The 60948-nt window shown below is 43.9% G+C and overlaps 3 protein-coding genes and 1 pseudogene across 3 annotated transcripts; all 4 read right to left on the bottom strand.

The window, feature by feature from the left end:
* Window positions 1-14254: 14254 nt before the first annotated feature.
* On the bottom strand, window positions 14255-15205 carry LOC124004909 (olfactory receptor 11A1-like). Its single transcript, XM_046313726.1, has one exon. The coding sequence runs from the start codon at window positions 15203-15205 to the stop codon at window positions 14255-14257; it is 951 nt and encodes a 316-aa protein (XP_046169682.1).
* A 14811-nt stretch (window positions 15206-30016) lies between these two features.
* Window positions 30017-30955, bottom strand: LOC124004910 (olfactory receptor 1D2-like). The gene has a single exon (XM_046313727.1). The coding sequence runs from the start codon at window positions 30953-30955 to the stop codon at window positions 30017-30019; it is 939 nt and encodes a 312-aa protein (XP_046169683.1).
* Window positions 30956-42037: 11082 nt separating this feature from the next.
* Window positions 42038-42718, bottom strand: LOC124004911 (annotated as a pseudogene).
* Window positions 42719-58402: 15684 nt separating this feature from the next.
* LOC124006254 (olfactory receptor 4S1-like) lies at window positions 58403-59689 on the bottom strand. Its single transcript, XM_046316143.1, has one exon. The coding sequence runs from the start codon at window positions 59433-59435 to the stop codon at window positions 58494-58496; it is 942 nt and encodes a 313-aa protein (XP_046172099.1). The 5' UTR covers window positions 59436-59689; the 3' UTR covers window positions 58403-58493.
* Between the last annotated feature and the right edge of the window lie 1259 nt (window positions 59690-60948).

Consider the following 60948-nt stretch of genomic DNA (forward strand, 5'->3'; position numbering starts at 1 on the left):
AATGGAAAATGGATCAGTGATGGCTAGAAGATCGGTGACGTCAACCACCGAACATCGCTCGAACAAGGAGAGGGGCCGACTTCGGCGGAAATCGTAACAGTACCCCCAGCTGCGCGTCGACACCGACCTCGGGGACGACCCGGAGGACAAGGCGCAGGGTGAACCGGATGGAGACGGTGGAACTCTCGCAGCATAGAGGGATCCAACACATCCTCCACCGGAACACAGCATCAGGTTTCAGGTCGAGAGCCAGACCTGGTCCCCAGGGGCGAACGCCAGGGCCTCACTGCGGTGGCGGTTTGCGCCAACTTTCTGGCATAGCACGGTGCAGCACGGCATGCTGATGGTGGACAACGGCGGCATCCCATGTCTCCTCCGCATGCCGGAACCAGTCATCCACCGCAGGAGCCTCGGTCTGACTCTGATGCTAAGGAGCCAGAACCGGCTAATACGCCAATACACACTGGAAGGGAGAGAGGTTAGTTGAGGAGTGGTGGAGCGAGTTCTGGGCCATCTCTGCCCAGGGAACAAATGCTGCCCACTCTCCCGGCCGGTCCTGGCAATAAGACCTCAGAAACCTACCCACATCCTGGTTAACTCTCTCCACCTGCCCGTTATTCTCGGGGTGAAAACCTGAGGTAAGGCTGACCCAGACCCTCAAAATGAACTGGGGACCCCGATCAGACATTATATCCTCAGGCACCCCGTAGTGCCTGAAGAGGTGAGTAAAACAGGGCCTCCGCAATCTGTAGGCCCATAGGGAGACCAGGCAAAGGGAGGAGACATCAGGACTTAGAAAAACGATCCACAACGACCAGGATCGTGGTGTTACCCTGTGAAGGCAGAAGATTGGTTATGAAATCCACCGACAGGTGCGACCACGGCCGTTGTGGAACGGGTAAGGGTTGTAGCTTACCTCTGGGCAGGTGCCTAGGAGCCTTACACTGAGGGCACACCGAGCAGGAGGAAACATAAACCCTCACATCCTTAGCCAAAGTGGGCCACCAGTTCTTCCCACTAAGACAGCGCACCGTCAAGCCGATCCCAGGATGAGCAGAGGAGGGTTACTTGTGGGCCCAATAGATCAGCCAGTCTCGGACAGCAGACGGAATGTACAGACGCCCAGCTGGAGACTGGGGGGGAGCAGGCTCTGCACATGACGCCCGCTCAATGTCCGGTTCCAGCTCCCACACTACCGGCGCCACCAAGCAAGAGGCGGGGAGTATGGGAGTGGGATCCATGGGCCACTCCTTTGTGTCATACAGCCAGGACAATGCGTCTGCCTTAACATTCTGGGAGCCTGGTCTGTAAGAAAGGGTCAACACAAAACGGGTGAAAAACATGGCCCACCTTGCCTGGTGAGGGTTCAGTCTCCTCGCCGCCTGGATGTACTCCAGACTGCAGTGGTCAGTTTAGATGAGAAAAGGGTGTCTAGTCCCCTCAAGCCAATGTCTCCACATCTTCAAGGCCTTGACGACAGCCAACAACTCCCGGTTCCCCACGTCATAGTTTCGCTCCACAAGGGCTGAGCTTCTTTGAGAAGAAGGAACAACGGTGAAGCTTCGGTGGCGTACACGAGCGCTGAGAAAGCACAGCTCCTATCCCAGCCTCGGACGCGTCCACCTCCACTATGAACGCCAAAGAGGGATCCGGATGGACCAGTACGGGAGCCGAGGTTAACAAAGCCCTCAGGTGACTAAAATCCCTGTCCGCCTTAGCTGTCCACTGCACGTTCACCGGGCCCCCCTTCAGCACTGAAGTAATGGGAGCTGCTACCAGACCAAAACCCCGGATAAACCTTCGGTAGTAGTTGGCAAATCCTAAGAATCGCTGCACCTCCTTTACCGTGGTGGGAGTCGACCAATTACGCACGGCTGCAATGCGGTCACTCTCCATCTCCAACCCTGACGTGGAAATGCAATACCAATCTCCAACCCTTGATGTGGTAGCGTTCACCTGCCGCTCTACCCTCGGGTGGGTGGTTGAAGACTGCCCCGAAACGGTGGTGAATTCCTCAAACTGTTCCAACGCCGCATCTCCCTCTCTCCATATGGCGTTGGCCCACTCCAGGCCTTTCCCGGTGAGGTATGAGACGAGGCCTGACACCCTCTCATGGTCCGATGGAGCTGGGTGGACTGTGGCTAGATAGATGTTTAATTGAAGGAGGAACCCCTGGCAGTTGGCATCACTCCCGTCGTACTCCTGTGGCAAGGAGAGACGGATGCCACTGGGTTCAGGCGGGAAAGGTGCACTCAGTGGAGACACCGGTTGTGCTGGTGGAGGCGCTAGAAGAACTCCCTGTCTCTCCCAGCGGTCCATTGTCTGGACAACACGGTCCATGGCGGCACCAAGATGGTAAAGTATTACTGCATGCTCCTGGACGCGCTCCTCCACCTCTATGTCCGGGGTACCTTCTCCGGGTGACTCCATAGAAGGTTTGTTGATTCTGTAATGGGTGCGTGTTGGTGGCAGGGAAGTCAGGCGCAGGAGAATGAACTTGGTATAAACGGAGTCGTTTAATAAAGGTTAACGAAACTATTAAAAATATATATACAGTTGGCAAAAAAGTATTTAGTCAGCCACCAATTGTGCAAGTTCTCCAACTTAAAAAGATGAGAGAGGCCTGTAATTTTCATCATAGGTACACTTCAACTATGACAGACAAAATGAGAGAGAAAAAATCCAGAAAATCACATTGTAGGATTTTTAATGAATTTATTTGCAAATTATGGTGGAAAATAATTATTTGGTCAGTAACAAAAGTTTATCTCAATACTTTGTTATATACCCTTTGTTGGCAATGACAGAGGTCAAACATTTTCTGTAAGTCTTCACAAGGTTTTCACACACTGTTGCTGGTATTTTGGCCCATTCCTCCATGCAGATCACCTCTAGAGCAGTGATGTTTTGGGGCTGTTGTTGGGCAACACGGACTTTCAACTCCCTCCAAAGATTTTCTATGGGGTTGAGATCTGGAGACTGGCTAGGCCACTCCAGGACCTTGAAATGCTTCTTACGAAGCCACTCCTTCGTTGCCCGGGGGGTGTGTTTGGGATCATTGTCATGCTGAAAGACCCAGCCACGTTTCATCTTCAATGCCCTTGCTGATGGAAGGAGGTTTTCACTCAAAATCTCACAATACATGGCCCCATTCATTCTTTCGTTTACACGGATCAGTCGTCCTGATCCCTTTGCAGAAAAACAGCCCCAAAGCATGATGTTTCTGTCATGTATTGTCATGTATTGTCATGTCTTGTCCCTGTGCTTTCTCTTCTCTTCGTTTCTCCCTGCTGGTCTTATTAGGTTTCTTTCTCTCTCTCTATCCCTCTCTCTCTCTATCGTTCCGTTCCTGCTCCCAGCTGTTCCTCATTCTCCTAACGACCTCGTTTACTCTCTCACACCTGTCCCCTATTTTGCCCTCTGATTAGGTCTCTATTTCTCTCTCGGTTTCTGCCTCTGTCCTTGTCGGATTCTTGTTTGCTGTGTCCTTGTTCCGTCCTGTCGTGTTTTGCCTTTTCATCAGATGCTGCGTGTGAGCAGGTGTCTCTGTCCGCTACAGCCTGCGCCTACCCGAAGGGACCAGCAGTCTGTTGCAGCTTATCCTGCAATTCTCCTCAACAACTAAAGAGGATTTATGTTTTCCCTGTTTGGACATTTCCTGTAAAGGATTGAGGATTATGTTTTCTCTGTTTGGACTTTAATAAACTCAGTTTCTGTTAAGTCGCTTTTGGGTCCTCACTCACCTGCATAACAGAAGAATCTGACCAAGAATGGACCCAGCGACTACGGATCCTCGCTACTCAGCCGTCGAGATCCAGGGAGCGATGCTCGGCAGACACGAGCAGGAATTGTCTGTTGCTCGGCATGCCGTTGAGACCCTGGCCGCTCAGGTCTCCGACCTCTCAAAACAGTTTCACAATCTCCGTCTCGATCCACCAGCTACTTCCTGGGCTTCCGAGTCTCCGGAGCCCAGAATTAATAACCCACCGTGTTACTCTGGGTAGCCCACTAAATGCCGCTCGTTTCTCACCCAGTGTGATATTGTGTTCTCTCTCCAGCCCAACACATACTCAAGGGGTAGAGCTCGTATCGCCTACGTCATATCTCTCCTTACTGGACGGGCTCGTGAGTGGGGCACGGCAATCTGGGAGGCAAGGGCTGAGTGTACTAACGAGTATCAGAACTTTAAAGAGGAGATGATATGGGTTTTTGATCGTTCAGTTTTTGGGAAAGAAGCTTCCAGGGCCCTGGCTTCCCTATGTCAAGGTAATCGATCCATAACGGATTACTCTATAGAGTTTCGCTCTCTTGCTGCCTCCAGTGACTGGAACGAGCCGGCGTTGCTCGCTCGTTTTCTGGAGGGTCTCCACGCTGAGGTTAAGGATGAGATTCTCTCCCGGGAGGTTCCTTCCAGCGTGGATTCTTTGATTGAACTCGCCATCCGCATAGAACGACGGGTAGATCTTCGTCACCGAGCTCGTGGAAGAGAGCTCGCGTTAACAGTGTCTCCCCTCTCCGCATCACTACCACCTCCCCCCACTGGCTCAGGTGTTGAGCCCATGCAGCTGGGGGGTATTCGCATCTCGACTAAGGAGAGGGAACGGAGAATCACCAACCACCTCTGTCTTTATTGCGGTTCCACTGGACATTTTGTCATTTCATGTCCAGTAAAAGCCAGAGCTCATCAGTAAGCGGAGGGCTACTGGTGAGCGCTACTACTCAGGTCTCTCCGTCAAGATCCTGTACCACCTTGTCGGTCCATCTACGCTGGACCGGTTCGGCAGCTTCCTGCAATGCCTTGATAGACTCTGGGGCTGAGGGCTGTTTTATGGACGAAGCCTGGGCTTGGGAACATGACATTCCTCTCAGTCAGTTAGGGGGAGCCCACGGCCATGTTCGCCTTGGATGGTAGTCCTCTCCCCAGTATATTATGTGAAACACTACCTTTAATCCTCACAGTTTCTGGTAACCATAGTGAAACCATTTATTTTTTTATTTTTCATTCACCTTTTACACCTGTTGTTTTGGGTCATCCCTGGCTAGTGTGTCATAATCCTTCTATTAATTGGTCTAGTAATTCTATCCTATCCTGGAACGTTTCTTGTCATGTTAAATGTTTAATGTCTGCTATCCCTCCTGTTTCTTCTGCCCCCTCTTCACAGGAGGAGCCTGGTGATTTGACAGGGGTGCCGGAGGAATATCATGATCTGCGCACGGTCTTCAGTCGGTCCAGGGCCACCTCCCTTCCTCCTCACCGGTCGTATGATTGTAGTATTGATCTCCTTCCGGGGACCACTCCCCCCCGGGGTAGACTATACTCTCTGTCGGCTCCCGAACGTAAGGCTCTCGAAGATTACCTGTCTGTTGCTCTCGACGCCGGTACCGTAGTGCCTTCTTCCTCTCCCGCCGGAGCGGGGTTTTTTTTTGTTAAGAAAAAGGACGGTACCCTGCGCCCCTGCGTGGATTATCGAGGGCTGAATGACATAACGGTTAAGAATCGTTATCCGCTTCCCCTTATGTCGTCAGCCTTCGAGATTCTGCAGGGAGCCAGGTTCTTTACTAAGTTGGACCTTCGTAACGCTTACCATCTCGTGCGCATCAGGGAGGGGGACGAGTGGAAAACGGCGTTTAACACTCCGTTAGGGCATTTTGAATACCGGGTTCTGCCGTTCGGTCTCGCTAATGCTCCAGCTGTCTTTCAGGCATTAGTGAATGATGTACTGAGAGACATGCTGAACATCTTTGTTTTCGTTTACCTTGACGATATCCTGATTTTTTCACCGTCACTCCAGATTCATGTTCAGCACGTTCGACGTGTTCTCCAGCGCCTTTTAGAGAATTGTCTTTATGTGAAGGCTGAGAAGTGCACTTTTCATGTCTCCTCCGTCACATTTCTCGGTTCTGTTATTTCTGCTGAAGGCATTCAGATGGATCCCGCTAAGGCCCATGCTGTCAGCGATTGGCCCGTCCCTAAGTCACGTGTCGAGCTGCAGCGCTTTCTCGGTTTCGCGAATTTCTATCGGCGTTTCATTCGTAATTTCGGTCAAGTGGCAGCCCCTCTCACAGCCCTTACTTCTGTCAAGACGTGCTTTAAGTGGTCCGTTTCCGCCCAGGGAGCTTTTGATCTCCTCAAGAAGCGTTTTACATCCGCTCCTATCCTTGTTACTCCTGACGTCACTAAACAATTCATTGTCGAGGTTGACGCGTCAGAGGTGGGCGTGGGAGCCATTCTGTCCCAGCGCTCCCATTCTGACGATAAGGTCCACCCTTGCGTGTATTTTTCTCATCGCCTGTCGCCGTCGGAACGTAACTATGATGTGGGAAACCGCGAACTGCTCGCCATCCGCTTAGCCCTAGGCGAATGGCGACAGTGGTTGGAGGGGGCGACCGTTCCTTTTGTCGTTTGGACTGACCATAAGAACCTTGAGTACATCCGTTCTGCCAAACGACTCAATGCGCGTCAGGCTCATTGGGCGTTGTTTTTCGCTCGTTTCGAGTTCGTGATTTCTTATCGTCCGGGCACTAAGAACACCAAGCCTGATGCTTTATCCCGTCTCTTCAGTTCTGTAGCCTCTACCGACCCCGAGGGGATTCTCCCTGAGGGGCGTGTTGTCGGGTTGACTGTCTGGGGAATTGAGAGACAGGTAAAGCAAGCACTCACTCACACTCCGTCGCCGCGCGCTTGTCCTAGTAACCTTCTTTTCGTTCCCGTTTCTACTCGTCTGGCCGTTCTTCAGTGGGCTCACTCTGCCAAGTTAGCTGGCCACCCCGGCGTTCGGGGTACGCTTGCTTCTATTCGCCAGCGTTTTTGGTGGCCTACTCAGGAGCGTGACACGCGCCGTTTCGTGGCTGCTTGTTCGGACTGCGTGCAGACTAAGTCAGGTAACTCTCCTCCTGCCGGTCGTCTCAGACCGCTTTCCATTCCCTCTCGACCATGGTCTCACATCGCCTTAGACTTTATTACCGGTCTGCCTTCGTCAGCGGGGAAGACTGTTATTCTAACGGTTGTCGATAGGTTCTCTAAGGCGGCTCATTTTATTCCCCTCGCTAAGCTTCCTTCCGCTAAAGAGACGGCACAAATCATCATTGAGAATGTGTTCAGAATTCATGGCCTTCCGTCAGACGCCGTTTCGGACAGGGGTCCGCAATTCACGTCTCAGATTTGGAGGGAGTTTTGTCGTTTGATTGGGGCTTCCGTCAGTCTCTCTTCCGGTTTTCATCCCCAGTCTAACGGTCAAGCAGAACGGGCCAATCAGACTATTGGTCGCATCTTACGCAGTCTTTCCTTTCGATACCCTGCGTCTTAGGCAGAACAGCTCCCCTGGGCAGAATACGCTCACAACTCGCTTCCTTCGTCTGCGACCGGGCTATCTCCTTTTCAGAGTAGCCTTGGTTACCAGCCCCCTCTGTTCTCGTCCCAGCTCGCCGAGTCCAGCGTTCCCTCCGCTCAGGCTTTTGTCCAACGTTGTGAGCGCACCTGGAAAAGGGTCAGGTCTGCACTTTGCGTTATAGGGCGCAGACTGTGAGAGCCGCTAATAAGCGTAGGACTAAGAGTCCTAGGTATTGTCGCGGTCAGAGAGTATGGCTCTCCACTCGTAACCTTCCCCTTACGACAGCTTCTCGCAAATTGACCCCGCGGTTCATTGGTCCGTTCTGTATTTCTCAGGTCGTTAATCCTGTCGCAGTGCGACTTCTTCTTCCGCGACATCTTCGTCGCGTCCACCCAGTCTTCCATGTCTCCTGTGTCAAGCCTTTTCTTCGCGCCCCCGTTCGTCCCCCCGTCCTTGTCGAGGGCGCACCTATCTACAGGGTCCGGAAGATTATGGACATGCGTTCTCGGGGATGTGGTCACCAGTACTTAGTGGATTGGGAGGGGTACGGTCCTGAGGAGAGGAGTTGGGTTCCATCTCCGGACGTGCTGGACCGTTCGCTGATCGATGATTTCCTCCGTTGCCGCCAGGTTTCCTCCTCGAGTGCGCCAGGAGGCGCTCGGTGAGTGGGGGGGTACTGTCATGTATTGTCATGTATTGTCATGTCTTGTCCCTGTGCTTTCTCTTCTCTTCGTTTCCCCCTGCTGGTCTTATTAGGTTTCTTTCTCTCTCTCTATCCCTCTCTCTCTCTATCGTTCCGTTCCTGCTCCCAGCTGTTCCTCATTCTCCCAACGACCTCGTTTACTCTCTCACACCTGTCCCCTATTTTGCCCTCTGATTAGGTCTCTATTTCTCTCTCGGTTTCTGCCTCTGTCCTTGTCGGATTCTTGTTTGCTGTGTCCTTGTTCAGTCCTGTCGTGTTTTGCCTTTTCATCAGATGCTGCGTGTGAGCAGGTGTCTCTGTCCGCTACGGCCCGCGCCTACCCGAAGGGACCTGCAGTCTGTTGCAGCTTATCCTGCAATTCTCCTCAACAACTAAAGAGGATTTATGTTTTCCCTGTTTGGACATTTCCTGTAAAGGATTGAGGATTATGTTTTCTCTGTTTGGACTTTAATAAACTCAGTTTCTGTTAAGTCGCTTTTGGGTCTTCACTCACCTGCATAACAGTTTCCACCCCCATGCTTCACAGTAGGTATGGTGTTCTTTGGATGCAACTCAGCATTCTTTGTCCTCCAAACACGACGAGTTGAGTTTTTACCAAAAAGTTATATTTTGGTTTCATCTGACCATATGACATTCTCCCAATCTTCTTCTAGATCATCCAAATGCTCTCCAGCAAACTTCAGACGGGCCTGGACATGTACTGGCTTAAGCAGGGGGACACGTCTGGCACTGCAGGATTTGAGTCCCTGGCGGCGTAGTGTGTTACTGATGGTAGGCTTTGTTACTTTGGTCCCAACTCTCTGCAGGTCATTCACTAGGTCCCCCCGTGTGGTTCTGGGATTTTTGCTCAACGTTCTTGTGATCATTTTGACCCCACGGGGTGAGATCTTGCATGGAGCCCCAGATCAAGGGAGATTATCAGTGGTCTTGTATGTCTTCCATTTCCTAATAATTGCTCCCACAGTTGATTTCTTCAAACCAAGTTGCTTACCTACTGCACATTCAGTCTTCCCAGCCTGGTGCAGGTCTACAATTTTGTTTCTGGTGTCCTTTGACAGCTCTTTGGTTTTGGCCATAGTGGAGTTTGGAGTGTGACTGTTTGAGGTTGTGGACAGGTGTCTTTTATACTGATAACAACTTCAAACAGGTGCCATTAGTACAGGTAACGATTGGAGGACAGAGGAGCCTCTTAAAGAAAAAGTTACAGGTCTGTGAGAGCCAGAAATCTTGCTTGTTTGTAGGTGACCAAATACTTATTGGCTGACTAAATACTGTATATAAAAATAAAGTGGGTACAAAACCTGTCGCGCACCAACACATAACTTGCACAAACATACAAGGACATGAGGGGAAACAGAGGGTTAAATACACAACATATAAATAATGGGATTGGAACAAGGTGTAATGGAAGACAAAACCAATGGAAAATGAAAAATGGATAGGTGACGTCGACCGCCAAACACTGCTCGAACAAGGAGAGGGGCCGACTTCTGAGGAAGTTAATCAGTTAATCTGACTATTCTCTCATCATTGAGTTCATTTACTTATTTCAGCTATTTGAGTTTGGGTTTTCAGTATAGTTGTCTGTTTTAAGTACTCCTGAATCACTATGATAAGTATAATAGTTTTTCTTGAGTGTATTTTTAACAGACCTGACATTTACTTTGACATAGACAAGGTGGCATAGCATGAAGATAGGAATGTTGTGAGTTCAGATCCCAGGTGAGGACATGTTTGAATAATACTTACTGTATAAATTAACATGCACAATGTAATCATGGATGTCAAATATGTGAGTTGAAAACAGCGTATGGTAAAAGCACTGTGTATGGAGGGGAAGTTCCTAACATTGTCAAAAGACAAATGGCTGTGACTGGACCAGTGGTTTGACTTGATGGGCTTGGCAACAGTAACAAGTGATGTGTAATGAAACTAGGATATACATGCCCTGGGTAAACATGGATAACGTTTCTTTGCTACCATCACGTGACGTCCCCGGGAAAAAATGGGAACGAGACAAAACATCCTGAGGAACCGTGACACAATGGCCTAAAAACTTAGTTTTGAACTGTGACTATCGGACCAAGGCCTTCAGAGGGAACAAAAATATTTCAATAGCCTACTTTTAATCAAACTTTAAAAATCTAGAAATTAACAGATAACATAACATCACTTAAGGGCTGAAATCGGAAGGGGATGGCCAGCAGAGATAGGTGGGATGCTATGAGATAAACCGAGAGTTGGAATCTGGAACTGGAGATGAGTGCGAGTGAAGTTTCTGAGTGAGTGGTAAAATGATGGTAAAAATATAAAACTAAATAAAGACACTAAAAAGGAAGGTTGTTGGTTGGGAGCGAAGGTTGCTGAACCGGTGGCTGTGAGGTTGCTGGTTCAGTTCCCCAAGGGATTTGTCGATGTGCCCCTGAGCTGGGCGCTTGACCGTGGTCGCTCTGGAAGGGAACATCTGCTAGATGACTAATATGTAATGCAAATGTTGAGCAGCTTCTCTGCAGGTGGATTGTCTATTTTAAATGTCAATAAAAATACAGAAAATGGAAACACCTGCTGCTGCAGCAGCCGTCGCCAGTGTTACATTACTACAACACACACTAGCAACTAGCGTGGTGAGATTACAGCTTGCTCTTGCCACTGATTCTTTGCTCTTGCATTCTCAGTAGTGATGTGCCTAGACATGTCACTTGTTTCTTTTTAAATGGTTCCACCCATTGCAGGTCAAAAAGATGTTGGTTCATTCCACAATCCTGCTCTAATACAGTTGAATGGCAGGGAAAGGGGATACCAAGTCAGTTGCACAACTTTCCACCTTACCGGCTTGAATCAGCGACCTTTCGGTTACCAGCCCAATGCTCTTAACCTCTAAGCTACCTGCCACCCAGCTTCTGAAGACCTAGGCAATGGCTGGCTGAGCGAGCTCGATTTTTTTTTATACACAGATACCAACAAAGAAAAATCCTGATTGGATATTTTCACTTCACTATTAACCCTGTTCTTTCCAAACGGAACTAAACAAACTGAAGAGATGCAATCAAAAAGATCATTAAAATTATCAAAAAAAAATGAAATCGAAATTTAAACAAAATCTAAGTAATCGGGGAAGCCCCGGGGATAAAGTGGGAACTAAAACCTCCAGGTGACGATGACACAACGTCCTGACCACTTCACACAACCATTTGTTGATGTTCAGGGAACGTCCTAATGACACATTTTGCCAGCAGGATATAATTTTTCATCCCAATTCTGAAAACTGTAGAAAACCAGAACTTTCCTAGAAGAGAGCCTTGAGGAACACCATACTTAATTGGTGAATTATAAAGATCAGATACCTAATATGACATAAAACATTCTCTGTGACAATATATTACAAACTTTATGATTTGTTTTATTATCTTTGGGCCACATATTTGTATAGTCAATTATAGCAACTTAAGAAAAACATAATTCAATATTACAAAAATAAACAATCATGTTATGTTTTGAGGTTAAGGCCTCGCACCTGCCTGATATTAACCATCCTAACACCATACATAAAAGGATTGAAAAGTGGTGGACATACCAGAAAATAAACTAATAAAATAGTGTGAAGTATAGCTGGAAGATGTGCAGTATCATATCTGCTTTGTAGAATCACAAATAACAGGCCAAATAAGAAGTTCAGCAAAGAGGCTATACTAATATGTGGTGTACAGGTGGTAAATGCTTTCTGTTTCGTCTCTTTAGAATACTTAACATATTTAGAGGAAATAGCTAAAGGCACAGGCAAGTAGTTGTCACAATACACTCTGTCTATAACATTACCACAAAATTGCAGTCGCAATCTCAGGGAGATAATGATGGCGTTGATGAAAAAATACACCAAGGACAGGCCATTTCAATGGACGGTTTCCTGGACCTAGATAAATTATAGTCCTGGACTAAAATACACTTTCATGGAGAATCTGTCCATTATTCTTGTTCCCAACCACTGGCAGGTATCTTGGTATTGTTGAGGGACTACCTTGTCAGCTTCAGTTTGAATGAGGGAGGCAACACAACAATCTGAGGAGATGTAATCGTTGGTAGCCTGGCCCCAGATCTATTTGTGTTATCATTCCAACTCCTTGTCATGTATGAAATGACAAGGGGTGGAATGTTAGCACAAACATACCGGTACCCAGGCTATATACATATTAGGGCACTATAGTTTTTCCTGACCATATGATCTAACCAGGGAAAACAGGGAATAACGCAGGACCCTGAGTCCTAGCTATAGTCTAAAACCTAGGCCCAGAGCCTTTCCTGCTTAGGTAACAATTAGGACCGTTATTGACACTCTGGGCTTCCCTAGGCCTACAGTACACTTTCAGAGCCTATCAACCCAGAGGCGATGACAGAAGCTGTGTCCCAAATGGCACTCTATTCCCTATATAGTGCACTACCTTTGACCAGAGGCCTCTGATCAATATAGGGAATAGGGAATATATAGAGTACAATTTGGGATGCAATCAAGACCAGCCGTTCCTCTCCTGGAGCCCCTCAGGTCTCTACAGGTTAATAGCTGCATTAATTGGTTCCTAGGGAACAAGGCAATATAGTGGACTAATGACCTGGCACCTAATGACTCGATAAACATGTTTATTATGCTCTTGTTATTGGCTTCTACTGTCCCCATGGGAAGTATGGATGGAGTAAAACAAATTACTGGTGTTTCATACATAATTTTCATTGACAGAACTCCAAAACTTTTGACAGCTTTTTACAGGATGGATAGAGTACATGACAAATGTGTTTCATACATGCAATCCATCATCATTACCCTTGCTGTTTTCCTTTATTCTGTGGGTCAAACATATTTTACAGTAACCCTGGAAAAACACGATGGGTATGTGGTTGTCCCACCTAGCTATTTTAAGGTGAATGCACTAACTGTAAGTTGCTATGGACACAAGCGTTTGCTAAATGACATAAATGTAAATCTGGTCCTCCAATTTATAAATAAAACCAAATACAGTATATACAGTATATTTATCATTATGAATGAATTATCTGGATTTTGTGAGGACAGAATAAGCTATCCAAATTAGGCAACATGTTACTCTTGTGTCCCAGGTAGTTGCCTTTCTGGTATGAAGAATACCAAAGCTGTAGCTCAGTTGGTAGAGCATGGCGCTTGTAATGCCAGGGTAGTGGGTTCGATCCCCGGGACCACCCATACGTAGAATGTATGCACACATGACTGTAAGTCGCTTTGGATAAAAGTGTCTGCTAAATGGCATATATTATATTATATTATATTATTATATATTAAAGCTAGTCATCTGTCAGATAGCTGGCACACATATATCATGTTACATTGAACAGTTGGCCCTCAGAAAACATGACATGCATCCAGATCTCAGGCAGAATACAGTTGGTTGTCATGCTACAGTATTTCCCTTAATTTCTCTCTCAAAATGTCAAACAATCCCCAAGCTTGTATGTACTGTACAGCGCCTATTTTCTGTTAGGACGGATGTAATGGTGCCAGGTAAACCCACATAAGGTGGGTTTACCTTTTCCACATTTACTGTACATCAGTTTATCCGCTGTTACATACTTAGATACAGCTGTCAACATAAGTAAGAATTCAAAGTAATGAACTTCTGTTTTTTTTTGGTTATGTAATAATATTAATGTATTACATTTTTTAGGTGCTTTTCATTACACAAGAATAATCTCAAAGTGCATCAAATAAAAGATAAACAAAAAAAGCGAACAAAATATATATATAGAACCAAACCTTGAAAGCAACCATCAAAATCTAGAAGGAAGGGAAGGCTCGTGGAGATGAGTCATAAGGCCTACTTTGAAGGCCCCAACAGTCTGAGCAGCCTTGCGATTGTCAGGAAGGGAGTCCCAAAGGCATGGTGCTTGGAGCAAAATAAACTGTCCTCTGTTGTGGGTATCCAGGTCCTGGTGGCATGGAACTGTTTGGCGTGGCTTTAACTTAATGGAGGTTCATAGGGGGACAGTAGGCCTGACAGGCAGACGAGTCCGATTCCATTTATTTATAAAGTGAATAAAAGGTAAATGACAATATTTCACAAATTAGCAAATGTTTTACATGTCTGATTTTCACCATCCTCACCTCCATTCATTATGGTAACTATAAGTAACAAAACACACAAGTCAACCTCACAAAAATCTAACAATCAGGACAGAAAAGGTCACACTACTGTTTAGCTTATGTTTTAGGGTACAGACCTACAGGTAGTATGTATTTACAAGCTTGTCTGATTTTAGTCATCCTAACTCCATACACAACAGGATTAAAAAGTGGCTGGCACATCAGAAAGTACACTGATAAAATAGTGTGAAGTACAGTTGGAACATTTCTCATAGGGCTATCAAATCTACTCTGGAGCAGATTTAAGAAACAGCCGAAAGAGAAGTTGAGCAGCGAGGCCAGGTGAGGAGTACAGGTGCTGAAAGCTTTCTGTCTGGTCTCAATGGAAGATTTCAAACAAATTGTCAGAATCTTAATATAAGAAAACAAAATAGTAATTAAAGGGATGGCGACAGACAAAACAACACCGTAGAGTCCATAGATGTTATTAACTGTTGTGTCTGAAGTGGAACAAGCAAGTTTCACCAGCAGGTAGTTGTCACAGTACACTTTGTCTATAACGTTCCCACACAATTTCAAACGAATAGTTAAAGACAGTGTTATGATGAATTTTACAAAAGAGTACAACCATATTACACAAACTAAAATACACACCCTGTTGGGTGTCATGATGACATTATACTGTAGTGGATAACATATAGCAAGGTACCTGTCATAGGACATGACTGCTAAATTGCTGAATTCAATAGATCCATATGTGTATATACTAAACATCTGTAGGTAACAGTACACAGTGGAAACTGAATGGGCATCTGAAACCACATGAATCATAAGAGCAGGAAACAAAGCAGTGCTCCCATACAACTCATTCACAAACAAACTGCACAGAAACAGATACATGGGTTCATGAAGGCTCCTCTCCATACATATAACCATGATAAGCACAATGTTCGCAAAGACTATGGAGATGTATAACACAGTTAATATAATCAAATAGAAGTACTTTAAGTGTCCACTGTCACTATATCCAGCTAGCATAAATGATGTGAATTGTGTTGAGTTTTCCATTTTCCTAATAGTACATTGAAATATTTGTAGATATATTTGTCTATCAGGTGAAACTATCAGTCTCTTATTGATGTCTCATAAATCCTTAATTCTTAGATTTGCCATCGATGACCAAAACTCTTTGCATTATTGCCACGGTATTCCTCTTCAAAGTGTTATATCCCATAGGCATTCCCATGGAAAAACATTGTTACCTGTGGCTGCAATGGACATTGAGTAGTCTATACAGCAAACTTCATTCATCCTGAGTGTAGTTCAATAATATCAATATATTGAATAACAAATACAATATGACACAATGTCTCAGCTTACCAGCCTTTACTTTACTGTTACACTGACAAACACTCCAATCGTAGTGTGTCAATCAAACAGGAGGCAAGTCATTCAGACCCATACGGTGATAAAACCCCCTTGCATAAGTCATATATACATCTCCCCACCAGAGACCATGGATCAATCCCTGTGTCCACCTATCTCCCACTTCCCTGTCTCCCCCTCTGATGTCCTTACTGTTTGAATGATAAAAAGTTTTTAAAAATATATCTAAAACAACAAAACAGGATTTAAGTCTAAAAAAGGATAGAAGTCCAGATCACCTAGTATCTTTCTCCAGACTGCCGTGGTGTAGACATAGGCATACTGTACGTTGTGTGTCAGTGGACTATTCCACATAAACTACTGTCACCTCACTGACCTTTTATACCGTTTAAACAAAGAAAAAAACAGTGTACAGCAGTTTGTTTACTCAAACTCTAATGACACCCAGAATCACATTGTCATGGTGTGGCTCAGCCTCCTGTGGGTGGGTGGGTAAGTGCTCAGGCAATAAGTGCATAAGTGGCTGCTAAATGTTCTCTCTGCCGACATGACAAAAAATGTAAAGAATTTTAGAAAATTTGCTTCAAAACTGCAATATTTTCTCTAGGCCCCATGACAAAATGTGTAGAATTGCAGAATATTACATTTAAAGCTGAGCATTTTTCTCTCCAACATCAAATCCCCCCAAAAACTCTAGAGCCCGCCCTGGATTGGTGGTACGCATCCCCATTTTCATTAGATCTGTTCAAGTTCAAGTTTGTTTATTATATACACATGATGTACGTGGAGTACACAGTGCAACAAAATGCTTACTTGCAGGTTTACCTCTCGACAATGCAACAACAATAGGAGGGTAGTTATTAACTGAATAAAAGAGTACAAGAAAAATACATTCTCGATGTAAAGAAAATAGGATACAAACTTAGCTAAAATATCTGCAAAAAGTCACTCAATTGAATTAAATAGGATATTTACACATGTGTAGGGGAATTGTTCAATAACAAATAGACATTGTGCAGTATTATAAATACAGTAGGAATACAGTAGCAGCTGTCATGGAGTGTGTGTGTGTGTGTGTGCGAGCCTTTGTGTGAGTGAGTGCACGTGTGTCAGTGTGTCAAGGTGCAGGGAGTCAGTGCAAAAAACATTCCCGGTTCAAGAGTTCAGTAGTCTGATGGCTTGCGGGTAAAAACTATGAGCCTGGAGGCCGGGACCCAATGCTCCGGTACCCGCTGAAGGGATTTGAGGTCGTAAACGGAGCAATTTCCGTAACAGGCCGTGATGCAGAGGGTCAGGACGCTCTCGATGGTGCTGCGATAGAATTTGTAGAGGACCCGAGGGGGAATGCCTAAATTCTTCAGCCACCTGAGAAAGTAGAGGCGCTGTTGCACCTTCTTGACCAGGGCGGTGGTGTTGTAGGTCCATGTGAGGTTCTCTGTGATGTGGACGCTGAGGAACCTGAAGCTGCTGACTTTTTCCACTTCAGTCCCGTCGATGTGGATCGGGTGTGTCCTCCTCCCTAAAGTCGACAATCAAATCAATTAGTTTTGCTGACGTTGAAGTAGAGGTTGTTGTTTTGATACCACACTGCCAGAACTCTGACATCCTCCCTCTAGGCTGACTCGTCATTGTCAGTGATTGGGCTTCTACTCAGGCTGGTCACTAGAAACAGACTTTGATTTTGGATATTTGAAAAGGTCCTGAGGACGTCGATATATGCCTTCCTCGGGGCTCACTAACAAAAACAATTGCACAACACTGGGCTTGAACTCACAAAGCCCAGAACCAGCGCATTCTGGTAAGACCACTATGCCACAGCAGTTCCCAATTCCCTAGCAAGCAGGGGGATTACTTGATGACTAAATGGAAATGGCCATTTTTATTTAATGCTTTCCCCAAACCATAGCTTTAACCTTAACCACTGTGAATTAATACCTAAACTTAACCCTTTGAGTTGTTTCTGTTTTAACCATGTAACCACACGGAATTAGCCCTGTAACCACGTGGAATTAATGAGTTAAAAAAATAGACATTCATCCAATTACTGCATATTCCGAAGTGAAACTATGAGATCTGGTTATACAGGGTTGTCGTCAGCAAACTTGATGATGGAGCTGGTGCTTTGCCATATATTCATAGGCGAACAAGCAGTACAGCAGTGGGCTGAGGACACATCCCTGGAGGTCCCGTGTTGAGAGTCAGAGTGAACGAGGTGTTGTTGCCAATCCTCACAAACTGTGGCCTGCAAGTCAGGAAGTCCAGGATCCAGTTGCAGAGGGTGGTTTCGAGAAGCTTGGAGGGAACAATGGTGTTGAATACTGAATGAGCGTCTGCTTAATGATTAAAATATAATCTAATGTAATTATAGTCAATGAACAGCATTCTTACATAGGTGTTCCACTTGTCAAGGTGTGATAAGGCCATGTGAATAGCAATGGAGATGGCATCTTCCGTGGATCTGTTGTCATGGTAGGTAAATTGGAATGGGTCCAGTGTGTCTGGCTACTGGCCTTGATGTGGGCCATGACCAGCTTCTGAGGACGCTGCCAGGGATGTCATCTGGGTCGGAGGCTTTGTGAGTATTCAATCACAAAGCGTTTTCCTCAGGTCAGCCTCGGAGTGCAGAAGCACCTGGTTGTCCGGAGCAGAGAAATACCTCTTGGATTGCTCGGTGTTGGTGGCCTCAAAGCGACCATAGAATGTGTTGAGCTTGTCTGGGAGGGAGGTCTCAGTGGGCATCACACAGCTGGATTTGCCTTTGTAGTCCGGGATGGCCTGTTGTCCTTGCCACATGCGTTGTGTGTCTGAGCTGTCATATTTTGATTCCAATGAGTCTATATTGTCTTTTTGCATCATTAATGGCTTTCCAGAGCTCATAGAGGCTTGCTTTGTACACATAATGCACAGCAGCGTCGTCAGGCTTTGCTTTGCTGACGTTGAATGCTGCAGTACTGGCTCTCAGCGTTGCACGGATTCCTCCGTTCATCCAGGGTTTTTGGTTGGGGTATGTCTGGATTTTTTCTGTGGGTACAACATCAACACATTTTTTAATTAAACTTGTGACTGAGTTTTTTAAATTTAACTAGTTTAAAGAGGTAGATTTTTCCATCACCTGCCACAGTGGCTGGTGGACCAAACATTTAATTGTAGGCCCTGCTCTCGTAGGACAGGAGATGTTTGTGATATTTAAGGATGTTTTAGTTTTTTCTGGTTAAAGGCAGCTTTGGGGTGTAAGGATTCTTGTTGGCTAATGGTCTCGTACTGTTCCCTGAGTGCTACGTGGTGTCGGCGGTATGTACACAGCACTCATGAAAACAAACGTGAATTCTCTCGGCAGATAGTGGGGCCGGCAATTCAGCATCATAAACTCCAGATTGGGTGAGCAGGAGCATGTGATTACTTTCGCATCGCTGCAGTATCGAACGTCTATCAGAAAGCACTTTTCAGTCCAGCTTGGATATCCCTTTTCCTTCCTCTTCGCCGCAGTTTCATTAATGCGGTTGATCCAGCTACAGATAAGCCCGGTATGTGGGAGGCAAAGAAGCATAGTGAGTGTGGGAGAGTTGGAGGGAGAAATTCCCCAAATACATGTGTGCCAAGCTGGTAGTGTCATACCCAAGAAGCCTTCAGGCTCTAATCGCTGCCAAAGGTGCTTCAATTTATGTAAATGTGATATTTCAGCTTTTATTTATTTTATACATTTGCAAAAATTTCAACAAAAAATCATTTGCTTTGTCAATATGGGTTATTATTTGTAGATTGATGAGAGGGAAAAACAATCTTATCAATTTTAGAATAAAGCTGTAACAAAACAAAATGTCAAAAAAGTGAAGGGGTCTGAATACTTTCCGAATGCCCTGCACATCCTGACAAAAGCAAAGCTCATTGCTTATAAGCAGAGATGGGTTGCCAGGCTGGCACCGTACGAGTTTGACATCAAGTACATCGCTGGTCCCAAAAATGTCATTGCAGATTCCCTAAGCAGACAGCACTTCATACGACCCAGTGCACTCCACCGCCTGACGAGGTTTCCGTACGAGACATTACTAGCCGAAGCTAATGCTGTGCACACAGACCTAGTGCAAGATGTGTTTCGCTGGTCCACTCATCCCTTTGAGAAAGCCTCTAACACCAATGAGTTAGTCATTAGCTGCCAGTCTGCTGTTGCCACCCCATCTGGTGCTTTATAAAGACAGAAAGTTTCTGCTGTTCTTCACTCAAAAAGGCGCTGGGTGGGGGATGTGTGTTCCCGTGCACTGCTGTTGCCACAGCGTCCACAGGCTGTGATGCCATCAAAGCAGTCCGATGTTGATGTCCTGCCACAAGACTAACGGATGAGTAAGCAGCGTGATGATGACGTGATGAGCAGCGTGATCTTCTTTGTGGAGCGGGAACGAAGACCGTAACGGAGAGAGCGTCCTCACGTGTTTGTCGAGATTCTGCGTCTTCTCAGAAGTTGGAACAAGTTCACCAAAAAGATGGGTGTATTGAATCGCGTTTCAAAGAACATGGTAAAAAGGGACAACAGAGAACAATGTATCTGACAAGACATGGTCTGGAGAGGGATGTCAAGGAGTATGTGTGGTGCTGCAGGAGATGCATCATGAGGAAGACTCCTGATCCGGTGGCCAAAGCTCCACTGGAGAGTATAATCACAACTGAGCCTCTCAAACTATTGTGCATAGACTTTTGGTCTGCAGAAGATTCCACAAACAAGTCCCTGGATGTGCTCGTTGTTACTGACCACTTCACCATATTGGCTCATGCCTTCTTGTGTCCAAAACAGTCTGCCAAGTCTGTGGCTCATCAGTTGTGTAACAACTACTTCTGTGTCTACGGGTTACCTCGTCGTATACACTCAGATCAGGGAAACAACTTGGAGAATACCGAGCTATTGAGCTATTGAGTGTTGCAGGCGTACAGAAGTCCCACACCAGGCCATACCATCTGATGGGCAATGGGTCCTGTGAAATGATGAATAGGACATTGGGAAACATAACCTGGGCTCTGCCGATGAGAGAAAAGCACAGATGGCCTCAGGCTCTGAAGTCTCTCACATTTGCATTAGGGATGCGCCGATATGACATTTGGCTTATACCGATATCCGAAACAGATACTGATAACAGATATTTGAAAAAATTGCGGCCTTTTATGCATTATAGTACAGTTAAATAGTTAACACACACAAACACATGGACGCAGCGGTCTACGGCACTGCATCTCAGTGCAAAAGGTGTCTCTACAGTCCCTGGTTGGAATCCAGGCTGTATCTCATCTGGCCATGATTGGATCCCATAGGGCAGCACACAATTGACCCAGCGTTGTCCGGGTTTGGCTGGGGTAGGCTGACATTGTAAATAAGAATTTGGTCTTAACTGACTTGCCTAGTTAAATAAAGGTTACACACACACACCACACACTACACTACACTGACCAAAACATTATTTTGTTGGCATTTACCTATGTCCCCATTACCAGTAAAACAATCAAACCTATTTCTTTCACTTTCTTGCTGTTTTGTTGTTCATTTGTTCAGTCAACCAGGATCTCATCATATATGTCAAGCAGAGAAGTTTCAGCTCTGTCTGTCCGTGGCCTCTCTTCCTCTGTGCGTATTGTCACTGTGTGCGTTTCCATCTTGTCCAGCTGTGTATGTAAAATTTCACGTAAACCCTGTTTCGTGTCTGCATCGAACTAGCGGTCCTTGTACCTAGCATAGAGCATGGTGGCAACACAGTAAAGAGGCGCAGAGAGAATGCCACCGAATCGCTTGTTCACAGCCTCGAGTACCTTTGTAAGTTTTAACCCCATGTTCTGTCTCGGCAGTTTTGTTGAGCAGGTGTTTCAATGCCATGACAAAGGGTATTACATCTGCTGCAGACGCAGTTGATTAGCTTATTTCTCAAGTCAGTTGTTCAAACGGCGCTAGGAGTGTGTTCATGTTTTCAAGTTTCAAACATGTTTTGAAATGGCAGCAGCGGTATGAGAACCAGAACATTCTTGAGCCTGCAATACGGCTTTCCTCAGTACGAAATCCTTGTCGACCCACTGTGCTGTCAGACTCATAATGCTCATGGGGCTGACATCGCTGGTCCAAATGTCAGTCATGAAGCTAATAGCAGTGACGCCCATAGCAAGTAGCTCATGTATGCGAGTTTAAAAATACTGTGTAGCTCCGGTACGGCAACATCTGAAAAATAGTGTGTACTGGTGCTCGACCAGTCGGTGAAAGCCAACATCATCCACAACAGAGAGCGGTTGATTGTCAAGGGCAATGAATTCCATTATCTTTGCGTTAATGGATTTCTCCTTTGAGTTGTCTCGCTGAAATGTTCTTACTCTTCTGTTATTAAAGGAATATAACAATTCCTATTTGTGTTCATTTAAGCAATTCAATTTAAATCACTGTCTGTTTCTAATAATTTGTAAGATCCGTATTTGCATAAAATGGACAGAGACCAGTCTACCAAATTAGCCAATAGCATTTATTCTCGAGAGCGCTGATCATAGTACCATGTACATCAGTTCATATATTACATATGATGTCATAGGTTTTAAAATGTCCCTCCTCCTCTCCGACCAGGACAAAGCAGCTTCAAAAGTTCATTCTAACTCACTAGCGCACATTCATGACACACAATATATCTGGATTATCTCCTGAAGTCTCACCACAGTTTATTACCACTTAGCAGACAGTTCCAGTCCCCCCCAGATACGGAAAACCTGGACGGGCTCTCGCTGTCTTATTTTATACCCACAGAGTTATTGCCGGGTCGGTTCAAACATGGGTTAAGGATTCTCTTTGCTTACTTTAGACCCACACACATACATTCCTTCTTCCACAATGGTTATCATTTCCAATTACCCCTTGTCCATGCTAGATAACCTCTTTCCTACATTTACATTACATTTAAGTCATTTAGCAGACGCTCTTATCCAGAGCGACTTACAAATTCCTAGGAACTAACATTATTAATCAGATATTGTAAAACAGGCTAGAGTTGAATTAGTTATAGTTCTATTTAAATGTACACATTGTTTAGTCATTATTCATAAAATTCCTAACATTTTCAAATGACTGCTCGACTTGAACTTGTTTAGTTGTTGGAAGTGTGCAGTTAGTATTTTTTCTGCTTTTGTTCTGTGTGGCGCTGTATTTCTTGTGGCGTCATTACATCATCTACCTACGTTACATAGGTATGCCCGTCAGTGCACATTGGTGTTAAACTAGACATCAGGCCAATGCCGATGTTGGCATTTTTTAGCTAATATCGGCCGATTCCGATATGCTCACCGATATATTGTCCCTAATTTGCTTACTTACTTACTTACTGACTTTATTGTCCCCATGGGGAAATTTTTGTTTCAGTGTCATGTACACAACTGTACAATCTATGAGACCACAGTCTTTGCCGATTTCCTGCAGTGGATGATGATAATGATGCTGATAATGATGCTAAAGAACAAATGTGTAGGTCAGGACATTTCATATCTTGATTCTGTTCAAGCTGAATCGCAGCCGAGGTCCTGGCTCAGAACTTAACAGTGTAGTGAGTGAGCACACTGACCAGTCTTCTTCTGACCATCCCCATACTGACCTACCAAACTCTGACCATTCCTTACCTGACGCGTTACACACTGACTGTGTTGACGCACCCACCATCAACACAGCACACGATATTGTCACCCCTTGTGTAGTTAAACCAGTGTTGAGATTTATTGAGATTATGAATCAGCAGAGAGTTGGGTTCTTTATAGAGTCTGAAAGGTTTTTATAGCTATGTGGCGCTATCTCTCCACATGAGTATTTTGTTTTCTAAAGGCCAATATGTTCATACAGGGGGTCAAAGGTATTTTCATATTATATTTGTTGTTGTTTTTTTACGTCCCTGTGGACATGGTTCGATGTCACAGGACAAGAATGAGACGAGGATATGTTCAAGTCCCTTATTGTGGTTTTCTTTTTATTTGAGGTGCTTTCAAGTCACTGGGTGTTATTAACATGTGACAGGCATGTTTACATATGAGGGCCATGGAGACTGATCAACCTCTTTTCACTCAATTTATCATGGAGAATAGTTTGACGACTGGAATATTTAGTGACTTTTTAAGAAGCAGGGTCTGCACCCTTAATACACATCTCTACCTTTGTCTTCTCTTCTAAATGTTTTTTGCTGTATAATTTTGTACATACAGTATGTTGAGTGTTCATGGTGTGTTTGCATATTTTCTGTCTAGTTAGCAAGTGGAATTCAGTAGTGTAACTGTAACGTTCGTCATTAAGGATAGACCAAGGTGCAGCGTGGTAGGCGTACATTTTCATTAATTTTAAATGTTCCACCAAAAAACAATAAACAACTCAACGAACGAAAAGCTTCGTTGTGCAAAAATACATGCAACCAAACAAAGACAAGATCCCACAACTGAAGGTGGGAAAAAGTGCTGCCTAAGTATGATCCCCAATCAGAGACAACGATAGACAGCTACCTCTGATTGGGAATCATACTAGGCCAACAAAGAAAAAGAAAGCATAGATATACAAAAACTAGAGTACCCACCCTAGCCACTCCCTTACCTAAACAAAATATAGAGAATAAACAGGGATCCCTAAGGCCAGGGCTTGACATTAACAGGGTTATTCTTTTTTTCTTTTGTATTAACCCATCCACCACCACTCCTCCTTGGAGGACAAATATATTTAGAATTTCTTTTTTACAGCTTTTTACTTATACATTTTGCATACAGATTTGACATACATGGTACTTTTATATACAGCAATCATATAACAGTAATACATTACTGAACATAAACTCCTTAATCCCGCCACTCTCAGCCCATCCCACCTATCACCATAGACCACCCTCGTGGTTTCCATGCGCCGTACATTTTTCAATTGTGCTGTGATGTTTTACATTCATTTTGAACCTTTCTAATCATATAGTATCCACAGATTGTGAGACAAAGATGAAAACCTTTCCTATAAGTATTATTATATTATTTATTGCCTGTCAAACCCTGATCTGTTTCACCTGTCTTGTGATTGTCTCCATCCCCTCCTGGTGTCGCTTATTATCCTTGGTGTATATATCCTTGTGTTTCCAGTCTCACTGTGCCAGTTCATCTTGTATGTTTTTCAAGTCAACCAGCATTTTTCCCGTAGTCCTGCTTCTATTCTCTTTTGCTAGTCCTCACAGTTTTTGGGAGTCCCAAATCACCCAACACTGCTATTTGTAAGGTTCATTTTAAGTAAATGTTGTGATTTTTTTTTCTCCCATTGCTGAAACTGTGACCAGACACAAGCTACATAGGGGAAATACCATATACCATGTATACTAACCGCACTAACTGTACTCTTTGTGACATGAATTGATTGTATAGTATGCTTATTGGTCGTAGTATGGATATAGTTAGTATCCCAAAAGTTCCCAGATGTCGTACTAAATTCGGTAAAATATGAAGTATACACGCAGAGGACACTATTTCCATACTTTAGGGCCCGGCCCATAATGCATTATTCAGGAAATGGATGTGGCTTCACATTGTTTTCAGATTTGAAGAAAATGGTGGAAAATATGCGGCCGAAGTACTTTGAGAGCGGATACAAATTCATCGCTTTAACTAATTATGACAAATGTTTAGCATTGTAATAAAGGAATTACTTTTCAAATAAGTTACTTTACATGTTATGTTGGCTGACAATTTGTACGAACCACATAGCATATCATTACAGCAGTATGAATCGTTATGTTAGCTAGCTACCTAATGTTAGTTGGTTACTTATACACCAAACTTGCCAGTATATTAACTATAGGCTAGCCTCCCGGGTGGCGCAGTGGTTAAGGGCACTGTACTGCAGCGCCAACTGTGCCATCAGAGTCCCTGGGTTCGCGACCAGGCTCTGTCTTAACCGGCCGCGACCAGGAGGGCCATGGGGCGACGCACAATTGGCCTAGCGTCGTCCTTGTCTCATCGCGCACCAGCGACTCCTGTGGCGGGCCAGGCACAGTGCGGGCTAACTAAGGTGCACGGTGCACGGTGTACCCTCCGACACATTGGTGCGGCTGGCTTCCGGGTTGGATGCGCGCTGTGTTAAGAAGCAGTACGGCTGGTTGGGTTGTGTATCGGAGGACGCATGACTTTCAACCTTCGTCTCTCCTGAGCCTGTACGGGAGTTGTAGCGATGAGACAAGATAGCTACTACAACAATTGGATACCATGAAATTGGGGAGAAAAAGGGGTAAAATTCTATTTTGATTTGATTATTCCTGTCATGCTTAGTTAAATGGTACAGTCCTTGTGCGTTCTCAATGAACATTCAGGTGCTTTCGTAAATTCGCTCTGGCTATCTACTCCGATTTCAGAGCACTCTCGTCTGAGAATAATGAATTTACCCCGTTGAATATGGCCGGTGTCAGTAAACGTCGGCAAAAAAGTGTAATTAAATTGTTGCCAGCAGCACAGTTACAGTCAAAAACTATCTGGATAACATAACTGCCTAACCAGCTCTGCTAGGGCGAGTAAAATGGTCAGAGTGGTCTCATTTGTGTCTGGTAGTTAGCAAGCTAGCCAATGTTAGCTCGGGTGCTTGACTGCCGTTGTAAGGTCAGAACTTTCAAATCAACCCTACTCTTTGGCCCAAGCATCCAGTGTGCACTCAGAGAGCAAACCGCTCTGAATTTACGAGCACACTCTGGCACTCCAGATTGAATTTAAGAACAACTAGTAATTTGTTATGCTAACTAGCAAGCAAATTGGTTGCTTAACAACATCAACTTCCCATAGACAGGCGAAGAAGAGCTAGTTCGCTCAACTGAAAGGATACTGTTTGTTTACAGTATACTAACATTAACTGATAGTATATAGTATGCAGTATATACTCATTAAGTATGTAGTATACAGTATGTTAGTATGAAATTCGAACACAGCTCTAGTGATTCTGTCTCTTCATAGCTAAATCTACAGAGCTGATTATCTACAGATATAAAGGTAAGACCCAGATGCAGACCAAGTCGGATAACCAATAGTTTAATAATCCCAAATAGACAGGTCAAGACAGGCAGGGGTAAATAGTCCAGAGAAGTGAGGGAAAGATACAGGACGGCAGGCAGGCTCAGGCAGAGGACGGACACTGTACATCAAAAGCGCAGATCGGAATATACAAGTTATATCAATTTGTTTACAAACATTTCTGGAATATTGTACATGAGATATGGTGTTTGTTTGTGGTACATTTGTTGAATGTAATTTCAGCAAATGCTAGCTGGTTATTCACGGTGTCTGTGGGTGTTTTATGTATTTTGTACAGCGCGGGTGCAGAAAGTAGAATGATCAATGGAGGCTGCATTGTATGATGTACTAGCCATGCTGGTTTTCTATCAGATAATACATCTGTGTGTAATGGTTCTCTTTAGGTGAAGTAGAGTCAGACCAAAATGCGGCGTGGCTATTGCAATCCATGTTTAATGAAACAAAGTAAACACGAATCAAATACAAAAACAATAAACGTACCACGAAAACCGAAACAGCCTAATACTGGTGCAAAGTAACACAGAGACAGTAACAAGGACAACACATACGAACGATGGACAGAACGTGACAGATCCTGGCTGACTGGCGGATCCTGGCAGACTGGCGGATCCTGGCTGACTGGCAGTTCTGGCGGATCCTGGCTGACTGGCATATCCTGGCCGACTGGCGGATCCTGGCTGACTGGCAGATCCTGGCCGACTGGCAGTTCTGGCGGATCCTGGCTGACTGGCGGATCCTGGCAGACTGGCGGATCCTGGCAGACTGGCGGATCCTGGCTGACTGGCAGTTCTGGCGGATCCTGGCTGACTGGCGGCACTGGCGGCACTGGTGGCGCAGGGCAGATTGGCGGCACTGGCGGCGCTGGGCAGACTGGCGGCACTGGCGGTGCTGGGCAGACTGGTAGCTCAGACGGCGCTGGGCAGACTGGTAGCTCAGACGGCGCTGGGCAGACGGGTAGCTCAGACGGCGCTGGGCAGACTGGCGGCACTGGTGGCGCTGGACAGACTGGTAGCTCAGACGGCGCTGGGCAGACGGGTAGCTCAGACGGCGCTGGGCAGACTGGAGAAAAAGGCTCTGGCAGCGCTGGACTGAGGAGCAGTAATGCCTCTGGAATGAGGGGCTCTGGCACCTCTGGCATGAGGGGCGGTAGCTCTGACAGCGCCGGACAGGCGCGAGACTGGCTGCGCTGGAGAGGAGGAAGGCTCCGGCAGCGCTGGACAGGCGGGACGCACTGTAGGCCTGATGCGTGGTACTGGCACTGGTGGTACTGGGCCACGCACCTCCGGGTGATTGCAAGGAACAGGACACACCGGGTTGTGAAGGTGTACTGGAGACCTGGTGTGTATAGCCGGCATCAAATCCCCCGGAACTCCAACACACGTTTCAGGCTGAGTACGAGGAACTGACACGGGTGACATCGGATAGCTAACACGCTCCTCAGGGCGAATGCCGTGCATACTATGCCAAACCAACAGCTTTCTTTCTACTCTGTCCAATACATCCTCCACACTCTCAGACTCAGCACTCTGCTTCGCCGACAGTTCCAATTCCATCCATGGCTCCTTACGGTAAACAGGGGGAGTTGGCTCAGGTCTGACTCCTGACTCTGCCACACTCTCCCTGTGCCACCCCCCAAGAAATTTTGGGGGGTGCCTCTCGGGCTTCCAGCCGCTCTGCCGTGCTAGCTCCTCATAATGCCGCCTCTCTGCTTTCGCTGCCTCCAGCTCAGCTTTGGGGCGGCAATATTCCCCTGGCTCTGCCCAGGTTCCTTTTCCGTCAAGGATCTCCTCCCAAGTCCATTTATCCAAATAGTGCAGCCTCTCCCACTGCTGCTGCTGCTGCTGCTGCAGCTGCCTCTGTTGCTTCTCCTGCTGCTGCTGTTGCTGCTGCCTCTGTTTACCACGCCGCTTGGTCCTTGGTTGGTGGGTGATTCTGTAACGGTTCTCTTTAGGTGAAGTAGAGTCAGACCAAAATGCGTCCATGTTTAATGAAACAAAGTAAACACGAATCAAATACAAAAACAATAAGCGTACCACGAAAACCGAAACAGCCTAATACTGGTGCAAAGTAACACAGAGATAGTAACAAGGACAACACATACGAACGATGGACAGAACGTGACACTGTGACTGGTGCTACATGCTGGAGTCCTTGTTGATGATTGATTGTTTACAATGCAAGAAGAGCACTGTTACACTTGAATATAGATAATATCCCCATAATCTAAAATAGACATAAACACGGCCTGGCCAATTTCCTTCCTATTAACAAAAGTCAGACATGCTTTGTTTCTGTAAAATAACTTCAACTTCTTCACCAGCTCAGTGACATGATTATTAAATGACAGTTTGTCATCAAGCCAGATACCAAGATATGTGTAGGAAGGAAGGAACTCAATTTTCGTACCATTAGTAATAACTACTTATTACAAATTCATTTAAATCTGGTTTATGGGACCGAGAAAAAAAACTTTGCTGTGTTTGCATTTAGCACAAACTTTAGATCCAATAGTGACTTCTGTATAGTAGGATATTTTTCATCCTGTTATCCCAATAGAAAATATCATAACACTACCACTACATAATAGCTACAATCAATGGTTGGCTAGTCAACATGTCATCCAAATCAAGATGCAAGGTTTGTCCAATAACAAGTGTAAATTGTTTGATTTACAGCCTGAAGCTATACATAACCTACTTGTTGTCATTACTAAAACAACAATTCATACCATCATAAGAGAGTAAAAATCATCCTTTTTCAGAATATGAATATTGAATATACAGTATGTTCAACTAGGATTAAAATAAATACAAATGTAGTGTTTAAATTAAATGGAAATTCAGAATTTGATATTTCTGTTCAGTTTTCTTGTTTATGGAATTTATATCACTCCAAATGTGTAGCCTACACTCAACCATACTTTCTAGTTACATGCATATTATTGTTATTGCACCAATAAAACAATTAATTGCCTTCCAAAGCGGTCGTGAATATACATTTATTTTGAGAGATGCAGTGAGGAAGAGGCCTGGCTATAAGCACATAGATGCGTTATCACAACTCAATAACATTTAAAATATATATTTTTTCAGAACTGTAACCACAGAAATGATTGAGATCATTTTTTTACTTACTGTGCGGACAATAAATATTTAAGAGTAACTGCATAAGGAGTAATATATTTGTGCTACCAATTGCACCCTATTCCCTTCATAGTGCACTACCTTGTCTCTGGTCAGAAGTAGTGCACTCTAAAGGAAATATGGTGTCATGTGGGACGTGGTGAGGCATTTTCCTGCTCAGGAAGTGTGCTACAATTACTCTATTCTTGGAATATTTGTAAATCACTTTCCCAGAAGAGGGCAATAGATACCAAGAAATGAGGGCCCATTTAACCTTGCAACAGTTTTGGCAGATTTTACCTTCTGATATCAGGATGTCTCCCTGTTGTGTAAGATCATGTAACTAATGTGTCATATCAATGATTTTATGTGTATTACACATTTTAAAAACTGCACTTCGAATCTGCTGGAGATTAAGTCCATATATGACAGGGTTTAAGACAGGTGGTATAACAAGGAATTGTACACCCATTGCATTACGCATATTTAGTGTAATATTAACATCACTATTCCACCCTTGCAAAATGTCAAACAGGGTCACTGTGATGAAAATAACCATTGTCAATAAATGTGGCACACATGTCTGTGTGAACTTAATCCTTCCCTCAGCTGACTTTACACAAGTCCTTACAATCTGACAGTAAGAAAAGGCAATGAAAAGTATCTGTAAAACATGAAGCACTATTATACAATAGCTCAAAATATGATTGATGGTTACGGGTGAACATGAATGCTTCAATATAGACGGATTGTCGCAGAATATTTTATCAATGCGAGATCCACACAAAGGAACTCTGACGGTTAAAATAACTGTTATGAGTGCTATAAATAAAGGATAACACCAAGACAATAAGAGTAACTTTCTAACAGTTAAAGATGTCACAATGGTATGGTATAGTAATGGTCTGGATATTGCCACATACCTGTCGTAAGACATCACTGTTAGAATTGAAACTTCACACATGATAGATGTGTATATTACATAGGCCTGAGTCAAACATCCACCATAAGATATCACCTGAACATTTGACTGAAGGTCCAATAAGAACTTGGGGTAGAAACCAGCAGTTCCATACAATCCATTGACACATAGACTACACAGAAAGATGTACATGGGCTCATGGAGGCCTTTCTCCTGAATGATTGTTATGATCAGAGTCAGATTCCCAGTGATGATGAGAAGGTATGTGATAAGAGACAAAGTAAAATAGACTGATTTGTTGTTAAATGTCTCTTGTAAGCCACATAGATAAAAGAACTCAACTTGTGTTGAGTTCTCCATCGCTTTTGTTAATTTCCTTTCTTCGGTCAAAACAGCAATTCTTAGTCCTTACAAGGCTTGAGTGTGTATTGACGTGAATGAATGCATGTGAATTGTTGGATTCTGTGTAGGCTCAGACTAAATAATCATTCTAAAATACATTCACATCCTCCCTCAATCTCTTACTTTTAAAAATGAAAGATCCCGATTTATATCTTGAAATTAGACATCTGCGAGAATGAAAGAAATTAGCTTTGGTCCATGAAACGTCTTCTTGCTTGACAGAGGGATACTGCTCCAAGAACTTGTCATGTTAGCCTCTAAATATATCCTGGTCTGTGCTCACATGGGATTGAGGTTTGTGTCAACATGTAACCACTCCATAGAGATGGATCTGTAATGAGTTTATAACAAGCAACTCATTTGGTTAAATTTACTCTATGTATTAACAAATCCAAACGTCTGCCAGCAGAATATGATTTTTCCCCCAAATAATGGAAACTGTAGAAAACCAGAACAGTCCAAGAACAGAACCATTTTTATTTGGTGAATTATAAAGACCGGGTACCTAAAATGAAATAAAACATTCTCGGTGTCAATACATGATAAACATGATGCAATGTTTTAAATCATCTCTGGGATACAGAGAAATTATGTGTTACTGGTGTAGCCAGTCACAGGTTTAGAACTACAGAATTTATTTTAGCACCATAGATCAAAGCGGGATGAAACCCAAACGCTGTTGTGCTCAAAATATATCATCATTAACAAAAAGGCACAGGGCGAACCCAAAGTGAAAAGTACTCAGGAAATAGTAGGAGAGATTCCTCTCAGGAAAAAAAGTAACATTTACAATCGCCGACGAAAGACAAATGGCAGATGGAGTATATACAGTTGGAAGTCGGAAGTTTACATACACCTTAGCCAAATACATTTAAACTCAGTTTTACACTATTCATGATATTTAATCCTAGTAAGAATTCCCTGTTTTTGGTCAGTTAGGATCACAACTTTATTTTAAGGATGTGAAATGTCAGAATAACAGTAGGGTCAGAAGTATACATCCACTCAATTAGTATTTGATAGCATTGCCTTTAAATTGTTTAATTTGGGTCAAACGTTTCGGGTAGCCTTCCACAAGCTTCCCACAATAAGTTGGGTGAATTTTGGCCCATTCCTCCTGACAGAGCTGGTGTAACTGAGTCCGGTATGTAGGCATCCTTGCTCGCACACGCTTTTTCAGTTCTGCCCACAAATTTTCAATAAGATTGAGGTCAGGGCTTTGTGATGGCCACTCCAATACCTTGACTTTGTTGTCCTTAAGCCATTTTGCCACAACTTTGAAGTATGCTTGGGGTCATTGTCCATTTGGAAGACCCATTTGTGACCAAGCTTTAACTTCATGACTGATGTTTTGAGATGTTACTTCAATATATCCACATAATTGTCCTACCTCATGATGCCATCTATTTTGTGAAGTGCACCAGTCCCTCCTGCAGCAAAGCACCCCCACAACATGATGCAGCTCCACCCATGCTTCACGGTTGGGATGATGTCTTCGGCTTGCAAGCCTCCCCCTTTGTCCTCCAAACATAACGATGGTCATTATGGCCAAACAGTTCTATTTCGGTTTCTTCAGACCAGAGGACATTTCTCAAAAAAGTACGAACTTTGTGTCCATGTGCAGTTGCAAACCGTAGTCAGGCATTTACAGTATATGGTGGTTTTATATGGTATGTTCATCTCTAGGAGACAGAACGCGTCTCCTTCCTGAGCGGTATGACGGCTGCGGGGTCCCATGGTGTTTATACTTGCGTACTATTGTTCGTACAGATGAACATGGTACCTTCAGGAAATTGCTCCAAAGGATGAACCAGACTTGTGGTGGTCTACAAAAAAGATTGAGGTCTTGGCTGATTTCTTTAGATTTTCCCATGATGTCAAGCAAAGAGGCACTGAGTTTGAAGGTAGGCCTTGACATACATCCACAGGTACACCTCCAATTGACTCAAATGGTGTCAATTAGCCTATCAGAAGCTTCTAAAGCCATTAAATAATTTTCTGGAATTTTCCAAGTTGTTTGAAGGCACAGTCAACTTAGTGTATGTAAACTTCTGACGCACTGGAATGGTGATACAGTGAATTATAAGTGAAATAATCTGTCTGTAAACAAATGTTGGGAAAAATTACTTGTGTCATGCACAATATAGATGTCCTAACCGACTTGCCAAAACTATAGTTTGTTTACAAGAAATTTGTGGATTGGGTGACAAATGAGTTTTAATAACTCCAACCTAAGTATATGTAAACTTCCAACTTCAACTGGATTCACAGGATTACAGAAAGTACACAAGATCAGTTGGATAACAAAGCAGTCTGGAGTTAATCAGACATATGTTTCATGAGGTGAAGATTATTGTAGTTGATTTTGAGCATTAGCGTTACATCTGCAAAGAATAGTTTCCTTGTTTTAGATGTCAATATCAAATTCAGTGTGGTTAATCTTAAGGACATCCATGATAGCGACAACACGTTTCAAGTTGATAAGCAACTATTTACAGGGGTTTAAATGGACACGTAAAATCTGATATTTGATTTGTCAATAACTCAGCCTATCCCTTAGTTTTTCTCAATACAAACAGTGTAACTATTCCATCCGCAAGGCAATCAAACAAGCTAAGCATCAGTATAGAGACAAAGTAGAGTCGCAGTTCAACAGCTCAGACACGAGGTATGTGGCAGGGTCTACAGTCAATCACGGATTACAAAAAGAAAACCAGCCCCGTCGCGGACCAGGATGTCTTGCTCCCAGACAGACTAAACAATTTCTTTGCTCGTTTTGAGGACAATACAGTTCCACTGACACGGCCCGCTACCAAAACCTGTGGACTCTCCTTCACTGCAGCCGACGTGAGTAAAAGATTTAAACGTGTTAACCCTCGCAAGGCTGCAGGCTCAGACGGCATCCCCAGCCGCGTCCTCAGAGCATGCACAGACCAGCTGGCTGAGATGGCCGCCTCGCTTCGCGTTCCTAGGAAACTATGCAGTTTTTTGTTTTTTTACGTGTTATTTCTTACATTAGTACCCCAGGTCATCTTAGGTTTCATTACATACAGTCGAGAAGAACTACTGAATATAAGATCAGCGTCAACTCACCATCAGTACGACCAAGAATATGTTTTCCGCGACGCGGATCCTGTGTTCTGCCTTACAAACAGGACAACGGAATGGATCGCATGCAGCGACCCAAGGAAACGACTCCGAAAAAGAGGGAAACGCGGCGGTGTTCTGGTCAGACTCCGAAAAAGGGCACATCGCGCACCACTTCCCAGTATTCTTCTTGCCAATGTCCAGTCTCTCGACAACAAGGTTGATGAAATCCGAGCAAGGGTGGCATTCCAGAGGGATATCAGAGACTGCAACGTTCTCTGCTTTACGGAGACATGGCTTACTGGGAAAACGCTATCCAGGGCGGTACAGCCAACGGGTTTCTCCACGCATCGCGCCGACAGAAACAAACATCTCTCTGGTAAGAAGAGTGGAGGGGGCGTATGCCTCATGACTAACGGGACATGGTGTGATGAAGGAAACATACAGGAACTCAAATCCTTCTGTTCACCTGATTTAGAATTCCTCACAATCAAATGTAGACCGCATTATCTTCCAAGAGAATTCTCTTCGATTATAATCACAGCCGTATATATCCCCCCAAGCAGACACATCGATGGCTCTGAACGAACTTTATTTAACTCTTTGCAAACTGGAAAACATTTATCCGGAGGCTGCATTCATTGTAGCTGGGGATTTTAACAAAGCCAATCTGAAAACAAGACTCCCTAAATTTTATCAGCATATCGATTGCGCAACCAGGGGTGGTAAAACCTTGGATCACTGTTACTCTAACTTCCGCGACGCATATAAGGCCCTGCCCCGCCCCCTTTTCGGAAAAGCTGACCACGACTCCATTTTGCTGATCCCTGCCTACAGGCAGAAATTAAAACAAGAGGCTCCCACGCTGAGGTCTGTCCAACGCTGGTCAGACCAAGCTGACTCTACACTCCAAGACTGCTTCCATCACGTGGATTGGGACATGAGTATTGCGTCAGATGGGAATATTGACGAATACGCTGATTCGGTGTGCGAGTTCATTAGAACGTGCGCCGAAGATGTCGTTCCCATAGCAACGATAAAAACATTCCCTAACCAGAAACCGTGGATTGATGGCAGCATTCGCGTGAAACTGAAAGCGCGAACCACTGCTTTTAATCAGGGCAAGGTGTCTGGCAACATGACTGAATACAAACAGTGCAGCTATTCCCTCCGTAAGGCTATCAAACAAGCTAAGCGTCAGTACAGAGACAAAGTGGAATCTCAATTCAACGGCTCAGACACAAGAGGCATGTGGCAGGGTCTACAGTCAATCACGGACTACAAGATGAAATCCAGCCCAGTCACGGACCAGGATGTCTTGCTCCCAGGCAGACTAAATAACTTTTTGCCCGCTTTGAGGACAATACAGTGCCACTGACACGCCTGCAACGGAAACATGCAGTCTCTCCTTCACTGCAGCCGAGGTGATTAAGACATTTAAACGTGTTAACCCTCGCAAGGCTGCAGGCCCAGACGGCATCCCCAGCCGCGCCCTCAGAGCATGCGCAGACCAGCTGGCCGGTGTGTTTACGGACATATTCAATCAATCCCTATACCAGTCTGCTGTTCCCACATGCTTCAAGAGGGCCACCATTGTTCCTGTTCCCAAGAAAGCTAAGGTAACTGAGCTAAACGACTACCGCCCCGTAGCACTCACTTCCGTCATCATGAAGTGCTTTGAGAGACTAGTCAAGGACCATATCACCTCCACCCTACCTGACACCCTAGACCCACTCCAATTTGCTTACCGCCCAAATAGGTCCACAGACGATGCAATCTCAACCACACTGCACACTGCCCTAACCCACCTGGACAAGAGGAATACCTATGTGAGAATGCTGTTCATCGACTACAGCTCGGCATTCAACACCATAGTACCCTCAAGCTCGTCATCAAGCTCGAGACCCTGGGTCTCGACCCCGCCCTGTGCAACTGGGTACTGGACTTCCTGACGGGCCGCCCCAGGTGGTGAGGGTAGGCAACAACATCTCCTCCCCGCTGATCCTCAACACGGGGCCCCACAAGGGTGCGTTCTGAGCCCTCTCCTGTACTCCCTGTTCACCCACGACTGCGTGGCCACGCACGCCTCCAACTCAATCATCAAGTTTGCGGACGACACAACAGTGGTAGGCTTGATTACCAACAACGACGAGACGGCCTACAGGGAGGAGGTGAGGGCCCTTGGAGTGTGGTGTCAGGAAAATAACCTCACACTCAACGTCAACAAAACTAAGGAGATGATTGTGGACTTCAGGAAACAGCAGAGGGAACACCCCCTATCCACATCGATGGAACAGTAGTGGAGAGGGTAGCTAGTTTTAAGTTCCTCGGCATACACATCACAGACAAACTGAATTGGTCCACTCACACTGACAGCGTCGTGAAGAAGGCGCAGCAGCGCCTATTCAACCTCAGGAGGCTGAAGAAATTCGGCTTGTCACCAAAAGCACTCACAAACTTCTACAGATGCACAATCGAGAGCATCCTGGCGGGCTGTATCACCGCCTGGTACGGCAACTGCTCCGCCCTCAACCGTAAGGCTCTCCAGAGGGTAGTGAGGACTGCACAACGCATCACCGGGGGCAAACTACCTGCCCTCCAGGACACCTACACCACCCGTTGTTACAGGAAGGCCATAAAGATCATCAAGGACATCAACCACCCGAACCACTGCCTGTTCACCCCGCTATCATCCAGAAGGCGAGGTCAGTACAGGTGCATCAAAGCTGGGACCGAGAGACTGAAAAACAGCTTCTATCTCAAGGCCATCAGACTGTTAAATAGCCACCACTAACATTGAGTGGCTGCTGCCAACACACTGTCATTGACACTGACCCAACTCCAGCCATTTTAATAATGGGAATTGATGGGAAATGATGTAAATATATCACTAGCCACTTTAAACAATGCTACCTTATATAATGTTACTTACCCTACATTATTCATCTCATATACATATGTATATACTGTACTCTACAACATCGACTGCATCCTTATGTAACACATGTATCACTAGCCACTTTAACTATGCCACTTTGTTTACTTTGTCTACACACTCATCTCATATGTATATACTGTACTCGATACCATCTACTGTATGCTGCTCTGTACCATCACTCATTCATATATCCCTATGTACATGTTCCTTATCCCCTTACACTGTGTATAAGACTGTAGTTTGGAATTGTTAGTTAGATTACTTGTTGGTTATCACTGCATTGTCGGAACTAGAAGCACAAGCATTTCGCTACACTCGCATTAACATCTGCTAACCATGTGTATGTGACAAATAAAATTTGATTTGATTTGATTTGATTTGCGGTGTTTACGGACATATTCAATCAATCCTTATCCCAGTCTGCTGTTCCCACATGCTTCAAGAGGGCCACCATTGTTCCTGTTCCCAAGAAAGCTAAGGTAACTGAGCTAAACGACTACCGCCCCGTAGCACTCACTTCCATCATCATGAAGTGCTTTGAGAGACTAGTCATGGAGCATATAACCTCCACCCTACCTGACACCCTAGACCCACTCCAATTTGCTTACCGCCCCAATAGGTCCACAGACGACGCAATCGCAACCACACTGCACACTGCCCGAACCCATCTTGACAAGAGGAATACCTATGTGAGAATGCTGTTCATCGACTACAGCTCAGCATTTAACATCATAGTACCTTCCAAACTCGTCATCAAGCTCGAGAACCTGGGTCTCGACCAGGACCTGCGCAACTGGGTACTGGACTTCCAAACGGGCCGCCCCCAGGTGGTGAGGGTAGGAAACAACATCTCCACCCCGCTGATCCTCAACACTGGGACCCCACAAGGGTGTGTTCTGAGCCCTTTGCCTGTTTGATGGTTCGTCGTCCAGGTTAGAGTCCTGCTCCTTGAAAACTGCAGCTCTACCCTTTAGCTCAGGGCAGATGTTGCCTGTAATCCATGGCTTCTGGTTGGGGTATATACAGTGGGGCAAAAAAGTATTTAGTCAGCCACCAATTGTGCAAGTTCTCCCACTTAAAAAGATGAGAGAGGCCTGTAATTTTCATCATAGGTACACTTCAACTATGACAGACAAAATTAGAAGAAAAAAACAGAAAATCACATTGTAGGATTTTGAATTAAGTTTATCTCAATACTTTGTTATATACCCTTTGTTGGCAATGACAGAGGTCAAAACCTTTCTGTAAGTCTTCACAAGGTTTTCACACACTATTGCTGGTATTTTGGCCCATTCCTCCATGCAGATCTCCTTTAGAGCAGTGATGTTTTGGGGCTGTTGCTGGGCAACACGGACTTTCAACTCCCTCCAAAGATTTTTTTGGGGTTGAGATCTGGAGATTGGCTAGGCCACTCCAAGACCTTGAAATGCTTCTTACGAAGCCACTCCTTCATTGCCCGGGCGGTGTGTTTGGAATCATTGTCATGCTGAAAGACCCAGCCACATTTCATCTTCAATGCCCTTGCTGATGGAAGGAGGTTTTCACTCAAAATCTCACGATACATGGCCCCATTCATTCTTTCCTTTACATGGATCAGTCGTCCGCGTCCCTTTGCAGAAAAACAGCCCCAAAGCATGATGTTTCCACCCCCATGCTTCACAGTAGGTATGGTGTTATTTGGATGCAACTCGGCATTCTTTGTCCTCTAAATACGACGAGTTGAGTTTTTACCAAAAAGTTCTGTTTTCATCTGACCATATGACATTCTCCCAATCTTCTTCTGGATCATCCAAATGCTCTCTAGCAAACTTCAGACGGGCCTGGACATGTACTGGCTTAAGCAGGAGGACACGTCTGGCTCTGCAGGATTTGAGTCCCTGGCAGCATAGTGTTTTACTGATGGTAGACTTTGTTACTTTGGTCCCAGCTCTCTGCAGGTCATTCACTAGGTCCCCCTGTGTGGTTCTGGGATTTTTGCTCACCATTGTTTTGATCATTTTGACCCCACGGGGTGAGATCTTGCGTGGAGCCCCGGATCAAGGGAGATTATCAGTGGTCTTGTATGTCTTCCATTTCCTAATAATTGCTCCCACAGTTGATTTCTTCAAACCAAGCTGTTTACCTATTGCAGATTCAGTCTTCCCAGCCTGGTGCAGGTCTACAATTTAGTTTATGGTGTTCTTTTTACAGCTCTTTGGTCTTGACCATAGTGGAGTTTGGAGTGTGACTGTTTGAGGTTGTGGACAGGTGTCTTTTATACTGATAACAAGTTCAAACAGGTGCAATTAATAAAGGTAACGAGTGGAGGACAGAGGAGCCTCTTAAAGAATAAGTTACAGTTCTGTGAGAGCCATAAATCTTACTTGTTTGTCGGTGACCAAATACTTGTTTTCCACCATAATTTGCAAATAAATTCATATAAAAATCCAACAATGTGATTTTGGGGATTTTTTTTCTCTCATTTTGTCTGTCATAGTTAAAGTGTACCTATGATGAATTTACAGGCCTCTCATCTTTTTAAGTGGGAGAACTTGCACTATTGGTGGCTGACTAAATACTTTTTTACCCCACTGTACATACAATCACTGTGGGGACGACATCATCGAATCCAGTGACTGATGTGGTGAACTCCTCAATGCCATCGGAAGAATCCCGGAACATATTCCAGTCTCTGCTAGCAAAACAGTCCTGTAGCTTAGTATCTGCTTCATCTGACCACTGACTCACTGGTGCTTCCTGCTTCAGTTTTAGCTTATAAGCAGGAATCAGGAGGATATAATTATGGTCAGATTTTCCAATTGGAGGGCAAGGGAGAGCTTTATACGCGTCTCTGTGTTTGGAGTAAAGGTGGTCTAGAGTTTTTTTTTTCCCTCTGGCTGCATATTTAACATGCTGGTAGAGATTAGGTAAAACAGATTTAAGTTTCCCTGCATTAAAGTCCCCGGCCACTAGAAGTGGCAGCATCAGTCTGTGATGGTATGTAGACAGCTACGAAAAATACTAATGAAAACTCTTTAGGTAGATAGTGTCGTCTACAGCTTATCAGGAGATATTCTACCTCAGGCAAACAAAACCTTGAGACTTCCTTAGATGTCGTGCACCAGCTGTTGTTTACAAATAGACATAGACCGCCACCCCTTGTCTTACGATAGGCTGTTGTTCAATCCTGCCGATACAGTGTAAAACCTGCCAGCTGTATGTTCTTCATGTTGGCATTCAGCCACGACTCGAGGAAACATAAGATAATACAGTTTTGAATGTCCTGTTTGTAGTTTCATCTAGCTCGTAGGTCATCAATTTGATTTTCCAATGATTGCACCTTGTCCAATAGGAAGAATGGCAGTGGGGGTTTACTCGCTCGCCTACAAATTCTCAGAAGGCATCCCAACCTCCGCCCCCTTTTTCTCAGAAAGCAAATGATGGGGAATTGGGCCTGTTCCCGGGAAAGCAGTATAAACTCGTCAAATATGTTAAAGGAAAAATGTCCTTCCAACTCGTGGTGAGTAATCGCTGTTCTGTCCAGAAGTTATTTTCGGTCTTTAGAGCTGGTAGCAGCAACATTATGTACAAAATAAGTTTTAAAAAGTTCAAAACATTGCAAGAAAACAAACAAAATAACACAGTTCATTAGGAGCACGTAAAATGTCAGCCATGCCATTCTTTTCCTGCATCTCTTCTTCTTATTGATGTCCTTGATCCCTTTTATTTTACAGGAAATCATTTGAAACAGAACTTATTGTATCCTTATATCCTTTTACTCTGTCCCCAATCCCCCTGAAACACACATACATGTCCACTGACATGCTAACAGAACATTATAGGGTCAGTGACACAACAGTATCCCTGATTTGACTTTACTACAGTAAAATACATTTAAAGGAAATTCAGAAGAATTCACAGAAATAGTATGCAATACAAAGGAGAAACAAGAGATTAGGTTGATGATCAAAACAAATGTATAAGCATTCAGTTCTGGCAGATGTTCCTGTCAATCCTGGGATTCAAACCGGCAACCCTGTCCTGCTGCTGTACTTTCTAAAGTTATAATTGGTCCAAGTTTAGGTTCAGATTTTCGATGAGGAAAATCTTTCCAAACTTTCTTGATTTTTCTTCTTATAATTTTTGTAACACATGTCCTGATCTTCTTGGTCCTAATACCATATATGATAGGGTGTACCAGTGGTGGGAAAATAATGAACTGTACTGATATTAATACATTAACCTCTGTGCCTGTTGTAAACAACAGAAAAAAGGATGGCTTGCAGAGAAGTTGATGAATATGTTCTAGTGGGGAGAACACACATTAAAAGCCTTCGTTCGTGACTCCTTTGAGGCTTTCAAGCAAACAATATCTTTCCATATGAGAGCACAACTAACACCAAAGGTAAAACCACTAGACTTGATATGATACATATATCATACAGGTTGATCAGCGCACTTTCAACACGAGAGAGTTTAACAACTGCTTAGTCATCACAAAAAGCTGTTGTACCTGCACAAAGGGAGCCTTGAAGTGATACACATTTGAAAAGAGTTATGGAATAAAGTATACCAAGGCTAACTACATATTCACTTTTTAAGGAGTCATAATGCTATGATATTGAAATGGCTTGAAAATGGAGACATACCTGTCATAAGCCATTACTGCTAGAATAACGTACGCAAATGTTACATATATATTGTAGAAATATTTTGTATGGTGGGCCAAGAGACCAGGGCCAAGAGAACAGAAGAGGCATAACGGGTTGGGGTGTAGGGTCGTCCCAAGGATCCCACTTAGCATCTATTTGAGCACAGCTTGAAGGTAGGGAGGGCCACTCCCCTTGATGCTCTATAGTTATGCAGTTAACTAGCTAATATGACACAAAACATTCTGTTACAATACATGATAAACTTTACAATAATATTTGGGCTACAGAGAAATTATTCCAAAATGACACATATCTATACAGTCAATTATAGCAACTATAAGTAACAAAACACATAATTAAATGTTACAGAAAATTACCACCAGGTTATGTTTTAGTGTGACGGCCTAATACCTTTTTACAAGCCTGCCTGATATTAACCATCCTAATGCCATACATAATAGGATTAAAAAGTGGTGGACATATTGGAAAATAAACTAATAAAATAGTGCGAAGTATAGGTGGAAAATGTGCAGTTTCATATCATCCTTGTATAATCACAAATATACAGCCAAAGGAGAAGTTCAGCAAAGAGGCTAAATGTGGCATACAGGTGTTAAATGCTTTCTGTTTCGTCTCTTTAGAAGACTTTAAACATATTCGTAGAATTCTTACATATGAGTATATGATAGGAAATAAAGTACAAGAAAAAGAGAGCGCAGGGACAACAAGACCCCATATGTTATTCAGCATAGTATTTGAACAGCCAAGCTTGACTACTGAGTAGTTGTCACAATACACTCTGTCTAGAATGTTACCACAAAATTGCAGTCGCAAACTCAGGGAGATAATGATGGCGTTGATGAAAAAATAATACACTTGGGGTAGTAGAATTAAGCCAGAAATTATTTTAGGTGTCATAATATTGTTATACTGTAGAGGATAACAAATAGAGATGTACCTGTCATAGGACATAACTGCTAAATTACTATATTCTGTTAGAGCACATGTGTACAACACATAAACCTGGAGATAACAATAAAGAAGGGAAATATCATGTGTGTCAGACAGCAAGTAAAAAGTTTTGAGATTGACACAAATATTAATTTTCACAAAGTCTGCTGCCTCAGTGTCTTTAGATATTTTTGGCAGATGTTACTATGGAATACTGAGGTATAATTCTAAGCAATTCATAAGTGTCAAAGGCCTTTATTGACAATTACATGAAGTTGATGCAAAGAGTTAATATTTGCAGTGTTGACCCTTTTTCAAGACTTCCTCAACCCGCCCTGGCATGCTGTCAACTAACTTCTGGGCCACATCCTGACGGATGACAGCCCATTCTTGCATAATCAATGCTTGGAGTGTGTCAGAATTTGTGGGTTTTTGTTTGTCCAGCCGCCTCTTGAGGATTGACCACAATCTGGGGTCTGGGGAGTTTCCTGGCCATGGACCCAAAATATCAATGTTTTGTTCCCCAGGCCACTTAGTTATCACTTTTGCCTTATGGCAAGGTGCTCCATCATGCTGGAAAATGCATTGTTCATCACCAAACTGTCCCCGGATGGTTGGGAGAAGTTGCTCTAGGAGGATGTGTTGGTACCATTCTTTATTCATGGCTGTGTTCTTAGGCAAAATTGTGAGTGAGCCCACTCCCTTGGCTGAGAAGCAACCCCACACATGGTCTCAGGATGCTTTACTGTTGGCATGACACAGGACTGATGGTAGCACTCACCTCGTCTTCTCCTGGCAAGCTTTTTTCCGGATGCCCCAAACAATTGGAAGGGGGATTCATCAGAGAAAATGACTTTACCCCAGTCCTCAGCAGTCCAATCCCTCTACCTTTTGCAGAATATCAGTCTGTCCCTGATGTTTTTCCTGGAGAGAAGTGGTTTCTTTGCTGCCCTTCTTGACACAAGGCCATCCTCCAAAATTCTTTGCCTCACTGTGCGTGCAGATGCACTCACACCTGCCTGCTGCCATTCCTGAACAATCTCTGTACTGGTGGTGCCTTGATCCCGCAGCTGAATCAACTTTAGGAGACGATGCTGGCGCTTGCAGGACTTTCAAGGGCGCCTTGAAGCCTTCTTCACAACAATTGAACTGCTCTCCTTGAAGTTCTTGATGATCCGATAAATGGTTGATTTAGGTGCAATCTTCCTGGCAGCAATATCCTTGTCCTTTTTGTACAAAGCAATGATGACGGCACGTGTTGACTGAGGAAGAACAATGATTCCAAGCACCACCCTCCTTTTGAAGCTTCCAGTCTGTTATTCAAACTCAATCAGCATAACAGAGTGATCTCCAGCCTTGTCCTCATCAACACTCCCACCTGTGTTAACGAGAGAATCACTGACATGATGTCCGCAGGGCTGAAATGTATTGGAAATGTTTTTGGGGATTCAGTTCATATGCATGGCAAAGAGGGACTTTGCAATGAATCTGATCCCTCTTCATAACATTCTGGAGTATATGCAAATTGCCATCATACAAACTGAGGCAGCAGACTTCGAGAATTTTTTTATTTGTGTCATTCTCAAAACTTTTGGCCACGACTGTATATACAGTGGTTCCTCCTTTAAAAGTTGTGAGCTTACACCACAGGGACCAAGCATCATGGCTTCATTGCTCAAGACCACCACAAGGCAGAGCACTCATTGTGCATTTGGGTCCCAAGGTTTTTATATGACCAATCATATCGAGTGGTTCCACTGACAAATTTGACGCAAGCCACCCGTCCTTGGTGGCTTTCTTCAATGAAGATGGCTGACAGAACATTACAGAGGAAGCAGATTTAAGTAGTTATGTCATAACGAGTCAAGCTAAACATTTACAATTGAGAGGAATATGTTAGTTAATGTAGAGACAAATGATTGTGCATATAATTTGTCATAAAGTTTATTTACAAAAATAGCAATTTAGGAAGTTAACTGACTAGCTAACATTAGCCAGCTAGCTAGCTAGTGTTATGACATGAGTACAGTATGACATTGTAATTTGTGTTGTTTAATGTTTTAGGGACTCCTGAGAAAACTAGCAAACCAGGCTGTTGTCTTGGAAAACAGTGGATGTAAAGAATCTAGCTAGCTAAAGCATTTACTGCAAATTGAATGTACAATTGTGTAGGTTAGCCTTGCCGCGCAATGCATCTGATGTAACATAGCTAACTATTTACTTGCTTATTATGTAGTGGAGGATACACATAACTGCATGCCTATGGATGTGTAGCTAGCTACAGTAAGTAGCCGATCTGTGTATGCACCCCAAAACGTTAGGTACCGAACTAATATTCATACCAATCTATGAACCTTAGCTATCATAGTTGTTGTGTCAACGTCAGGTCTGAAAGGCATTAATGAAGCCAATGGATTGAATATAATATAATAACTTTGTGCCAAGTATGCAAGTCCTATATGCATGTACTGTAGTTATAACCACGCGAGAGACCCACATTGTAGCCTGTACAGTGAATATATTCACTGATCATGTACTCTTCCTTGGCAAATAAAGGTGTGGTTCAGGTATGATTCTCTGAGACATTCTTTTTCCGTCATATCCAATACCAGGTGTATCAAACTCCATTCTTTGAATGATGCTGTGTCTGCATGTATGTATTACAAGTATACACTTCAACAGTGTTTACCACTCCTGCTCCTGGGACAACAATGATTACACATTGTACCTATGCAATAGACTAGAAACATGATTTAACTCTAATGACTCCCCATCTCGGATGCGGGAGCGTAATCATCGCCTGACAATAATTAGCATAAAGCAACGGATATAAATATCCCTAGAAAATATTCCTAGTCATGAAAATCACAAATGAAAAATATTGAGACACAGCTTAGCCTTTTGTTAATCACCCTGTCATCTCAGATTTTCAAAATATGCTTTACAGCCAAAGCTAGACAAGCATTTGTGTAAGTTTATCGATAGCCTAGCATAGCATTATGCCTTGCTAGCAGCAGCCAACCTTGTCACAAATCAGAAAAGCAATCAAATTAAATCGTTTACCTTTGATGAACTTCGGATGTTTTCACTCACAAGACTCCCAGGTAGATAGCCAAAGTTCATTTTTTCCCAAAATATAATTTTTGTATGCGAAATAGCTCCGTTTGTTCTTCACGTTTGGCTGAGAAATCGCCCGGAAATTTCAGTCACAAAAACTGTGAAAAATATTCCAAATTAGCTCCATAATATCGACAGAAACATGGCAAACGTTGTTTATAATCAATCCTCGAGGTGTTTTTCTAATATCTATTCGATAATATATCTGTCGGGACAATTCGTTTTTCAGTAGGACCGATTGGAGTAATGGCTACCTCTGTACTTTACCCAAGAGTCACCCTGGGAGACATCAGGTGACCACTTACGCAATGTAGCCGTCTACGGCTATTCTTCAACATAAATGCGTAAAACTACGTCACAATGCTGTAGACACCTTGGGGAATACGTAGAAAGCATAAACTCGTTGATAGGACATTCACAGCTCAATAGGGACTCATTGGAACGCAGCGCTTTCAAAATAATAATAATATTTATTTTTTTAAATTGGAAACGTTAGAGTGTTTTCTATCCAAAGCTGTCAATTATATGCATATTCTAGCATCGTCCTTCCCAAAAATGAAAATACTGCCCCTAGAGTCGCAACAGGTTTTAAGTAAAGGGTGATTTGTAATTCATATATACAGAAAGATAAAAATCGATGCATATCTAACTCCCTTCATCTGCATTAATCTGAGGACAGAGGATAGCATTTCAATGAGACACTTAATTTCAACCAATGGAGAATGTGAAACACTATTTAAAGAATTTAATTTCCTGGTGCTATAAATACATTATACATGCATTATAATTATCATGAATGTAATATTATATTATAAATACAAGTTCAATCTGTACTTCAATGCATATATGGTGTGCATTATAAAACGAGGAAGAAAGACGAGGTGGGGAGAGAGGTGTAGAAGACAAAGGGAAGAGGTAAGAACAGAGGCAGACAGCATATGATTAATAAATTACAGTGCTACCCTAATATTATCTCAGTTCACCACAATTACAGTGTCTCTAGCGGTGTCTCTTAACCAGCCTTGGGCCCACAGTTAGCCCGAAGGTTATCTTAAGAACGGGTGAGGTGGCGATGACGGGACTGGCTTCCTCTATCACATCAAAACCTACCTGCAGACAAGAGAGATGGATAGAGAGAGAGCATGATTAAGCCTTGTTTAATCATCAGGAGGTGAAATGCAAAACTGACATTGGATCATTGACTCTGGGACTACTACATCTCTACCTGTATTTCAATGTAAAGCATCTCTTTAATAATACTTCCTGTTGACCTGGCCTCTCGCCTATGATCATGTTGTGCCCTCTGTGTCAGCCAGTTCAGATGCGGGAGGGATTCACCGACACAGCTGATATAATCTAGAGGATTTAGGGAGAAGGGGGAGAGGGATGAAGTGAAGGAGAGAGACTGTTATTGTGTGTGTGTTGTCTCATCTGGTATCCAAGTGGCCCAAGAGAACTTTATGCAGAAAAACAGACACATGAGGACAAACAATAGAAGATAATGTCATTATTAGACATAAATACCACTTGAAGTTTGATGATGACTTGATCATTTGAATCAGCTGTGTAGTGCTAAGGCAAAAACAAAAATGTGCATAGGTGTTTGGAGAATTCTGATATGCCACAGCTGGTGAGGTGTCAGGTTTGCCTGTGTACTTAAAGGGTGATTATTCCAACTCTCTGTGAAATGTTGCAGATCTTCCCACAGACAAGGTAGGGACAAATATCCCACACAGAAGAGATGGATCAAATTCGACAGGTCTTCCTCCAAACTGTGCATGTGAGACAGGTTCCATGTACATCAAGACAGGCAGAGAGGAAGAGAGAAAAATAACTCAGAACAGTTTAATTACCTCTGGTTATGGACACTTTTGCCAGCAATAAAGCTTCCACGGCCTGTTCCTCGGACAGTGAACATCTGGCAATGTCTACATTTTCGACCCCTTGATCAGCTCGCACTCAAAATTAAGAAAATAGCTTCTTATTTGTAGATATGAAAGCAATAACTGATATATGACCCTTCAGTCTAAAGCAGCAGATGTCATTTTCAGGATACGTCAACACAGCACAGAAAGCTTAAAACTTCTTAAGGATGTAGCAGAATACAGTTCCCTGGCAGGAACATCACTCAGCGGAGTTTCAGAGCGCCACCTATAGTTTTTGATAAAACTCAAACTGTCATTAAACTTTCATTAAAATACATTCAAGGTAGTGAATTAAAGCTACACTCGTTGGGAATCTATCCACCAAGTCAGATTTGTAAAATGCTTTTCGGCGAAAGCATGAGAAGCTATTATCTGATAGCATGTAACACCCTAAAAGACCCGCAGGGGACGTAAACAAAATAATTAGCATAGTCGGCGCTACACAAACCGCACAAATAAAATATAAAACATTCATTACCTTTGACCATCTTCTTTGTTGGCACTCCTAGATGTCCCATAATCACTATTGGGTCTTTTTTTCCGATTAAATCGGTCCATATATAGCCTAGATATCGATCTATGAAGAGTGTGTGATCAACGAAAAAAATAGCATTTTTTAACGTAACGTCATTTTTTTAAATTAAAAAAGTCGACGATAAACTTTCACAAAACACTTCGAAATACTTTTGTAATGCAACTTTAGGTATTAGTAAACGTTAATAAGCGATCAAATTGATCACCAGGCGAATTCTATTCTATAGCTGTGCGTCTGGAAATAATGTCCGGGTAAATCTCAACCAAAATATCTGGTCGGAGACCGGAAGAACTGCTCTGCCTTGTGTCTGTTTGACCAAGAAAAAAATAGTAGGCAAATGACAAGACTGTTGACATCGTGTGGAAGCTGTAGGTATTGCAACCTCGGCTCCATTTAATGGGGATCACTTCTAACAATGGTTGAAGTTGCGCATGGATATATTTTTCCATTTTCAGTGATCAGATTTTCCTGCACTTTTCGATGAAACGCACGTTCTGTTATAGTCACAGCCGCGATTTAACCAGTTTTAGAAACGTCTGAGTGTTTTCTATCCACACATACTAATCATATGCATATACTATAGACCTGGCATGAGAAGCAGGGCGCTGAAATGTTGCGCGACTTTTAACAAAAAGCTGCGAAAATTTGCAGCTTCCTTAAGAGGTTTTAACTTCTTATGGCTGGGGGCAGTATTGAGTAGCTTGGATGAATAAGGTGCCCAGAGTAAACTGCCTGCTACTCAGTCTCAGAAGCTAAGATATGCATATTATTAGTAGTTTTGGATAGAAAACACTCTGAAGTTTCTAAAACTTTTGGAACGATGTCTGTGAGTATAACAACTCATATGGAAGGCAAAGACCTGAGAAGAAATCCAACCAGGAAGTGGGAAATCTGAGGTTTGTAGGTTTGTGCTGCTGCCATGTTGTGTTGCTACCATGCTGTGTTGTCAGGTGTTGCTGCCATGCTATTGTCTTGGGGCTCTCTTTATGTAGTGTTGTGTTGTCTCTCTTGTTGTGATGTGTGTTTTGTCCTATATTTTAATTTAATTAATTTGTATTTTTCATCCTAGCCCCGTCCCTGCAGGAGGCCTTTTGGTAGGCCGTCATTGGAAGAAAAAGTTGTTCTTAACTGACTTGCCAATGTTTTTTAAAGTTCAAATTAAATAAATATTCAACTGTATTTGGGGAGTTTCCATTCTTCTCTGCAGATCCTTTCAAGCTCTGTCAGGTTGGATGGGGAGCATTCCAGCAAAGCAATTCAGGTCTCTCCAAAGATGTTCGATCGGGTTCGGGCTCTGGCTAGGCCACTCAAGGAATTTCAGAGACTTGTGTCGAAGCCACTCCTGCATGTCTTAGGGTCGTTCTCCTGTTGGAAGGTGAACCTTTGCCCAAGTCTGAGATCCTGAGAGCTCTGGAGCAGGTTTTCATCAAGGATCTACTTTGATCCGTTTATCATTCCCTCTATCCTGACTAGTCTCCCAGTCTCTGCCACTGAAAAACATCCCCACAGCATGAGGCTGCCACCACCTTGCTTCACGGTAGGAATGGTGCCAGGTTTCCTCCAGATGTGACACTTGGCATTCAGGCCACATAGTTCAATCTTGGTTTTATCAGACCAGAGAATCTTGTTTCTCATGGTTTCAGAGTCTGTTAACTGGGGAGTGGCTTTCGTCTCGTCACTCTACCATAAAGGCGGTTCCAAACTTCTTCCATTTAAGAATGTTGGAGGCCACTCTGTTCTTGAGGACCTTCAACTCTGCAGAAATGTTTTGGTATCGTTCCCCAGATCTGTGCCTCGACACAGTGCTGTCTCAGAGCTCTACAGACAATTCCTTCGACATCATGGCTTGGTTTTTGCTCTGACATACACTGTCAAATGTGGGCTCCAATCTTATATAGACAGGTGTATGCCTTTCCAAATCATGCCCAATCAATTCAATTTACCACAGGTGGACTCCAATCAAGTTGTAGGACCATCTCAAGGATGATCAATGGAAACAGGATGCACCTCAGTTTTGAGTCGCATAGCAAAGTGTCTGAATAATTATGTGCACATGGAGCTGGCGGCTGAGCTGCGGGAAGAGCCAGAGACTATCAGGGAGGCGATGGCGAAGTTGGGAGAGAGATGAGAGAAATGCTATGTAGGTATGTTCTGCATGGCATCCGACCTGAAGAGCCTGTCAGCAGTCTGGTGAGTCCTGTGCCAGCTCTCCGTACCCTTCCTGAAGTGTGTCTCCCCAGCCCAGTACGTCCGGTGCCAGCTTCCCACACCAGCCACCTGTGCCGGCTCCACGCACCAGGCCTCCAGTGCGCCTCCCCAGTCCCGCTCCTAGGCCGGAGCCAGTCCAGGCATGGCGTCCAGTCCAGCTCCAAGGCCGGAGCCTTCCTCTGTGCCGATGCCCAGTCCAGGCACGGCGTCCAGTCCTGCTCCAGGGCAGGAGCCTTCCCTTATGCCGGTGCCCAGTCCAGGCACGGCATCCAGTCCAGCTCCCAGCTCCAAGGCCAGAGCCTTCCTCTGCACCGATGCCCAGTCTAGGCACGGAATCCAGTCCCGCTCCAGGGCAGGAGCCTTCCTCTGCGCCGGTGCCTAGTCTAGGCACGACGTCCAGTCCCGCTCCAAGGCCGGAGCCTTCCTCTGCACTGGTGCCCAGTCCAGTCACGGCGTCCAACCAAGCTCCAGGACGGGAGCCCTACTCTGTGCCCAGTCCAGGCACAGCGCCATGGCCGGAGCCCTCCTCTGCGCCGGTGCCCAATCTAGGCACCGGCGCATCCAACCCGGAAGCCAGCCGCACCAATGTGTCGGAGGGTACACTGTGCACCTGGCAACCTTGGTTAACACTCACTGCGCCCGGCCCGCCACGGGAGTCGCTGGTGCGCGATGAGACAAGGACATCCCTACCGACCAAGCCCTCCCTAACCCGGATGACGCTAGGCCAATTGTGCGTCGCCCCACGGATCACCCGCTTACGACAGAGCCTGGGCGCGAACCCAGGGACTCTGATGGCACAGCTGGCGCTGCAGTACAGCGCCCTTAACCACTGAGCCACCCGGGAGGCTGTGTCGGTAAAAGATTAAGTGAAAACCTATTGGAGGATTGCTCTCCACAAGGTGGGTTGGGCATGAAATTACAGCAGGCTGTTCAATACTGAGCCATGCTTACTGACAAGTATGGTGGATTGGTACAGGGCAATTCCACGATAACAGAGTGATAAAATATACAGAACAAAAATATAAATGCAACATGTAAAGTGTTTGTCCCATATTTCATGAGCTGAAATCGAATATCAAAGAAATGTTCGATATGCACAAAAAAGCGTATTTATCTCAAATGTTGTACACAAATTTGTTTACATCCCTGTTAGTGAGAATTTCTCCTTTGCCAATATAATCCATCCACCTGACGTGTGGCATTTCAAGAATCTGATTAAACAGCATGATCATTACACAGGTGTACCTTGTGCAGGGGACAATAAAAGACCACTTTAAAATGTGCAGTTTTGTCACACAACACAATGCCACAGATGTCTCAAGTTTTGAGTGAGCGTACAATTGGCATGCTGACTGCAGGAATGTCCACCAGAGCTTTTGCCAGAGAATTGAATGTTAATTTCTCTACCATAAGCAGCCTCCAATGTAATTTTTGAGAATTTGGCAGTACATCCAACCAACCTCACAACCACCACAGCCCAGGACCTCAACAACTGGTTTCTACACCTGCGGGATTGTCTGAGACCAGCTACTCGGACAGCTGATGAAACTGTGTATACATAACCAAATCATTTTGCCACTGTCATAATCAGTCTCAGGGAAGCTCACCAGGGTCTTGACCTGACTGCAGTTCGGCATCGTTAACTGACTTCCGTAGGCAAAGGCTCACCTTCCATGGCCGCTGGAGAAGTGTGCACCTCACCTATTAATATGTTTCAACTATACCAGGCAGTATGGCGTCGTGTGGGCAAGCGGTTTGTTGATGTCAATATTGTGAACAGAAACTTCACACAGCCTTTGAGGAGAAGTGGGACAACATTCCACAATCAACAGCCTGATCAACTCAACTCTATATGAAGTGTCACGCTGCATGAGGCAAATGGTGGTTACACCAGATACTGACTGGTTCTGATCCACGCCACTACCTTTTCTTTTAAAGGAATCTGTGACCAACAGATGCATATCTATGTTCCCAGTCATGTGAAATCCATAGATAAAGGGCCTAATGAATTTATTTCAATTGACAGTAAAATCTTCTAAACTGAGCAATTTATATATCTTTTCAGTGAATATGTCAAACAATTGTTAAAAATAGTCCTTGTGCATGTTGTATTGTTTAGTTGTATGTGTAAAGTAGACACAGGGAGTCTGGAAGCAAGTGCAGTGTGAGTTTAATGAAAACTAACAAGAGCAGCGTCTAAAAGGAAAACAAAACTACCTGATAACTGAAAGAACAGAGTGCTAGATAAATGGTAAGTAATCAGGGAAGGTAGCCTAGTGGTTAGAGCATTGGGCCAGTAACCGAAAGGTTACACGGGAGCCTCATTGTGGTGGCGATCCGCCTGCTGCTCCTGACGGCATTGTTCCATGCCTCTTCTGTGTGCCTGACCCACTTGTCTGGCTCAGAGTCCACAGAGCCAGGGCTGGCTGATAACCCAAAACACACTGGAAAGGAGTCAGCCCGGTGGAGAAGTGTTGCAATGAATTCTGGGCGTATTCTGCCCAAGGAAGGAAATCAGGCCCACTCCCCCTGCTGGTCCAGGCAGTGGCTCCTCAGGAACCTCCCCAGCTCCTGGTTCATCCTCTCCATCTGCCCGTTAGATTGAGTTCGGTATGCGGAAGTGAGGCTGACCGTGACCCCAGCTTCTCCATGAAGTCTTTCCAAACACATGATGTGGATTGGGGGCCAAGGTCAGAAACGATGTCCACCGGAAGGCCACAGTGCCTGAAGACCTGCTGGAACAGTGCTTCAGCAACCTGGAGAGCAGTAGGTAGACCAGAGAGAGGGATAAAAACAGCAGGAATAATCATTTAGAGAATCTGTCAACCACCAGAATATTGGTAAAACCATCAGAAAGGGTAAGATCCGTTACAAAGTTTATGGACAGACGTGACCAAGGCCGCTGAGGCACAGGAAGGGGAAGTAGTTTCCCTGGTGGAGTGTGCCGGGGGAGATTGAGTACATGAGTTGACATAGTGGGCAAAGTTCTGCACTAAAGTGGGCCACCAGTATTTATCAGAAAAGGATTGGATGGTGCGGGTCATACCTGGGTTTCCAGTGACAAGGGCTATGTGCGCCCAGGTCAACAGCCAATCGCTCACCTCCGTGGGGACGTAGTTGCGCTCTGGAGGGCAGGTGACAGGAACAGATTTGCTCTCCAAAGCCTGGCACATCTCCATCCCACAACACAGGGCCAATGATACGGGAGGACAGATTGATTGGCTGAAGGACACTCACAGGACCCTCCACCAACGTGGAACCACAGGGTGTGGGAAAGCAGGTCCTCCGACATCCTGGTCTCCAGGCGGTAATTCACATCTTAGACCAGGAGATGGTGGGGTTGTGAAGTTGAAGCCACGGGAGGCCGAGTGTGACTTTGTGCACAGGCGAGGAAGTGATGAGGATGGGAAGGCTTTCCTGGTGCTTGGGTTCCACAGTGAGGGTGAGTGGTGATGTGACGTACGTAATAGTGCCGGATCCCAATGGTCATTTATCCAGGGCTTGGACCAGACAAGGAGAGAAGAGCGGGTACGCGGTGATGTTGAGGGAGGAGACGAGGGCCTGGTCGATGAAATTCGCTGTGGCACCAGAGTCCACTAGAGCCGTAGAGACAACACCTGAGGTACAGCCAGGCAGTGAAATAGTAATCGGGAAGGGTTTGGCGGAAAACCTGAAGTCCAGGTGTGACTGGTGATGGGGCGCAGGTGTGCGTGATAACATTTGCCAGGTGTGGGCAATGAAGGGTTGCCAGGACCGGTGGTTAGTAGACCGTTGACGTCGAGCGTCGGAGGGGACGAGATGGAGTAGACGAGCTGGAATAGACGTGATAGTAGACGTGGTTTGTTTCACTTTGAAGTGATTGTTTTTTGTTGGACATAGATTTTAAAGTGAAAAATCTGAGTGTTATTTTCACAGTGTGCCGTGGAATTGTTCTACAGCTCGGCTCAGTCCCAAATCGTGTGTTATCACTTATTTGGCTAAATGATTATCCATAGTTGCCTCTTTTGTTAGAGAATGCCAAGAGTTTGCAAAGCTGTCACCAAGGCAAAGGGTAGCTACTTTGAAGAATATAAAATACATTTTGATTTGTTTGACACTTTTTTTTTTTACTACATGATTCCTTATGTGTTATTTCATAGTTTTGATGTCTTCACTATTATTCTACAATGTATAAAATAGTCCAAATAAAGAATAGCCCTGGAATGAGTAGGTGTGTCCAAGCTTTGACTGATACTGTATGTATTGCTCCATCGTCCTAAAACTGCAGTGCCCTACTTTTGTTAACCTTCTTACCAATGTCTATTTATTGTAGAGGATTTGGGACTTCGACTCCATACTAAATCTAATTCCATATCCTGTATTGTTCTTCCCTCTCTATACTGTAGATTATGCTAATGCCCCAATATAAGAACCTGGAGATCTTCACTGGCTCTGAGAGCAGGTGACGTGGCCACAAACAGTGCCTGGAACAGCCAGAGGGTGGTTAAGACATCTGCTGAAACTTCCTCTTTAGTGTGTTAGCTCTGCTTCACCTGGGAGCTAAAGGTATGGCACCCCACTCTCAACGGTCATGTAAACATACATTTTCGGTAGCAAGCATACTCTCCGCCTCTGCTTCGTTAAAAAGCTGAGGGATGGTGCTGGAGAAATGTAAGCACTCTCAAATTCATAGACAGAGCTATGGATGCAAGGACTGACAGTCGTGTAGACGTGGTTTGTGTGGTCTTTTATATCCCCATTGGAAGAGACGACCCAAGGTTCCTCACCTCAGACCTCCTCCAATGGGTTTTGAGAATGATGCAAGTAGAGGAAGTGGGGAGCTGAACAGAGCTTAGACAGAGCTCATGTCATTGTTTTAGTTGGAAACTTATATTGAATGATACATTCTGTTTGCACTTACATCTTTGTTCTACTTGTGTTCTTTCCACAGATGGTTTTGGCTTGCTGATAACATCTGATCTGATGAGACTCCATTTTATAATAAGGCTGTAACGTTAAAAAAATTGGAAAATTCAAGGGTTTCTGAATACTTTCCGAGTGCAATGTAGATGACTACTCTTCATATGTTCAAGCATGGTGGTGGCTGAATTATGTTATGGGTATGCTTGTCATCGGCAAGGACTAGGGAGTTTTTAGGATAAAAATAAATGGAATTTTGTCAAGCAGAGGCAAAATTCTGAACCTGGTTCAGTCTGGTGTCTAACAGAAACTGGGAAGCATATTCACCTTTCAGCAGGACAATAATCTAAAACACAAGGCCAAATATACACTGGAGTTGCTTACCAAGATAATATTAAATGTTTATGAGTATCCTAGTTACAGTTTTTACTTAAATTGTCTTGAAAATCTATGGCTAGACTTAAAAATGGCTGTCTAGCAATGATCAACAACGAACTTGACAGAATTTCTAAAATATTATCCAATCCAGGTGTGCAAAGCTCTTAGAGGCTCATCCAGAAAGACTCACGGCTGTCATGGCTGGCAAAGGTGATTCTATAAAATGAGGATTTATAAGCCTTGAGACAATTGAGAAATAAATTGTGTATGTGTACCATTCAGGGTGAATGGTCAAGACACAAAATGTTAGTGCAATTGAACTGGGTGCAACTCAATATTAGGAAAGTGGTCCTAAGGTTTTGTACATGGGACACTGTTGTGTGAAAAAAAAACACAGCTTTGCAGTTCATGACACACACCCGTGCGCCTGGCACCTACTACCACACCCAGTTCAAAAGCATTTAAATGTTGTGCATTGCCCATTTACCCTCTGAAGTGTGCTACAATCACTCTATCCTTGGAATATTTGTAAATCCCTTTCCCGGAATAGTGCGATTGATACCAAGAAATTAGGGGCCATTTAACCTTGCAACTGTTTTGCCAGATTATACCTTCAATTTAGTTGACTTCTGATATCAGGAAGTCACCCTGTTGTGTAACATGTAACGAACCTCTCATATCAATGATTTTATGTGGATTACACTTTCTAAAAACTGCCCTTCGAATTATCTGTAGGTTAAGTCCATATATGACAGGGTTTAAGACAGGTGGTATAACAAGGAATTGTACATCCATTGCATTATGCATATTTAGTGTAATATTAAACATCACTATTCCACCCTTGCAAAATGTCAAACAGGGTCACTGTGATGAAAATAACCATTGTCAATAAATGTGGCACACATGTCTGTGTGAACTGAATCCTTCCCTCAGCTGACTTTACACAAGTATAAGGGCACAGACCCAGATGCAGACAAGGGAGACAGGTTTGAGTCTGATATTTCTTCAAATCCAAGGTGCAGGCAAGAGAACGGTCATGGACAGGCAAAGAATCATAACAAGGTCAGAGTCCAGGAGGTACAGGGTGGCAGGCAGGCTCGAGGTCAGGGCTAGCAGTATGGTCAGGCAGGCAGGTTCAGATTCTAAAACATTTCTGAAGCATTGAAGGTCCCCAACATCACAGTGGCCTCCATTATTCCGAAATGGAAGAAGTTTGTAACCACCAGGACTCTTCCTAGAGCTGGCCACCCGGCCAAACTGAGCAATCGGGGGAGAAGGGCTTTGGTCATGGAGGTGACCAAGAACCCGATGGTCACTCCGCAGAGCTCCAGAGTTCCTCTGTGGAGATGGGAGAACCTTCCAGAAGTACAACCATCTCTGCAGCACTCCACCAATCAGGCCTTTATTGTAGACCGGCCAGACGATAGCTACTCAGTAAAAGGCACATGATAGCCCGCTTGGAGGTTGCCAAAGGGCACCTAAAGGACTCTCAACAGATATGAAAATGCCTGTTTATCAGTGAGAGGATGAGACACAAGATCAATGTTAAAGTCTGTGCTTCAACAATGGGGTGAAATTAAGGCCTAGATTCAATCCGATCAAGCGTTAACCGGCGATAGCTGACACCCACAAACAGAAGTCGGAAGTTTACATACACTTAGGTTGGAGTCATTAAGAAGTATTTTTACTTAAGTCGTTTTTTGGGTATCTATGCCTTACTTTTTATATTTTTGACAACTTCTACATTTACTCCACTACATTCCTAAAGTAAATAATGTACTATTTACTACATTTTGAATGCTTAACAGGACAGGAAAATGGTCCCTGTTCAAAATGAACATCCCTGTTCATCCCAATTGCCTCTGATTTGGCAGACTCACTAAACACAAATGCTTCATGTGTAAATTATGTCTTCGTGTTGTAGTGTGCCATTGACTATCCGTAAATCTAAAAAACAAAAATGGTTTGCCTAATCTAAAGAATTTTAAATGATTTATACTTTTACTTTTGATACTTAAGTATATTTAAAATCAAATACGTTTAGTATTTTACTCAAGTAATATTTTACTGGGTGACTTTCACTTTAACTTGAGTCGTTCTCTGTTAAGGTATCTTTACCTTTACTCAAGTATGACAATTGGGTACTTTTTCCACCAATGGACAGGTGTGTGACTTTCCAAATTATTTCCAAGTCATGTCCAATCAATAGACTCCAATCAAGTTGTAGAAACATCTCAATGATGATCAATGGAAACAGGATGCACCTGTGCTCAATTTCGAGTCTCATAGCAAAGGGATTGAATACTTGTTTTTTTAATACATTTGCAAAAATTTCTAAAAAAACATTGTTTTTTTTCCATTTTGGGGTTATTGTGTGTCGATTGATGAGGGGGAAAACATTTTATCAATTTTAGAATAAGGTTGTAACCTAACAAAATGTGGAAAAAGTCAAGGGGTCTGAATACTCTCCAAGTGCACTGTATATAAAGTTGGCTATATACAGCTATTTTGATTTTTTTGGTCAAAGTAACAAGTTGGCTCCATGAAGCCAAACACCTGAATCTCAGTCATTGACAACAAATAAGAGGGGCAAAGTTATTCCATAAGACATCCATGAAAAATAATTCTGACGAAGGCCATTGACTGCTAGAACATCATTATTTTAATATTTAGATAAAATAAAGCACCAAGAATTTAATTGTGAGAGAGATTTGCACCTTTTCCTTCTTTATGTCCATTAAAAATTACAAATGAAAATTGTCAATATAGCTTTATAGATCAACAAGAAAGATATGTTGATACACACAAGCGCATCACCACAATACATTTAGATTAGGGCAGCAACTCTCCGGTTGAACATCTGTGCAACTCTATTCCGAATCTGAGTGAGTTTCATCCCGTATATGATAGGGTTCACCAGAGGAGGCACAACAAGGAACTCCACCGCCATGATATTCCTCAGGGCCAGCAGGCTGGTGTTGCTGCCGTAGCGAGCAAACATCACATCGAAGGTGAGGGATATGGTGAAGTTAGTGAGGGTGATCAGATGAGGCAGACAGGTCTGCATGAACTTCTTCCTCTGCACACGGGAACGCAAGGACGCTTTGATGATGTTCATGTAGGATATCAGGATGAGTATTGTTTGAGAAACATGAGAAAACGTGAGAATGAAGCCGTAGAGGTTGTTCAGAGTGGTGTCAACGCATGAGAGCTTCACGACCGCCCAGTTTGAGCAGTAGAGTTTATCGATGTCGACGCCACAGAGGGGTAACCTAGCAGTTAGTCCCATCCCAATGCTACTTTCTAGCCATGAGAAAAGCCACGTAAGAAGAAGCAGTGTCCACACTTTTCGAGTAGTCATGATAGAGTGGTATTGTAACGGTTTACAGATGGCAACATACCTGTCATATGCCATCACTGTCAAGCTGGTGAATTCACAGAAAGCAAAGGAGTAGATTACCAATATCTGGGTCATGCACCCAATGTATGTTATCACATGAGAGTCAAATAAAAGGTCATAAAGTATCTTTGGGTAGAAGGCTGAAGCGCCATAGATACCATTAATACACAGATTACAGAGAAATAAATACATAGGTTCATGCAACATTTTCTCCAGACAAATGGTAACGATCAGTATCAGATTCACAAAAATGGTGAGGATGTATAGGATGAGAGTTAATGAGAAGTAGATGTGTTTGTTTATCTGTGTCACGTTCAGTCCGTGCAGCACAAACACTATCTGCTGGGAGGAGTTGAACTCCATTGTCATTGACAGCAGGCACACATGGCTAGTGTACACAGGACCTGAGAATGTTCCGTTTATCCAAGTTTTGTTGGTTGGTCTATTTAAAAAACAATTTGATTACATTTTAACAGTAACTGCCACCCATACAGCAGTCTGTCAGCCTCTCAACGATGATAGCTCTCCTTCAAACAATGTTGTTGGTATTCAGATGTCAAACAAGTCAACCCAAAACCACCCAGCTTCAGCAGCCACCTACATTACAATGCAGTGAGCACACAGACCAGTATTCAACCTGTATCACATTCTGGTGAGCATGAAGCATTATATATACATTTTTCAATGATCTTCACAGATCTTCAATTAATTTAACTCAAAGTTAGAGAGTAATCCTAAACAATATTTAACTGAATTAGTTAGATGATTAATCGAAACAAAGTAAGTATTTTCAAAGTCTTCAAAGTAGGTTCTCCTTGAAGATGATCATTGGTATGGTCTGTGTATTTGTATGGTCTCTGTATCTCTCTTCTGAGGGCCAGAGCAGATCACCTCCACCTGAGCAGACCAGATCATACCTACAGTAGGTATGACACTTCTCCACTCTCCGCACCACTCCTTTATGGGGCAGTATCTGAGTATCTCAACTGCCATAGCAACATGTGAGATGTATGGAGTGACAGACAGGTGAACCCCTCAGACACACACTGCTCACTCTGGAGGTTACCTTCCTAATGAGACCATGTCTATAGGACTGACTATGAGATGAGGTATGAGATAGAATAGGATTTTGTTTATGTAGCAAGGTAATATTTTATAAATAAAATATTTTATATTTTCAAGTTAATGTTGTTCAAGTTCAAGTTTTTTTGGGCTACATTTTGAACAGACCTTGTTTGGAGCATGGCCATATTCCTATTTAGTAATTGGACCACAAGGGTACATTTTTCTTTGTCTCTAAAGGCTTTCCACAAAATGCGAAGATTTCAGCAAAGTTTAGCTCACATCTGTGCAATTTATTTTACCACTGCTCAGCTCCAGGAAGTGAATCAGAGAAGGGCTAGACTAGTAGTAGCCAGTTTTTGCATGAATTAATGATAAAAATGTATGTAATGAAAACATTTCAATTGCAAAATTCACTGTAAAATATTGTCGGAGCGTATAAAAATGGGTCTTTGTACAAAGTACTATAACCTTCATAAAGTTCATATTGAAGTGGTCCGTATCATCTATCAGCAGACTGTTTACAGGCCTCATGTCAGCTTACGTCTTGATTGACACAACCGATCCAGCCAGGGGCATCATGCTCGCCAAAAATGTTGAGGTGGTACCGATTAGTAAAATGTCTATCTATGAATGTCCCCACAAGTGTCATTCAACCTGCCCGCTTGACCCTATCCCCTCCTCTCTTCTCCAGACCATTTCCGGAGACCTTCTCCCTTACCTCACCTCGCTCATCAACTCATCCCTGACCGTTGGCTACGTCCCTTCCGTCTTCAAGAGAGCGAGAGTTGCACCCCTTCTGAAAAAACCTACACTCGAT

The sequence above is a fragment of the Oncorhynchus gorbuscha genome, linkage group LG19, assembly GCF_021184085.1.
Source record: "Oncorhynchus gorbuscha isolate QuinsamMale2020 ecotype Even-year linkage group LG19, OgorEven_v1.0, whole genome shotgun sequence".
Classification (NCBI taxonomy): domain Eukaryota; kingdom Metazoa; phylum Chordata; class Actinopteri; order Salmoniformes; family Salmonidae; genus Oncorhynchus; species Oncorhynchus gorbuscha.

Bases quoted from the DNA above. Each gene is read 5' to 3' on its own strand.
- LOC124004909 (XM_046313726.1), bottom strand. From the start codon at position 15,205: ATGGAAAACTCAACACAATTCACATCATTTATGCTAGCTGGATATAGT.
- LOC124004910 (XM_046313727.1), bottom strand. From the start codon at position 30,955: ATGGAGAACTCAACACAAGTTGAGTTCTTTTATCTATGTGGCTTACAA.
- LOC124006254 (XM_046316143.1), bottom strand. From the start codon at position 59,435: ATGACAATGGAGTTCAACTCCTCCCAGCAGATAGTGTTTGTGCTGCAC.